The 72089-nt window shown below is 38.0% G+C and overlaps 1 protein-coding gene, 1 long non-coding RNA gene and 1 pseudogene across 2 annotated transcripts; all 3 read right to left on the reverse strand.

Moving 5' to 3' along the window:
- Positions 1 to 2069: 2069 nt before the first annotated feature.
- LOC143585687 (exopolygalacturonase clone GBGA483-like) lies at positions 2070 to 3932 on the reverse strand. The gene is made up of 4 exons (XM_077067422.1): positions 3816 to 3932; positions 3589 to 3726; positions 2458 to 2505; positions 2070 to 2288 (listed from the first exon to the last, which is right to left on the reverse strand). Exons 1-4 carry the CDS (start codon positions 3930 to 3932, stop codon positions 2070 to 2072), a joined length of 522 nt encoding a protein of 173 aa, XP_076923537.1.
- Positions 3933 to 29871: 25939 nt separating this feature from the next.
- Positions 29872 to 36311, reverse strand: LOC143585688 (putative polygalacturonase At3g15720; annotated as a pseudogene).
- Positions 36312 to 51075: 14764 nt separating this feature from the next.
- Positions 51076 to 53680, reverse strand: LOC143585692 (uncharacterized). Its single transcript, XR_013144577.1, has 5 exons — positions 53522 to 53680; positions 52026 to 52163; positions 51889 to 51960; positions 51646 to 51788; positions 51076 to 51438 (listed from the first exon to the last, which is right to left on the reverse strand). It is a non-coding gene; the product is annotated as an uncharacterized LOC143585692 (long non-coding RNA).
- Positions 53681 to 72089: the final 18409 nt, after the last annotated feature.

Consider the following 72089-nt stretch of genomic DNA (forward strand, 5'->3'; position numbering starts at 1 on the left):
ATGTCCTTGCACCTTACTCCATACTGGTGCTCAGCATGATCCCAAATTTGCTGAAAAGGCCGATGAGTGTTATTTTGTTGGGTACACATCTAACAAAACCACCTATCGAGTCTACAACAAGAAAACCAAGCTGATTTTGGAATCCTTTAATTTTGACTGGCAAGAGCTGAATGCTACTGACGCACGCACGGGACCAGAGTGGTTGTTTTACTATGATTACTTGTTCAATCAGTTTCGAGGCATGTCTATTCCACAACCCGCAAGTACTCAAGCTCCATCTTTTTCACAAGAACCTTTGTTGATGCAAACACTGATCAATAGTTTGTTTGAGGTGGATCTTTCTGTTATTCCTGCAATACCTGCACCACCCGCTATTCCACCTCCACCTCCACCTCATGCAAATCATCAAGCTGTTAACAATCCTCCTCCTCAAGTCGCTCCTCAAGCTGCTTCTCAAGCTGCCGTTTCAACTAGCTGGTTGAAGTTGAAGAAGTGTCTAAGTCAGATTCAGATGATTCCTTCCAGTCTGCCGACAATGTGGAACAACATTAGACTGAGCCCGTAGCTGATCTTCATGTAGCTCCTAGTGTGGTAGAATCTGTTGCCAAACCTCCCTCTGCTGATGAAACGGTTCAAGTAGCTACTCCTGCTGAAGAACATGTTGCCGGTGATTCTGATCACACCGCAACAACTCCCATAAATACCATTGTTGTTCCATATGGTGAAGATCTCTAGAAAGAACCGATCAATGAAGAGAATAGAGTTGATCAACCTGACTCTATTCTATCAACTGCTGATGTTCTTGATGGTGCTCCTCGCATCTTCCATCCCATCGAGAATTTCTCTGTGAATCTTCAAGCAGAGCCAGTCACCATAGTCGAAGACATTCCTCAGTTTCCTATTCATCAAAGTCATCCAACAGAGAACATCATCGGTTCTCCATCTGTTGGTATCCAAATAAGAAGTAAATCTAGTACCATTAACAAATGTATGTTTGCTTGTTTCATTTCACAGGTTGAGCTAAAGGACTATAAAATGGCCCTAATGGAAAACTCGTGGGTTGAGGCGATGCAAGAAGAGTTGTCACAATTCAACAAACTTCAAGTTTGGAGACTAATCAAGATGCCGCCGAACAACAAACCGATTGGGCCCAAATGAGTGTTCAGAAACAAGAAGGATGACAAAGGGATTATTACAAGGAATAAGGCAAGATTGGTGGTACAAAGTTTCTCTCAGCGTGAAGGCCTTGATTACGATGAAACTTATGCACCAGTGGCTAGGCTGGAAGCAATTCATTTTTTTCTAGCCTATGCCTGGTACATGAATTTCAAGGTTTATCAAATGGATATGACGACAGCCTTCTTGTATGGTAAAGTAAATGAGGAGATCTACGTGAAGCAACCACCAGGATTTGAGGATCCTGATCGTCCAGATCATGTTTATGATCTTGATAAAGCTCTTTATGGCATGCACCAAGCACCTCATGCATGGTGTGCTACCCTAGCAGAACACTTGCCGGAGAACAACTATAGAAGAGGAGTCATCGATCAGACGTTATTTATCAAGAAGGTAGAGGGAGATCAGATCTTGGTCCAAATATATGTTGACGACATTATCTTTGGATCTAGTTCTGATAAACTGTGTAGAGAGTTTGCCGAGGTCATGCAAAGCCGGTTTGAGATGAGCTCATTAGGAGAGTTATTCATCTCTCTATTGTAATTGGATCCTTTTATTTAATATATTCAGAGATTATTATTTAAAAAAAAGTTCTCCAAACATTATCAACTTTTTATACTAGAAAATTAATTAAATTATGTTGGTACCGGACATGTTGGTACCGGACGTGATTTCTAGTCACTGGAAATCATCCCGTTGCCTCCTTGTATCGCATGGTTACATTTAACGGTGGGATGAAATTGCTTTAAGCAAAGAGAGGATTCGCCTCAAAGCAATTAGAGTCAATTAACATTTCAATTGTTGTTTTCAATATTATAGTTCCAACCATTATTTGAAACCACAGAACCAACATGTATATTGTCCCAATATATTTGGGGTTACATATAAATTATCTAACTACATCTAACACTTGGGTAGGTAGAAACAAATTCCCCTTTAGCATTGTTACAATAAGAAAATACGCCAGGACCAGTGATTTCAACTTGATTTGTATAGATTCCATAACACTTAAATCTTTTGCTGCAGTCGAACGTAATCGCTTGATTTGTCTCCAAGGATCCATGTATATTCAGATACTTCACATCGTACACATGCACAGATGAGCGTGTTGACTATATAGAAAACCAAGCGATACATTAGGCAACAAGATATATAAAGGACTATATATAATATAATAAAATAGCCTGATCAAACATAGACACTTAGTAGTGGTTAGTAAAAAGCACTTTTAGTATTAAGGTGGTAATGCTGAGTAATTATAATTGGATTTTGTACGTTTACCATAGTAATATCCTCATATACGATCCTCCTAGCATAACCAGTTCCACCCTACGGCACAAGAACACAATAAAGATTAAACGTTAGTTCAAACGATAGCAAATATAAATAAAGTTATATTAAATTTTACCTGTACAGTCTTGATTCGTAGTCTATTTGTGGTTCCAGTGAGGTTACAGTTTCGTACGTGTACTTTTTCGACTGTGTCATAACCTCCGTTTTCCCCAAGGCTTCCAATACTACGTAAACACATAAATGGCTATGAGAGGGGAACTTCGTGTAAATGTGACAATCAATATAAGAAAAAAAGCATAATTAATCATCTGATACCTTATGCCATGGCCAGGTCCGCAGAACACCCCCGTTACATTGAGATCATAAACTCCACCGTTGATAGCCACACAATCATCACCTATTTTATCGTATCGAAATGGTTGGAACATTGCAATATATATAGAAGAAAACTAACTATTGTAAAAGAACTAAGAAGTTAGTATAAGTCAAATTAATTCCAGTTTGTATATTAGAGTCATGGATAAGTACGTTTGATGAATAAGAAATATCGATCCCATCAGTATTAGGGCTGTTTGCGGGCGCTAAAATTCGAAGATATCCAAGATTTACGTTTTGGCTATTAATAATGCTAATATGAAGGCTTGGGCTGTCAATATGAGTTGTCCCAACCAGTCGAAGACGATCACATCGATTGAAATGTAAAGCCTAAAGCAATATACATTTACATGTCAGCGTTTTCAAACTCAATTAACTTGTTAATTGTTCGAATCAAGTTATATAATTATGTAATTAGGTCGTTACGCAATTACACTATGTTTTAATTACACTACACTATAATTATATTATATTGTATATATAGTTTCATTACTTATTTCGCATAGTTAGCACATTAATTAAATTTATATGATCCAAACCAATAGTATATATCATTTGGGTTTTGCTACTTCATATTCAAGAAACTATTCGAGAATATGAGTATTAAATACCATTTGATGTTTGATGGGCGGCAAATTGATATTTAAAAATTGCTTTAAACCCGTAGGAGATCCATAACCATTTGTTATGTGTTCTTGATATTGATTCAACCTTTGACATGTCTTAGTTATTGGCTCATTTTACCTCAACATTTACCGCTGGGAATTTGCATGGACCATTGAACATAATCAGGCCTATTAAAAATGTCTTCCCCGGTGGTATGACCAACGTTGGGTATCGTGAAGTGTCATTACATACACCAGCCCATGCTTGATTAAAAGCCTACAAACATGAACCAATAAATTAGAAAACATTCAATTTTGCATGATATGTACGTAACCACATTCCCTTTATTTGTAGAATTGGTTTACATTGGTGTCATCTGTGTACCCATCTCCTTTTGCACCATAAGCCGTGACATCGTAAGAGGCCGCACTTGTAGTTTGTGGGATAAATAAAATGTAGCAAAAGCTCAACACGAAAGCCATCAATAAACCCTGCGAAGAGGAGATGAAAGAGTACTTAGTTTAAGTGTAAATCAAGTACATTATGACTTACACATTTGTGTGTTGTTCATATATCTTACCATTTTTAGTACCAATTGAAGATGGTTATTCTGTTGTTGCTTGATGATCCGCAATGTCACTATTTATATTGTGAGAAATGTAACTTGATTAAGTGTATGTGTATGTGCTAAATTAATAAGACAAAATCACAATTAATTCATATATTTTGAATCAAATTGAAGAGGTAGGTCCCAGCAGAGCCCACTTGGACCCGCAAGACTCACCTTGAAGAGGGACGTCTGCGCAACGACCAACTGGTTCCGCAGTACCAACCATGCTCAGAGATGAAGACCTTACGCGCAGTACGCCAGCTGTTCCCGCAGGAAAAGCCTCCCAATGGTGAAGTACCCCGCCTGTTCCCGCAGTTGCGGATACAAGCCATCAGGGAAGGCTACCCGCACTAATAGCAAGGCTACACGCACAAAGCACTAGCTCAATAATTCAGTGTCACCTGAAGAAGGAATGAGCAAGGCGGGAATACTCCCGCCCAAATGAGCCAGTCCGTACGCTTCTGGAAGATCTTTTGTACTATACCTGCCAAGGTATGGACAAAATAGACAAGATCTGACCAAAGCAGCCCATGAACCAATCACAGGGTGACAGCTCACCGACAACAGTACGAGGAGGAGCACGCTCTAGTACAAAATGTCACTATCAGCCGCTGCCTACTCACCAACCCTTGTCGTGGCACGTACAGAGCCTGCAGTTGGTGGAAAAGGAATAGTACACAGCCGGCGGAAAAGGAATAGTACACAGCCTGCCATGTCACTATCAGCCGCTGCCTACCCACCAACCACCAGCATGGCACGTACGTAGCCCACAGTTGGTAGAAAAGGAATATTATACAGCTGGCTGTACCTGCTTGGAAACCTACCTTCGGCTATAAATACTCCAACACCTTGGAACGGTATCATTATCTTGTATCTTATCTTCACTAGCTATTTCTCTTAATATACACTTATATTCAGAGCAATCTAGTCTGATTCTCACGCCGGAGGGTGGTCACAAGGAGGAACCCCCCCCCCCCCCTCTCAGTGACGAGCTCACGGTGTCTGTTTTGCAGGTCATCTGAAGAATAACCATCTTTGCCGGAACTAACCCTCGTGGGAAGCATCTACTTAACCCCCAGATTATCCGTAATCTGCCCGAGGTAACTTAGTGTTTCTTCATTGGCGCCATCGGTGCATAGAAGCTAGAACTAATTCTTCCACTTTTTTTCAAAACTTCTGGAAAGATGGTTAAGGTTACTCCGGTGCCAAGGCCAGCGAGTGACCAAGAAACTCCGGTAACCACAACCCCAGCTACTGGGGGAGAACACCGGCGAATACACAATTTTTACGAACACTACCCCGGTTACCCAAGCCGGGGCAAGTGCAGTAAACAATCCTTCACTGGGATTCACCGATACCCAGTTGGAGAGACAACAGACGAGGTTCCCCCGCCAAACACTTGATCAAGTTAAAGCGTGGGCGGAAGCACGTCAGAAGGAATTCCAAGCTGAGTTGGATGAACGCTTACGTTCACTCCAACAGGCTGATGAATTCGGAAGCACTCGACAACAGCTCAACATGAGCAATGAGTGTGAATACTTGGACGATGATTGGGAGGAGTCCGACAGTGACGCAAACCCTCGTCATAGGGCGAAAGGGAAGCGTAAGGAAACGGACTTCCAACCAAGAAGGAATTTTGGAGAAACCTTCAAACCAAGGAACGCGGGGGGAAACCCACGTGACTTCTCCAAAACCTTTAGACCAACTGTTGCAAATGCGGGAACGTCCAAGTTTGCAAGGGACATTGCGGAAGCAATCGCCCCGAAGAGTGCCAAACAGATGTCCAACATCGGCACTTATGATGGTATATCCGACCCAGACGATCACTTGAACAGATTCATAGCGGGGGCAACCGTCAGCAACTGGACGGAACCCACGTGGTGTTATATGTTCCAGATGACGCTGGTTGGAGAGGCCAGGGCGTGGTTTGATCGTTTACCGGTCCACCACATCTATGATTGGGCGGATTTCCAACACAAGTTCAGCCAGCACTTCAGTCAACAGAGGAAATATACTGAAGAGTAGTGGACGATCCTCAACTGCGTTAGAGAGGAGGATGAATCTTTACTAGACTTCATCACTCGCTTCAACTCGAAGAAGCTGAGTCTGGGCACCATAAGCGAAGATCTTGTTCGCGCCGCTTTCATCCAGGGCGCCGAATACCCAGAGCTTATCCGCACGTTGACGGGTAAAGACGGCATGCCATCCACATGGGATGCCATCATGACAGCAGCTAAACGTTTCGCGGAAACGGAAAAGCAACTGGGTAGAGATCTTCCTCAGAACACAAACCTCTACACTCAGAGGACTAGAGAAAACAATGTCCGGACCGCCCGGCACAACAAATAGAGGAAGCTAGGTATTTGGCAGTCAAGGGTAAACTTTGACACCTCATCCAGCTCTCGCCCTCTAGTAGGCGGAAGGGATAACACGCACCCATCAAGCCGAAAACCCCGGTGGACGCCACTCACCAAAAGCGTCACGGAGATATTTGCCACCGAAAAACTCCCATGGCCAAAAGCTCCAATGATCCGGCAGCGACATAACGCGGATCAGAGCAAATCCTGTGACTTCTACGGGACAAAGGGTCACACCACTGAGGAGTGTACATCCTTGAAGGATATTGTTGAAACATTCGTCAAGGATGGAAGACTTACACACCTTGTGGTATCAATCAAGAATGGAGGGAGGAATGATAACCGATACAAAGGCAACGGACGAAAACCCGTTGACATCAGCATCCACATGGTTCATAGTAACATCAGAGGAAGAAAAAGACGAACGACAGAACCATGCGCGTGGAAGGAAGCTGAGGTGCGCTTCCCGCGAGTGCCAGGAGGACCCAGCAAAGAAGGCCCAATAGTCATCAAAAGCCAGCTGGGGCACTACATCACTTCCCGCACTCTTGCTGACAACGGCGCCTCGTCAACGGTTATGTACAGTCAGTTCTTTGACAAGCTAGACGACGAAGACAAGGAACGCCTGGAAACGGTCTACGCCTCGATGGAAGGGTTCGACGGCAGCACGAACACACCCTGGGTATCCTATCTTTCCCCGTCATTCTCACGGACGGGAAACACTCCCGCACAGAAGACGTGGACTTCGTCGTGATGAGGAAGCCACACCACAAATACGACATTCTCTTCGGGAGAGAAGGGATGGCAAGATTCAATGTCGTGGTATCTTCAGTCCACGGCATGATGGGATGGCCAACAGCTGAGGGTGTAGCGATGATCACCGGTATTCCCCAGGTATGCATCGCATCTGTCTCATCTAAACCCAAACCAAAGATGGCTAAACCAACCATCACCGAACCAGAAAAATGGGCCCTCAATGGCAAATACCCTGACCAGGCTATTACCATTGGCCCAACTATCACTGATCCTACGCGCATCTTACTCAAACGTTTACTACAAAAAAACGCTGACATCTTCGTGTGGACACCAGCTGACATGACTGGTGTACCTCGAAGTAAGGCAGAGCATAAGCTCAAGTGTGACCCGGCTTTTACGCCAGTCGTACAAAAGCGCAGAGTAATGGGGGCGGAACAAGCTAACGCGTGTAGAACCCAAGTCAAGGAACTCCTTGACGCGGGCATCGTACGCGTTAGCAGATATCAAACAGGGTTGCAAATCCCGTCATGGTACCGAAATCTAACAAACAATGGCGCATGTGCATAGATTTCAAAGACTTAAACAAAGCATGCCCCAAGATTGTTATCCGTTACCCGAAATTGACCTTAAGGTAGATTCGTTAGCACCGTTTCGCCTTAAATGCTTCCTTGATGCGTATAAGGGGTACCATCAAATCCACATGGCCGTTGACGATCAGGACAAAACCGCATTTCGGACGCCCGATGGCATATTTTGTTATCAAATGATGCCATTCGGACTTAAGAATGCCGGATCCACATACCAACGCCTGATGGACAAAGAGTTTCATGCCCAAATTGGGAGGAACTTGGAAGTCTACATGGATGACTTGGTCATCAAAAGCCCTGAGCCAGAAGCGATGTTGAAAGACATCGAAGAAACTTTCAACACGCTCAGAAAGATAAACATGAAGCTCAATCCGAGCAAGTGTTCCTTTGGGATGGAAGAAGGGAAGTTCTTAGGAGTCATTGTTACTAAAGATGGTTTCAGAGAGAACCCTGAAAAGGTCGAAGCCATTATCAAAATGGAATCACCTACTACCATCAAGCAAGCTCAGACACTGAATGGACGACTAGTCGCACTTAACCGCTTTTTGGCAAACCATGCGGATAGGTCGTTCCCATTCGTGTCAACATTCAGAAACTGTTTAAAGAAAACGCACTTCCGCTGGACACCAGAAGCGGAAGCAGCTTTTCAGGAAATTCGGTCACGCTTGATCGAACTCCCAACGCTCACAGCACCAGAAGCGGGGGAAGGAATTAATCCTATACCTTTCCGCCACAGATAGAGCAACCGGGGCAGTCCTGCTAGTAGAGCGGAAAAACATCCAGATGCCAATCTACTATGTTATCCGTGTCCTAACAGACGTGGAAACCAGGTACTCTACCCTGGAAAAATTAGTCTTAGCACTTGTACAGGCTTCACGCAGGCTAAGACGATATTTCCAAGGTCACCCAATCACCATTCTCACCAACTTCAAACTTGCAAACGTTCTAGGCAAACCCGAGTTGTCGGGACGCCTAGGGGCAATTTAGTTGGGGGAATACGCGATAAAATACAAGCCAAGACCAGCCATAAAAGGCCAGGTCTTGGCCGACTTTATTGCAGAAGTCCCCGCTTTGCGGGAGAAAGAGTGCCAGGAGGAGGCTCAACCCTCTCCAGCACAAGACATCAATGATGTCTGGCGACTCTACACTGATGGAGCAACCAAAAATGAGGGTTCAGGCGCAGGATTGAAACTAACCAACCCAGCAGGCCAAGAATACACTTACGCTATTCGACTGGATTTTCCAAGTACGAATAACGAAGCGGAGTATGAAGCATTCTTGGCCGGGCTGAGAATTGCGCGTAAGATTGGAGTGAAAAACTTGGAAGCCCACGTGGATTCCATGTTAATAGCCAACCAAACAAACGGGACGTACACGGCTGTGAACGACACAATGGCCCTATACCTCGCACAAGCAAAAACCCTTATGCGTGATTTTAACGATTGTAAAGTCATACACGTCAAGCGTAGCAAAAACAAATTTGCGGATGCGTTAAGCAAGCTTGCATCATTAGCTTTCACCCACTTGGGAAAGGACATCCGCATTGAACTCCTTGGAGCACCATCAGTCCCGCACAAGGAAATCTGTGTCATCCAAACCGGCACAGAAACGTGGATGACACCAATAATAAAGTACCTTGCGGCAGGTATACTGCCAGAGTCAAAAACATTGGCAAAAAAAATACGCTGTAAAGCACTGAACTATCAACTCATCGATGACATCCTTTACAGACGTAACTTTCTTGGCCCACTCCTAAGATGCGTGGACAACCAAGATGCTGGCTACCTCCTAAGGGAAGTGCACGAGGGCATCTGTGGAGTACACGCAGGTCCACGCGCTGTTGTAGCTAAGCTAAACAACGCGGGATACTTTTGGCCGGGGATGCATCAGGATGCGCTGGCATACACAGAAAGTGTAGGTCTTGCCAACTCTACGCACCCAACACGCATCGCCGAAGAATGAACTTGTTCCAGTCACCTCTTCATGGCCATTTCAGAAGTGGGCCATCGATGTGACAGGTCCATTTCCCACAGCAGCAGGGAACGTTCAGTTTCTAGTGGTAGCCATCGACTACTTCACCAAGTGGATAGAAGCAAAACCCTTAGCCCAAACAACCGCAAAACATATCAAAAAATTTATTTGGGAATTTATTATTTGTCGTTTTGGACTTCCACAGAATTTGGTGAGCGATAACGGCACCAACTTTGCTGACAAGAAGCTACAAAAGTGGCTGGAAGAACTTCAAATCACCCACACCTTTACCTCAGTGGCGCACCCGCAGGGTAATGGTGAGGTGGAAAGAGCAAATAAGAGCATCGTCGACGGCATAAAGAAAAGACTCTTGGAACACAGATCCGGCTGGGTGGACGAAGTTCCACACGTCCTTTGGGCAAACAGAACGCTGAAAAAGGCCAGTACGGGAGAAACCCCGTTCAGCCTCACTTATGGCACTGAAGCCATGGTCCCAGTCGAAATTGGTTTACCCTCACCAAGGGTCTTGATTTAGCCAGAAGACAATGATGCGGAAAGACGGTTAGACCTTATGCTAACCGAAGAACGCAAAGACTTAGCCGCAGCGCGTGAAGAGAACTACAAGCGACAAATGCAAAAGTACTACAACACGCGGGTAAAACTCTGCAACTTCAATGTCGGAGACTACATACTGCGTAACAACGAGGCTTCGAACCAAGAACGCCCAGGAAAGCTGGCCCCGGTCTGGGAAGGGCCATACATTATCAAAGAAGTTTTGGGAAAGGGCGCATACCGGCTCGAAAGGCTCGATGGCATCCCCATCCCAAGAACATGGAATGGAGCTCAATTACGCAAATGCTACATGTAGATCAATTCCAAACTTGTAAAGAAAAGGCCTAGAGCCACTTCTAATGGAAATGATTCTCCTTTATCACATTGTGTTGATAGCCTTACCTTTATACTTATGAACTTTCCACACTGATATGCCGGTATTCACCGCATAAATAAGTGTGAAAAGAAGTAAGTCGTTGCGTGTGGAAGGCGGCAAAACCCGCATAAACACAAAAAACGGTAAAAATTTCTGAGAAAAAGATGAGGAAAACCTTCACGCAGGTCAGTTATAGGTGAAGTTTGGTCATCCCACTAAATGAAAGTGACGGTCCTACCCGCACAATCATGATAGAGGAAACTGAACATCAACCTATTGACAACCACGCGTCGAAAAGTTAACTTATTTAAAACACTTAGAAAATTTCTAAGGAAAAGATGAGGAAAACCTTCACGCAGGTCAGATATAGGTAAAATTTAGCCACCCTACTAAGTGAAAGTGATGGTCTTACCTGCACAATCACGAAAGAGGAAGCAAAACTTTAACCTATTATCTGCCACGTTGAGAAGTTAACTTATCCAAAGTAATCAAGAAATCGCTAAGTTAAACCAAAATATGCGTGAAACAAAACATATAAGGTTTACAAGGCAAGGCATTAACAAATAATATATATTCCATCAAAATTCAAATATTACAAGAATTGCTGGGCACATACCCGCATGCAAAAATATAAATCTATTCTAACAGTGGGAAGGGATCTAAAGGTTCAAACTTCAGGACCACTCCCTCCAAACCCACTTGAACCCGCACCATCAGTTGGCTGTGGCGGTTCAAGGAAAGTCTTGAGAATAGTTAGCCCATCCTCAGCAGCAGCAATTTCGTTCACCTTCTCCATCACCGGATGCGGGAAGGCAGCATACTGGTTTACTGCTTGGTCGTAAGCAGCTTCAGTGTCCACGTCATAAAGAGGGAAGTTGGAAGGCGGGATGCCCTTCTCAACAAACCCCAGACCAAGCAGGAACCAGCCTTTTCCCCATCATCATGGGAAGCGTTGAGAGCTGCGCTCATGGCATCGTCATAGGATGTGTTTGTGAAGACCCGATGCACAACCTACAAAAAATATGTATGTATCAAAAACTTTTCTTCTAAGTATAAAGAAAAGCGTAAAGATATTATGAAGCTGCGCATACCTGCGACAACGCTTCTCGTAGAAGCCATTCCTTGGTGATCAGAGCTTCCTGGAGGGCAGCTTGAGCTTGGTCATGGGCGTGTTCGGCTTCATTTTGGTTAAGGTTGGCAAGCAACACTTCTTTAGCTGCAGCCTCTTCAACGCCCTTCAGCTTACGCTCAGTGTGGTCAAGCATACCCCTCTGGTCCAAGATCTCTTGGAGCTTCTTGGCGTCTTCCATGGCCAAGGCATCATGAGCCTGTTGGAGCCTCTCTAGTTTGGCTTTAAGCTCCTCATTCTCGGCACGCAGAGGCTCAGCAATGGCTTCAGCTTTGGTGGCCCTCTCGGTCGCGTTCCGCGCAGTTTCCTTAGCCAACCTAAGCTATTCGTTAATAGCTTGGGTAGCCTTGGAACGGGCCTCGAGCCGGGCCTGAACTTCAACCTCGAGGGCCTTGAAGGCCTTTTCCTTATCCGCAGCAATGGCGGCAAGTCTCCTGTTCTCCTCCCGGATAGCCCGCGCCTGAGCCACTTCCTGGCTACGCGCCGTCTTTAACTTGTCGTTTTCACGACAAAGCAACTCGACGCGCGGCTGCATCTGGGCAAGGAGAATCCGAAGCTCGTTCGTCAGCCTACCCTCCTGGTAGCTAGACATAGCTTCCCCCGACGCACCACTTGGGGCTGCGTGACGCGCCCACTAGACGCAGTCCACAGCCGTCCGAAGGGTTGTTCCCCGGCGGATGTTCCACCGCAGAACATACACCTCATTGGAATCCGAAACTGCAAAAACAAAAAGCAGTTAGGAAAAGATGATAAAAAATAATAATAATAATAATAATAAAGCCAAAATAACCCTACGCACCTGTAGGGTCGACAACAGGCCGATAGCCGCCAAACCCATCACCCGAACCTAAGGGATATCCATCCAAGAGGTCAGGCAGATGGGAAGGAGGCAGAGATTGGCTAGAAGCCCCAACCCTGAACGCACCTGAGGGACCGGCCGTAGTCGCAGGCATTGGAGGAGGCATTGTAGAGGCCCCTGCGGTAGAAACCAACGGAGGTGAACTCACTGGAGGTGAACTCACAACCGTGGCCGTAGCTGCGGAAGAACCCGCAGGATAAACCACCGCCGGCTCAGTGAAGGATTCCGTGAAGATGGCACTGACAGCCGGCGGGGATGATGTTACAGTTGGAACAGTTGCCTCAACGGGATGAGCAACTGAATCAATGCTGCAAACAGGCGCAGCCGCCTGGGTCATCGCCTCGGGTAGGTTGACCAAACCTACCGTCATGGGTCCAGAGACGCTCCTTCCCGCTCCACTTGGGAATGCGGTTGCATCCACGCCTGCACGAAGACGATATATAAGTATGATGGCGGAAAGATATGCAGTTAAGCTGAATATAATTTATACTTACGAGTTTTCTTGAGCTTGAAGGTTCTGACAGGCGGGGACGAACCCGATGGAGCCGGCCTCTTCATGCCGGTCATCGTCGTCGTACTGGGCTGCCCGGAGGTGACAGCTGTCTCAACCCCCGGAACAGTGGTCTCACCACCCCCAGGGTTCCCCGCCTCCTCCTCGCTTTCAGTCTCGGAGTCAGACTGATTTCCTAGGTCGACGGCGGAGGTAACCTTCGCCTTGCCCTTCGCGCCAGTAGCCTTCTTCTTCCTCACGAAGAAAGGACCATCTGCGGATTCCTCATCAGAAGATTAGAGGAATTCCAGCAGAGGTTTGAGCATTGAAAGGGGGAGGGTTAAAGAGTCCCTTACCTGGCCGCGTGGCGCTCAGAATCTCGTGGCCTGGCGGGTAGACCTCCACAAACCGATCCGCCGTTTGCTCCAGGATGGGCAACTCTTTCTCGTCAAGATCACGAGTACCCAACCGAGCGGGACCACCGCTCCCCCGCGGCTGCAGAAGAGACCGCAAGTTGTTTCCCTCTGAAAATAAAAAGAAAGAAATTGTTAGAACAAAAACCCTAAATTAGCAAATAATATGAAGCATACCATAAGGGATAGAGTTCAAACCGTATTCGAGGACGATGGGAATCTGTGGCGCCTCTGCCCCAGCATCTTTCCACACCCAGCTCATACCGAGCATCACCATCCCAGACTCCGCAAACCGGTAAACCGGAGTCTGGATCTGGGAGATCTTGGTGAACCATTCCGCCTCTTGGTAATTGGAGGCGTGAAGGCTAGGGAGCGCCATCCCATTCTTGAACGTCATCGCAATGGGGACGACACGGGCAGAGATGTAGAAGAACTCCCGCTTCCAAGACCGAAGACTGCGCTCTGTAGCACAGATCTTCAAACCCTTGATCCGGGTGACCAAGGTGTACCAGCCTTGGATGCACCTCCAGGAATAGAAGGTCATCAGGCGGTCGACATGGGGCTCCACACCAAGAATGAGGCACACCCATTCAAAATGGCGGATCTTGGCGATCGCCATTGGGTGTACCTCCGTCAGGTGCACACCGTGTCTCTCCAAAACACGGTATACAAACTTCGTCAATGGGAACCTGAGATTCCCATAGACGAAGAATGCAGCATATACCCCTATCTTGCCTTTGGGGGCATCGTACACCGTCTGATGAGACGCAGGAAACTCAGGCTCGAAAGGCTCGAGCATGAACTTCCTGACGATGTACTGATAGAGGTCGACGGGAAGAGCACACTGGCACTCGCCAGCAGTACTCTTATCGTCCTTGTCAGAAGTGGACGATGGGTTCTCGATATACACGTCGGACTCTTCGGCGGTGACTTCTGGATCATGAGTAGAAGACATGTTTTAGATGTAAAGAACGATTTCAGGAGAATGCTCGACGGAAAGTTAGAGTATTCGCCGGAAATCGTTTAGAAGAAGAAGAGAGAAGTGAAAGTGTGGATTAAGATGAACCCTCTCCCCCTTTATATACTCATCGCAATGAATGCGATGAATTTAATGCGGAAGAGAGAGGAAATCGCAAGTGCAATGAAACTATGACACGTGGAAAAAGCAAGCTGGCAACAACTGTTGACAGGACGCGCGCCGTAATCTTCGCACCCACGCGCCCGAAAACTCGCGCCCACGCGCCTGAAAAAGCGTCTGGAACGACCATATACTGTCACGTCGCCATAACTTCCTGCACGTTCTGAAAGTGTCAGAAGAAACCGTCGGACGACACTAACGTCCCTTCAACAGTTTGGACTGTTCTTATCCTTTCACCAACTCTTCGAATTTCAAAAAAAAAAAAATCAAAAAGATTCAAAGATTCAAAAATAAGAGGGAATATACCCCCTTACCTTGGTGCCCAAGAAACCGTAAGACAAGTGCGGGTACAGTGTCAAGGCGAAACCCTTCACATACCTAGCACCTGCAGGGAATGGAAGCCAAGAATACCTTGGAAGTAAAGAAACTATAAGACGAGTGCGGGTACAGTGTCAAAGCGAAACCCTTCACATACTTAGCACTTGCAGGGAATTGAAACCAAGAAGGATCTTTTGGACCGTGCTTGCGGAAAGAGAAATAGCACCTCCGCATAGCGGGAAAGTTGAGAACTAGCTTGTTTGAAACTTCAAGGCGGAGTTGGTGGTTTAACATAACTGATCACTATGTCCGAAACTACCAAAACCTCGTGAAGAATCTATACAAGTGAAACTTAACGCTCCCGATGTGCGAAGCGGTAAAACACCTACCCGCATCACAACCAAAGATCAGGCAGAAAAGTCAGGAATTTCTGCGAGTGACATTAGGAAAACCGCGGGAAGAATCCCCACGGAAAACCTTAAAACTAAAAAGCCTTTCCAAAACCCCTTGCTTAAGTCCAAAAGTTCACCTCACTTATTAACAATTCATGAGAAGAACATTGGACTGGGGGGACTTGAAGAGGTAGGTCCCAGCAGAGCCCAGTTGGACCCGCAAGACTCACCTTGAAGAGGGACGTCTGCGCAATGACCAACTGGTTCCGCAGGATCAACCATGCTCAGAGATGAAGACCTTACGCGCAGTACGCCAGCTGTTCCCGCAGGAAAAGCCTCCCAATGGTGAAGTACCCCGCCTGTTCCCGCAGTTGCGGATACAAGCCATCAGGGAAAGCTACCCGCACTAATAGCAAGGCTACACGCACAAGGCACTAACTCAATAATTCAGTGTCACCTGAAGAAGGAATGAGCAAGGCGGGAATACTCCCGCCCAAATGAGCCAGTCCGTACGCTTCTGGAAGATCTTTTGTACTATACCTGCCAAGGTATGGACAAAATAAACAAGATCTGACCAAAGCAGCCCATGAACCAATCACAGGGTGACAGCTCACCGACAACAGTACGAGGAGGAGCACGCTCTAGTACAAAATGTCACTATCAGCCGCTGCCTACTCACCAACCCTTGTCGTGGCACGTACATAGCCTGCAGTTGGTGGAAAAGGAATAGTACACAGCCGGCGGAAAAGGAATAGTACACAGCCGGCCATGTCACTATCGGCCGCTGCCTACCCACCAACCACCAGCATGGCACGTACGTAGCCCACAGTTGGTAGAAAAGGAATATTATACAGCTGGCTGTACCTGCTTGGAAACCTACCTTCTGCTATAAATACTCCAACACCTTGGAACGGTATCATTATCTTGTATCTTATCTTCACTAGCTATTTCTCTTAATATACACTTATATTCAGAGCAATCTAGTCTGATTCTCACGCCGGAGGGTGGTCACAAGGAGGAACCCCCCCCCCCCCTTCTCAGTGACGAGCTCACGGTGTCTGTTTTGCAGGTCATCTGAAGAATAACCATCTTTGCCGGAACTAACCCTCGTGGGAAACATCTACTTAACCCCCAGATTATCCGTAATCTGCCCGGGGTAACTTAATGTTTCTTCACAAATGTAATTATTTCTTATTTATTAGTACAAGATTCAAAATATTTCCATTTCAGTAATAAATTAAATGCATTGTTTGACTATTTTATGTGTTCATGTATTTCTTTTGCCATGAAATAATTAGTGGATAGTTTGTGCTAGGTGTTTGGCAAAGCTTTTTGAAAATTGTATTTGATTTTATAAAAAGCTAATAAGTTTAATAAGTTATTTATAGAAGCTTCGAAATGAAGCGTTTTTAAATGGCTCAATGACTTATTTCTTTTTTAAAAAACAAATAAAATATTTTCAAAAGTTTACTCAAACACTCTTTTAGTATAGAACTTAAAAGAATTTAAGTACTAGTCCAAAACAAAAAAAAAAACATTGCCAGAATGATTTAGTTTTTACGTTCATTATCATCATGCATGAACCACAGAGGTTTTTGTTATAATGTTGTAAATTATAAACTGTTTGTTAAAACCATGTTTTTGTTGTTTGTTTAAAAATAGTGTTTCCACGTTCTCGTAAACACGATTGTAAATTCCAATTGTTGTTTTCTTTATTAGTTTTTCATTTAATTTCTGATAATTAATATAAATCTAAGTGTACAATTCATTCAAGCTTTTAAATTGTTCTTGGATACCATTAATTCCAGCAAAAAACATTTATTTAGTCTCTAAATATGTTTTTAAGTGGATATTCACATTCTTTAGTCTTTAGATGTTACGATACACAAGATCAAGTATGAACTGAATTAGAAATAATATGAGATATAGTTATGAGAGGTTGACATAGTTATGAGAGGCGCATTTTTATTCTCTCTTTTAATATGTTTATTTTTATTATAATAAAACTAGTTTATGTGATATTAATAGAGTTGACTTATCCTACAAAGGGCATAGAAATAATAAATAGGAGAAGCTATAAGACTGGCCACTATGGTCGCATTTAGGGGCATCTTTGGGGCGCTGAATACCGCAGTGGGCCGCGAAAATGGGGGGCGCAGATGGAGGGGCGACTTCACAACGATGGGCGCGGAAGGGGCAACATCTCTCTCTCTCTCTCTCTCTCTCTCTCTCTCTCTCTCACATACACATACATATATATGTATATATAATATTGGGGCGCCCATGGGGATTTAAACCATATCGGGACGTTATGGAGAAGGGCTTCGATAAAGGGGCTTCGATGCTCATGTGGTGCTGACATGGCACGATAGAGGGGCTTCGATGCCCCCGCCATAGAGAACACTCTAATTGATTATCATGTGTTAAGTAGGACTAAAGTGAGACATATATTTTCTCTACACATGTAAGGTGCATGCCAATTCTCTTATTATTTTAAAATATAACTTTTTCATACGTCATTTAAAAAAATTCACCATAATAACAAACGTTTTATTTATATTCAATATAAGTATAACTATAGTTTATAAAAATTAAAACAATTACGTCGTGTCTTTCTGTTTGTTATTGTGTCTTTTGTTCGTAATTGTGTCGTTCTCATGACTTTGTTTTTTCATGGTTCCATGATTCAACAACCCTTCTCGTGATTCGTTTCTCATAATTGTCAAGATATATGTGGTTAATCTACCATATGTGAATTTATCATATAGAAGAAGAGAAGGTGAGTAGCTTTTCTTTCAATGCCTCTCTTTGCTAGGGCTATTAATTTATGACACAGATCTGTTATCATGACATGACACGACATATGTTTTAATAAGTTTTGGTTTGAGTTCAACAGGTTCATGTCTTAAATAGATCAACCTAGTTATGACATATTTGAGTTCGTGTCCTAACAGGTTAAAGACTTGTTAACCTCTTAGTAACATGCGTAGATTTTTAATTTAAGAAACTAAATAAATAAACACTCATAAAGTCCATAACCCGTTTTTTTCATGCCCGTTAGAACTCGATATTATATATATAATGAATGTTATGCTTTGCTTCTATGGTTTTTTGCTTCATGTATGATGTGTTGTAAAACACACTTATTTTCTATACTTTTTTATCTTCTTTTTATTACTAATTTATATAATAAATAATGTTTTTAACTCGTTTTAACTTGATCTTACAAAGTTTCTTATTTTGTGTAGGTGACGAGTTTTAAAAGAGAAAAGGTTCGGGTTTTGAAAGATAAAAGAGACTTTTATGATCAAGTTTGGAAGACTAAAACTCAAGGTCTGACCAAAACTCACAATATCCAAGCCTTACATCTTATTATATCAAGATAATTAATAAAGAAAAAAAAACCTAAGCACCTTAACCCTAATGTGCCGATCGGCAGCTTCATTCAAAAAAACAAAATATTATTACAAGTTTGTGGTCGGCTAGTTTTTGAATTTTGTTGGTGTTAAGAAAAGTTTATTTTGGTTTGTGTGGTGTAATCCCACGTGAACTAGCAGCAAAGAGAAAACAAACTAAAACCAAAACCCCTTGTGTAATACTTCCGATTGGGACAACAAAGGTTGGGAAAAAGAAATTATTTTACAAGTTGTGGTGAGCCAAGGAAGGAGAATTAAGTTAAGGAGACTCGGGAAAGCAGCTGGGGTCAGTTCTTCATCAATAATCTCAGCCCCAATTGGTAGTAAAACATCTATAATCTTTACGTTTTTGTTCAAGATTCATGCTCTTGTGATTTTGATCTTTAAAGTTGGATTGTTTTGCAATTAAGTTAGAGACTGAATCCTTATTGATTATCATTGATTGTTGAATGATTTTAATTATGTTTTTGATGATTAATATGATGTTTATTAAGAGTTATACCGGCTGTCCAAAAATCATGTTGGGCTAAACTTGTTAGTTCTATCTAGGTTAGATGTTTATTATTAGGTTTTAGTGAGTAATATGGATTGTTGATCATCATAACTTGATTTGTTAATGAAAAGTTTGATTTAATATTGAATTAGGTTGTGTTTAGTGGCTGTGTTTTTATTAATTATACTCATATACGTCTTGCTTTGATTGATTGAATCGGTTTTGATTGATTTTAGCTTGTTTGAACTCTTTACTTTGTGTTTAGAGATTGTTTGCGGGAAGTACAACCGTAGGGTTTAAATGGGTATGTTAATTGATTAGATTCAGCGGGTAGGCACCTTCTTAGAGACCGAGAGGTGATAAGAAGTAAACTCGTCTCATAGCCTTTGCTTGTTAGGATTAGGATCGCGCGAGAGCGGGTTCGGTTCTTGTCGGATTTGGGTTGCGAGCGATTAGTTGATCTAGTTTAAGTTAAACTGAATTGTTCATCTATCCTTGGTTGCGTAGTATTCGTCTCCATTAGGGTAGTGTGTCGGTGAGTCCGAGAGGAGAATCGACATTAGAACACTTTAACAACTCGTTTTCCCGGTTTGTTCTTAAAATCAATTAAGTGTAAGTTAGAGTTTGTTAGTGAGACCGAGAGGTGATCTAGCTTTCTTAAGTGAACCTTAGTTGTGTCATCCTTAGAAACCGGTGTCGTGAGATTCTTCAATTCATTAGCTTATTATAACTTCAATATGATTCTAACCTAGGTAGACGTTTTCTCCAATTGGAGTTAAGTCTCTAAGTTTTATCAAGTGTTTAGATAAGTTAAGTTAAGTTGAGTTAATTAATTTAGTTAAAGTAAGTTAGGTCAAGTAGTTAATTATTAAAAATCATTTAAATATTCTTAGGTGAGTCTTGGTTAGGGTTAAGTATTAAAAACGTTTTCAAGTGTCCTTGTGTTCGATACTCGGACTTCCTTAGTACTATACTATTAGTGATCGGTACACTTTCCGGTTTTGTGTGGTTTCTTTAGAAGTCTTGTTTTATAAATTTAAAGCTTAGTCGTGAGTTACTTAGAAAGAGCATCATTAGACACACATTAATGTATATTATGGATTTGTGGTTTTCTATTCCAAATATGTTATGAATTATGTATTAATTAAGAGTTTTATGTTCGTTGTAAAATTTTTTGCTTCATTACATATATATTATTTATTGTGTCTTCAAACAAGCGGTCCTTTAATTAACAACTCTTAACATGTTAACCTTCTAGGTCCCGAGACCGGATCGACAAACGAACGAATTTTTTTCTTGATAAACGATCAAGACGGCATGCGGTGAAATCAAACGATCGAAAAAATAATGTTAAGATAGTAAGGATGGTGAACGACTACGTAATCTGTAAAAAAAATTATATAATAAAAGAACCAATCCCACCCAAGGTGAGCTCCCCTTGGGTGGTTCATTACACACTACAAAACACACTCAAATAAATATGACATAAGTCCCTATTTATAGCTAACACAATAATAGCCTAACATTTTAGAAGGTGTTTCCCCGTTGAAGATAAACGCGTGTATCGAAGCTCTTATCTCGGATCTGGATTACTCGCCCACTTTAATTAATTGCTTCACCAAAATATATTTAACGAGTTTCGCCACATTGATATCGCAAGTCACAATTTTTGGCCTTACAATCACGCCCTTGACTTATGATATCAATTCTTTAACCGTGTCACCCATCTCCTCTTTGTTTCAATTCACCCTCTCAAGGTATGCCCCCACCTAATTTCATTCATGAAGGAGTTCTCGCTTCTTTATTCATTCTCTCGGATCGTAATCTTTATAGGCATGAGATGAGCTCGAATATCCACAAATCGATTTCGAATTACCGGATTCAAAGATTGAATAACAAAACTTATTATTTACTCTTCAAATCCAAATCCAATTTGTTCGAAGTTCACCACAGGTGTAACTTCTCGAACATCTTGAAAGCAATATATAAATAATACGCTTTGAACATTTGGTCAAACAATGACGAGAAACCGATCAATTTTTAACTTATTTGGTCAATCCAAATAATAGTTCTCTCATTGCACATAATCCGACCGAGTAAATTTATTCAGCCAATTAATAGTAGAATGTCCATCAATCAATACCTTATATTACACCAAGTTGAGCCCAAGATTTAATAGTCTAACAACTAAAAGGTTGCCAAAATCTGAATTAATTGTAGGCCCAAAATAGCAAGCAACAACCCCATTAGGAGGAAGATGGCCCAATAGGTAATCATCATAGAGACAGGAACCCGAGCTGTAATATGATGCACCCACTGTGCACCAGCCTCCACAAGTCACCGGGTATATGTTCAGCCGGACGGTATTCCAGCAGCCTTCATATTTAACTGATCAAATATTATACATTGAATATCGAAACCATAAACTACCATGTACATCAGCAACCTTGAATCATTCATTAGTGGTCACCGGCCACCCTCTGCCGAGAACCGAGCTCCAGCCATTCACATTCTAAATAACGTCACTTAAAGTCGCGACTTTCCATCATCATCAAGTGCCACTGGCAACCTATCTAGTCGGAAAATTGTTCTCCGACGAACACCCTAAGGGGCTATCATCGTCAACAATGACCTTTTTCTTTCACCACAGCCGGTCGCCGACACCATACGCCGCCCTCTATTTCACGGACAACCACTAGCAATCTGAGGTCACCGGCCACCGCCAGCGAAAAATCTCATAATCTCTTCCCGAAATTGGCACCAACAACCACTCTTTCCGCTGACGTTTGAACGAGGTCACCTGTCACCCTCCGTTCTTCACAGAATTCCCTTAAACGAAGCTGAGAATCCGGATCTTCATACGAGACGAACTTGGAGAAACTTTATTTCCCCAAATCTTCAAACTTTATTTCCAAACCTCCAACTTTATTTCCGAAACTTCAACAGATCTTCAAAACCTTCAAGAAATTAACGTCTCGATTCGGGTAACGGTGAAACAAGAACCCGGATATCAAGAACAAAGTTGAATCACTTGATTCGTCCCGCACTAATACCAATTGTAGGTCTCGACACCAGATCCGACAAATGTACGGATTTTGATCTTGATAAACGATCGAGACGGGTGCAGTGAAGTCAAACGATCGAACAAATAATATTAAGATAATAAGAATAGTGAATGGCCCGTAATCAATAAATGATTTATATAATAAACTAACCAATCCCACCAAAGGTAAGCTCCCCTTGGGTAGTTGATTAACACTATAAAACACACACAAATAAATATGACATAAGGCCCTATTTATAGCTAACACAATAATAACCCTAACATTCTAGAAGGTATCTCCTCGTTGAAGATAAACACGAGCACCTAAGCTCTTGTCTCGGATCCGGATTACTAGCCAACTTTAATTAATCGACTAAAATATATTTAACGACTTCGCCACATTGATAACGCAAGTCATAAATTTTAGCCTTACAAACCTATTACTAAATAGGTATGTGTTCGTGTTTGAAGACATGATTAGTTATCATGTCATTTTAGTTTTTAGTACCACAGATCATCGTGTCTTATCATGTCATGTTTGACATGTTATGACAGCTCTACTCTTTGTGTAATTTTACGGTTTTTTTTATATTTTTCTTTGTTGGTATTGCAATTACGGTTTGGATTTGGTTTGATTTAATTACTTATCTGGTGTTTATTTCGATTATATCCTAATATTTAATTAAACGTTCATGTGTTATAATTTTGTGTTTGTAAAGCTATTATGTTAAACAGTTGAGGTTTTATCGATTTAGTGTTTACATATGATATTAGATTTCGTTCTTTTTTTATCCGTCAACTTTAGTTAGGTGCGGATTTTTTATTGATTCGGCTATGAGTTATTTCAGTGCTTTGCTTGATCGACCCAGAGCAGGCAATCTTCATGTATTGTAATATTCGATTTTGATACGCCATTGTTTTCAACTTGAATTGATACTTATGTGCTTTAGATTCTGCGTATTGTAACATATAAATTCGAGAGGATTTGACCCTCTCGCGAGATAGGTTGACTCTATATAAAGGGAAACCCAAATTATCTTTCATTCTTATCACCCTTCAAACTCCCTCAACTCTCTCAACTCTTTCTCTGTAAAACCGCCTTCAAATTAAGAACAACTTATTTGTATCCTTGTTTCACACGTAATTCTTCCTTAATTATCATCACCATGGATCCTTAACTCAAGGCATTCCATCATATTCGATTAAAACCTATGTGTTCTTGTGACTGTTCCCTGCTATATGCGATTGTGATTCCGACACATAAAAATTTTCAGAAATTTCAGAATTTTAATATTTTCTTTTTCTGTCCAAATGTTAATTTTTTATATTCTGTTATATCGGTACTAATGTCCTTTGTTGATGTTATCTACATCAACACAATATGTGTGCTCCTTTGGACCTTCCAACCGATAAGAAACATAAGGTGTCGACTTCAATGATCAGGGGTTTAAGGGAATCTGCCATTTTACATGCCATCAAAACTGATCCCGAGATACACACTTGCTGGATTAAGGAGTACTAGGGTAATGCAAAATGGGTTAAGGATAAGGGTGAAATTTGGTCATAACTACCAAAGTCAGAGAAGAATTTGGTTATTGATGAAGCTAATGTAAGAAGATCCCTGGTAATAAAGGATGCTCCAAATCACTTCTTTAAGAAGTTCAAGGAGGAATTGATGGATACTATTATGAATATGGGATATGAGTTTGAATGGAAGACTTCTGAAAAGAGGTATATACCACCCTACTCGAAGTATATTTTTCACAATGTGGTTAACTCCTTGTCGGATTTAAGAGGAGATTTTGATAGCTTGAGAACAGACTGGGTTGGGTTCATTGCATGTCTGATCAACAAAGTGCATTTCAACTATTCAAGATTCATCTTTCTATGTAGGCATGCCAACGCCAGTACGGATAATCCCTGGATGTTGTATCGTGATGTTGTTATTGGATGATAAGATGTTAGAGGTTCCTCGGCCCGTGTATGAGATTGAATATGATGATAAAGGTGTACCATTGGCACCCTTTGAGACTCACCATGAAAATATGGTGAAACAATACGTGTTCGGTTCCATGATGAGCAAGGGTTCTTCAAGAACATAAAAGTATAAGGGAATGGTGCAATGGCACAACTTCTGTCTGTTTGCAGAGGTTGAACCGATTGAACATAATTCTATTGATGATGAGCAGGATGTTGATGAACCAGATGACGAAGAAACAAAGTCAGAGGTTAAAGTTCATAAGCCAGTGATGATGGTTGTTAAAGGTTACAAGAATAAGAGAAGGGCTACTGGAAAACCTCCTGCTAGTAGCTTTCTCAAGAAGAAGAAGAAGTAGAGGTTGAAAGGCCTCTGAAACAATTGAGGAAGGTGAGGGACTCCAAGAAAACCTTGGTGATAAGGCTTTCCACTGGCCACGGGACACAGCCAACCACACCACCATCTGAAACCACCCAAAAGGACCCACACCCAGCCTCACCCAAAACCATGGCCCGCCAAATTGAATCTATGAAGGGCAAACAAATCAAAATCCCTCGAAGCAAACCAAAACCCAAATCTTCCAATTTTAAACTTCATGACTTTCCAACACCCAGTCCACCATCTTCTCCACAACACTGATCCGCACCTATCAAAACCTCACCTTTTCACAAATCCTTCTCACCCGACCAACCCATAACCTCACCCTTAGACTTCCTAACCTATCATGATCAACCATAAACCTCTACCAAACACAAATCACCTAGTGCACCGCCACTTAGGTCCCCAACCTTCTTAACCTCACCACTCAAAACCATAACATTTTGGTCATCTACATTCACTTCCTCAGCTATATCCCTACCACTTACCATTCCTACTCTTACAACTACCTAAACCTTACCTTTATTCCAAACCACTTCTTATCCAACCCATACCATAACAATTCCTATCTAATCAACCATCCAAATTAACCTATCCTACACCTCAACCTCAATCACTAGACCCTCTGATAGTCCCCAGCCCCTCTATCCAGTGGAAAGTACCAGAAAGTCTCCAGTGTTCACAGATCCTGTCCTCGAGAGGATTGTGGCATTGAAAGAATCAAATAATAAACGGTCAGAGCAGGAGAAGGTAATGATGAACTTTTAGTAGGAAACAAAAAAGAGAATATGAAGGAGTCTGAAAAAGAAAAAGCTTCGGATCGAGAAAGAATGGATAAATTAGAGAAAGAGAAGGCTGCTGGTGAAGCCAAGTTTGCTAGACATGAGGTCTTAATTGCAACACTCCAGTCGCGAGTGCATAGTCAACAAACTTTATTGAATAATCAATCACTGTATCTCGCTCAACGATCTACAGATATTGAAAGATTGGAGTCTTAGGTTGCATTTTTGGAGAACGAACTGGGGTCCTTAAGCAATATTAAAGATAAACTAAGGACAGGGATCACCCAGCTTGGGTCAGAGATGGGCAGATTATAGAAAGAGAATGAAAGTCAAAAAAGGTTTAATGAGATGGAGATAAAGATGCGAGTCAAGAAGGTGTTTGGAAGCTGGAAAGACTCTGAAGAAGAGGATGATGGAAGGAACAAAGGACGATCTGCTATGGCTGGTCCTGTAGTTAGTGGTGGTGCCAGTGGTAGTGGTAGTGGTAGTGGTAGTGGTAGTGGTAGTGGTAATGGTAGTGGTGGTGGTGGTTCAAGTGATGTTTTTGGCGGTGAAGATGTTACTGGTAATGACAATGAAGAGAGTGATGTTGCTGTTTGAACGCTTTGACTCTATTCAATCACTTTTACTCGAACTCAAACTCGATTAGTTTAACTTGAACTCAAACTCGTTTAGTTTAACTCAAACTGAAGTCGATTACTTTGAGTTAAACTGAAACTCGATCAGATTTGACTCAAACTAAAACTCGATCAGTTTGACGCAAACTGAAAATCGATTAGTTTGAGTGAAACTAAAACTCGATTAGTTTGACTCAAAGTTAAACTTGATTAGATTTTTTTTAGATAACACCCAAACTAACAATTAAGTCTAAAGAACTTTAGCCCAAAAACCAATAGATTGGCCTAAATCTGAGTTTTTAAACTAGATCTAAACTCAGACACGAAAACCAAAAACACCAAAAACTTAGATTTAAAGATTTTTGGGTATTTCTTGGATGTAAAGCACTCCAAAAGTAGTGAGTAACAACAAAAAAACCTCAAATCTATTAAAAACATAGATCAAAACCTGAAAAGTTTGATCCGAAAACCACAAAGATGAGCCGAAAGCTCTGATACCACTTATAGGTCCTCTTTGGATGGATCTAACAACTTTACTCGGATCAATCCGTATTGTTAGCTAGTGGAAATCCCTAACAGTACTCATATCTCGAATCTTAGTTTGTAAGAAACAAAAGAAAGAAAAGTATAAAAGTTAGGTAGGTGGTGTTTGGTAGAGAGAGAATTCTCTTTATTTCCTTGTGAGTGTTTTTGAATTATGAAGAATTGTTGGAGATATAAGGTAAAGTAACCCTTTTATATGGTTCCCATTTCTTCAACTTTTACATTTTGTCCATACAAAATAAACGTACTTAGGTACGTAATACACCGACTCTAATAAAATATAAAGACATACACAATCCTAAAACAAATATAGAATATTGACCCTACATGATGAAATGCATTTGTAAATTTTCATACTGATGTTTTGTTGTTTTTATTTTGGACCAGGAAATACCTCGCAAGGAGTTGATTTTGATGACAAATAGGATGTATTTGTAATATGATGATTAGCCAGAGGACAATTGATCTTAGACATACAGGTTTTTTTGAACTTATAAATTGCCATATATATGATTCCACTTTATTTAACAACTAGTAATTTACCCGTACGTTGAGACGGTAACTCGATAACTCGACGGGAATTCAGTCAGTTTCGGTTACTTTCATTACACTACCAAAACAAAACAAAAAAATATAAAAAGTGAGGTGGACAAATGGGGTGCTGTCAGTCGGTATAACTCGAGCTTTGGTAAACCTATACGTAGTAGATCCCGTGCGTTGAGGCAATGAGTCTATGTAAATTTGGTCGCTTTCCGTCATGTTCATTATGCTTTTGGTTACATTTGTTACGGTGCCGGAACAAAAACAAACACAAAAACACAAACAATATAAATATTGAGGCGGGCCAATAAGGCGGTGTCAGTCGGTAAAATTGGGTGTTGGTAAATCCCGGGCAATGTCGGTCCCGGCCGTTGAGGTGGGCGAGTCAATGTGAATTTGGTCAATTTCCATGAAGTTCGTTACGGTAACAGAACTAAAACAAAGAAATTTGTTCGATTACGTTCGTTACAGTACCAGAAATAAAACAAAAAATTTAAAAATTTATAAAAATTGAAGTAGACCAATGGGGTGGCGTCGATTGGTAACCCAGACGTTGGTCAAACTCGAGCCTTAAGGATGTGAGTCTACGCAAGTTCGGTCGGTCGGTTTCGTCACATTAGTTACGATAACGAAACTAAAACAAAAAAATAAAACTGTCGTCCGGTCCGTTAGTCGGAAACATGTTTTAAATTGGATTGATACCGACGCAAATAAAAAAAATCATGTTTTAAAACTGTTTGGTAATGACACAAAGAAAAGTGACACAACTAAAAAATAGCTGAAAAAATATGTTAACAGCATATGAAGGGAATCGAACATAGGGCTAAGTAAAGGAAACACACTTTAACAAAGTAACCAAAGCCAGTGGACCAGATCTACTTATTGCAACAACTTCACAAATATCTAATATATATAGATATAACTACTAGAACCTACTTCCATGTTGTTGCACAAAAAGTCTCTTTTACTATATATATAGATAATACTGGTAAACCGATATAACACCTGACTTGGTGTGCTTTGTAAGCTAAACGCACCCCCATTGTGTACTTGTCATACTTACTCCCTTAGACTTTCAATACCTTTTATCATTTTATTTGACGTATTACTATCTTCTAATACTTGTTATTTCAGTGTCTTTTTAAAATAACAATAAATAACCTTACAGTTTATTATTATTTTTTTTCTTTTTCTCTTTTTATTGTATGTATTGTTCTTTATCATAATAATAATATTTATATTAAAGGCTTTATAAAATGCATTTTAAAGAATAATGAGATAACGTCTTTACAATAAAGCGTTTTATATATTTTTATCTTATCATATGCCTTTCATGGACAAAAAAAACATTTGAATTTTTTTTTTTGTTAGGTTTGGGTGCATAAGATAAATGTGACATGATATGAGAAGCGAACCAATTTGTTGATCAATTCGTATGTTGTTTAATCTCTTTCATTGATTGAAAATGTGATTTTTATTTAAAAAAAAGGTAAGCTATGCCTTAAAATTATTTTTTTTAAACATTAAAATAGAAAAAAATATACTTTTTAATTAAAGAAACGTTTTTTTCATAAACTATTATTTTGGTTATTTTTAAAAATTAAGAAAATTGTTTTATAATATGCAAGAAATAATAATAATAATAATAATAATAAATAAATAAAAGAAAAACTCTTTAATGTATAATAAAACTATTTTTAGATAATAATGATAACAAAAGATAACAAAGTAACAAAGAAAAAACAAAAGGGTTTAAATCGTATTAATGTAAAACTTTAGGAAAAAGGTATGTTTAGTAAAAACTAAAAGAGATGAGGTAGTTAAACAACATTATGCATAAAAAAAGTGATTTTGATGTTTGACTATCGTACCCTTTGTGTAGCCTGGACTACCGGAGTACACCTACTAATAAAAAAAAATAACAAACAATATGTTCTATTATTAAATTGTAACATTATTTTCCTCGTAACTTTCTATTCCTCTAATTTATTGTAATATATTACAAAAAAAAGTATAAATACATAATATTTATGTAAATCATCCGTTACAGGTTTTTATATTTCTTCAAATAAATAAGCGCAAATGTTACTTGCAGATTTTATTAATTTTTACTCGTGTGATACAAAGATGAATAACAATGATACATCGGAAAAAGGGACACATTTTGGTACTTAAGGTTTCAATTTGTGAACCGACATTTGGTTTCATGCATTTACAAATATCGTATCATTTCAATTGGCGGCGCATGCATATATGTGTATCTACTTAATTTTAAAGATTTCAAATACCGGACTCACGTACCACCATGTTTAACGGTTGATATATGCATGTGTCATTTGATTTCATTATCGTAATTCCGGTGGAATCGTACGGAAGGGGTGGATATTACCAATAAATCAAGTTTTAAACATACAAATGTTCTCCAAAAATTATCACCTTTTTACACCAGAAGACTAGTGAAATTATGCTGGTACCGAACATGATTTCTAGTCACTTGAACTTGTTGAAAACTCAGTAAATCCAATCGCTTAACAGTTAACACCGCCCCGTGCAGTGTTGATTAGGAATACTACCCGAACTTTGCTTCGTTTCTTGGGAAGTAATTCGTCATAAACCCAAAGCACATGATTATATTGAACGGTGGGGCTAAAATTGCTTTAAAGATAGAGAGTATTCGCGTCAAAGCAATAACTTGTAATTAGTTAACATATCAATTGTTGTTTCCGTTATACATACAACCATTATTTGAAACCCTAGAACCAGCATTCTGTCCCAATATATTTGGGGTTACATATAAATTATCTAACTACATCTAACACCTGGGTAGGTAGAAACAAAGTTCCCTTTAGCATTGTTACAGGAAGAAAAAACGCCAGGACCAGTGATTCCAACTTGGTTAGTATATATTCCATAACACTTAAGTTCTTCGCTGCAGTCGAACATAATTGCTTGATTTGTCGCCGAGGACCCATGTATATTTATATACGACACATCACTCACATGTACAGCTGAGAGTGTTGACTATATAGAAAACCAAGCAATACATTAGGCAGCAGGAAATATAAAGGACTGTATATAATATGATAAAATAGCCCGCTATAATTTAATGGATATTAATCGGTCTTGTATAGAAAGACAACAAACTGACAGTAGCCTTCGTCGAAATAAAACAAAGGAAGAAAAGAAAACTTGTTTTTGACTTTTGTAGCTTTGATCATTGAGTAAACCAAAGAAACAAAACTTTGAAAAAAATTAAAAACTAGAGCAATGATCCCTTAAATACTAGAACATTTACCTTCTCCTAAACAAACTCAAATACTAGAACTTAAAGATAAACACACATATGCTTATCCATACTTATTCAAAAATAATTAAACTTATACTCAAACTATTATTACCTAACTTAAAAATAATTCTAATAAACTTTCAAATCAACCCCTTAAAGTATTAAAACTTAGGATTAATTCCAACAATCAACCCCTTAATCGTTAAATTTCATACCGGTCTTCACCAAAGAGCTGGATCACCATCATCTTTTTTACTAAAGTTCGCTTGTTCATCCATTTTCTCCTTCCCTGGACATTCGTTCGCAAAGTGACCAAACTCATTGCACCTGAAACATTTAACGTGGCTCTTATCACGTCGGAACCGTTCACCATCTCGACCCTTCCCGGACCCCAACCCTTTCCTTGGCCTCGTCCTAGATCATCCCGACTTGAACTTCCACAACTACAATGTTCACACATGTGCGTTTTCTCATTCTCTTTCTTAGCAAATAACAAACCCCCATGAACGTCTTCTGCTTTATCAGATCCTTTGATACGCTCCTCGTATGCCTTCAATCTTCCAACGGCTTCATCAAATAGCATCGAATCCAACTCGAAACATTGTTCAATTGAGGCTACAATTTGAAGAAAAGATTTAGGCATTGAATCAAGCAGCCTTCTCACCAATTCTTTTTCTTCAATCAAATCTCCGAGACTCCTCTCCTTCGAAGCTAACCCGGTAAGTTTAGTAGCAAAATTATCAATCGACTCACCCTCCTTCATGCACAATCCTTCGATTTCCCTTCTTAGTGTTGCTAGTCTAGCCATTCTCACTCGATCCACTCCTAAATATCTTGTTTTCAATCCATCCTATACTTGTTTTGCATCATTGTAATCCGCCATTTGTAAAACCATGTCTTCGGGTATGGTTTGAAATAAGAAAGCAAGTGCTTGCTTTGATTTCTTTTGATCCACCGCAGCTCCTAACACCCTTGGTTCGACCACCTCCAATATTCCATACGCATCCAAAATTGTCTTAACTTTGACAGCCCATATCGGGTAATTTGTAGGAGTCAAAATCAGGATCTTTTACCATTGCCATTTTCTCTTCTTCACAACTTCAATATCAATTGATCACTTATCGATTTCCCTCTTCCCGGGTCACCAGAACAACCCCGTTATTAACCACCGATCGAAGAAAAAACAAGCTCTTCGCTTCTACTGTTTTCTTCTTCTCTTGCTAGAGCGACCAGATTCAAATCACACCACTTTGACGAATCTTCTTCCGTCCGTCTACTCGCAAATCTGATCGGATGCCAAAAAAACGACCTACACCGGTTAATCTGTTTTTATCCTTGGCAGAAAGAACTGAGTTGATTGATCGAGTATTGAAGTTATGTTAAATCACTTCTATGCAGGTCCTAGAGCTTCAACACTAGCTTTGATACCAATTAATGGATATTAATCGATCTTGTATAGAACTTGGAAGACAGCAAACTAACAGTAGCCTTCGTTGAAATAAAATAAAGGAAGAAAAGAAAACTTGCTTTTGACTTTTGTAGCTTTGATCGTAAATTGAGTGAACCGAATAAACAAAACTTTGAAAAAAATTAAAAACTAGAAACAATAACCCCTTAAATACTAGAACATTTACCTTCTCCTAAACAAACTCAAAGACTAGAACTTAGAGATAAACACAACATGTACTTATCCATAATCATTCAAAAACAATTGAACCTATACTCAAACTATTATTACCTAATAATAATTCTAATAAACTTTCAAATCAACCCCTTAAAGCATTAAAATTTAACGATTAATTCCAACATAATTAACATAGACACTTACTCGTGGTTGGTAAAAAGCATTTTTAGCATTAAAGTGGTAATGCTGATTAATTATGATTGGATTTTGTACGTTTACCATAGTAATATCCTCAAATACGATCCCCCTAGCATAACCAGTTCCACCCTACTGCACAAGAACACGATAAAGATCAAATATTAGTTTAAAACGATAGAAAATTTATATAACGTTATATTAAATTTTACCTTTACAGTCTTGATTCGTAATCCATTTGTGGTTCCAGTGAGGTTACAGTTTCGTACGTTTACTTTTTCAACTGTATCATAACGTCCGTTTTCCCCAAGGCTTCCAATACTACATAAGCGCATAAATGGCTATGTGAGGGGAACATTGTGAAAATGTGACTATTAACAGAAGAAAAGGCACTAATCATCTGATACCTTATGCCATGGCCTGGTCCGCAGAACACACTGGTTACATTGAGATCGTATATCCCACCGTTAATAGCCACACAATCATCACCTATTTTATCGTATCGAAATGGTTGGAACATTGCAACATAGAAGAAAACTAATTGTTGTAAAAGAACTAAGAATCTGGTATAGGTAAAATACCGGTTTTTATAGTAGAGTCATGGATATTTATGTGTGATGAATAAGAAATATCGATCCCATCAGTATTGGGGCTGTCTGCGGGCGCTAAAATTCGAAGATGCCCAAGATTTACGTTTTGGCTATTAACAATGCTAATATGAAGTTTTGGGCTGTCAATATGAGTTGTCCCAATCAGTCGAAGACCATTGCATCGATTGAAATGTAAAGCCTAAAACAGTTCACATTTATATGCTAGCCTTTTCAAACTCGACATCAATGCATAATAAGTACACATCTTATCTTACCTTTGGGCGCTTGCATTTTCTGGTAGCATCCTGCAGAGGTAAACAATAATGTATATATGTGTGAACCCTTGGGTGGGAAAAAGTAAAATTGCACTAATTTTGACGTTATTTTACTAATCACGTGAAAATAACGTTAAAAGTGGCGGAAGGTTAATCAAGCATCATGTGGTGGCGTTGATAGCCGAAAGACAAGGGCACATGCACCAATCAGCCGGTGTCCCGATGATTGAGTGTTATGTGTCTTATGTCCAAGGCTTGATTCAAAACTACTATCGAGCCGGGGGTCTCACCGGAAGCAGCCTCTCTATCCCTATGGGATAGAGGTAAGGCTGTCTACATCTTACCCTCCTCAGACTCTACCATAGCATTGCTATTGGTGGGATATACTGAGTACGATAATGATGATAATGATGAATGATCCTGCAGAGGTAAACAAATCCCGTTAGTAAACTTCTTTATGTTGTTTGACATCGAACTGAAGTAAGATTCAAAAAACTATCCTTGTTTTCCCACCACAACGAACCCCGACCATTGATATGGCCAGGCCCGTAAATTGAGAGCCCATGCACCCCAGAGAAAGACAGCCAAATAGGTTTCTTTTCACAACCTCTCCATCCACTCATTGTATTCGGTGCAATGATGTTACCCGAAAGCTATTAGATTAAATTACCCCAAAATAAGTTTTCACGCAGCTAGAAAGGTACGTGAATTTTAGCCAAAAAAAAAATCAACATTTACAAATGCATCCGTATGAAAAATAAATAAAAAGGAATAGTAGTAAACACAATCGTCTTTTGCCTTTTTAGTGAGAGATATACGTTTATTTTGAATTGAAAATCTGGATGGCGTAGAGAGACTATTTTGTAACAAAAACTATAAACGTTAATACTCTTTTAACTCATGGAAAAGAGCACACTATGTAAACTAAGAATCTACCTATATAACAAAAGAGTGGATTTTTAACAATCATTTTTTTTTACTTTTCATCAAATCTCTTTAAATTGTCACATGATATTTTGACATTTTTTTTTATTTTTTCATTTTAATTAAAATACTTTTTATCAAATCTTTTTAAATTATCATATGGCATTTTGGCATTTTTTTTATTTTTTTTCCTTTTCATTAAAATACTTTACATCAAATCTCCTTAAATTGTCACATGATATTTTTTTATTTTTTCCTTTTTATTAAAATATTTTTAATCAAATCTCTTTAAATTCTATATAATCCTCAACCCTAATTCTATAATGAGTATACCCTAATTCAAAGTATAAATGCGATTAGATTATACATATTCAGTTAACGATCGCCATTTGCTTTTGCATTCGTGTTCTACATTGGAATTATAAGGTTTGCTTGATTTCTTCATTTTACATGTGTTTCAATCTATATTCATCAACATGAGTAACAATTTATCGAATACAAAATTAAAACATTCATAGGAGATTCGTTGATAAAAATTTGGGTTTCGATAAATTAATTATATCCTTTTGGTTCTTTGATTAAATCCAATTCATGAAATGGGACTTCTCAATTTTTTATTACTTTGGTTTGAAATTAAAGAGTTCTATTCAAATTTCTATATAACTTTGTACAACATGACCTATATATATAGTCTCCATGAACGCTTACCGATATAAAACTGTAAAGTTTTATAACGTTTGTTAACTACTACAAAACCCTAATGTCTATTACGTGTATGATATTGGTAATTTTATGATATTAACAAAAATGTTTGTAAATGTTTATATTATCAATTATTTATCGTTTTTGTTTTATTATTGTCCTGTGTACTACATGTATTTTTTTAATTATATATGTTTTACTAACTCGTGTATCAAGCGGGTTTTAACATAGTCTATAATATATATCAACGAAAACATAAAAATCTTACGTGTCGCGATGTGGTCGCTTCCCCTTTTTTTAAAGTCACCAGATTTGCTTGATTTTCAAATGAAGGTTTCTCATGCATTTGACCCAAATTCACGGGTATGGGTCTTATCAAACCCAGATATTTCTTAAACGATTTATAACATCTCATTAAATGAAAAACTAATCTCACCAAATATTTGATATTAAAATAAAGTAGGGGTATACTAAAAATTAATATATGATTTATTAAAAAAAAGATATATATTATTTATAATTGAAAAACCAATTTTATAGTAAAAAAAATAAACGGGTTTTGGGTTTCATCAAACCCATATAGCTTTTAAACCGGGTTATAACATCTCATTTATTTATAAAATAATTTATCATTAAATCATAAGTATATTATTAACTTTTATACAATAAAAAAATAAATTCAAAAAAAAAATAAATATTAAAAACAAATAATATAAAATAACACTCGTGAAATAAAAACTAGTATAATTGTATATATTACAATAATAGGGATTGGTGGTTCAACATAGTTGTACTTTGTGTCTTTGTGTATGTTTGTAATTTGAAGGTATGTAGAAGCGGAAGTGGCCTTTATTCTTATTTGGACTTTTGCCTTTGGCATTAGGTTGGCTTTTGACTTTCTTTTATACTTATAAATACTTTTGGTAACACAAATTTATGCTAACAACATTGCTTATTGAAACAAACTCATGTTTTGTGTTCTTATGTCAATTAGCAACTTTTGAGTTTTTTATGTGGTTTTCTCACACATTGCGCTGGTCTACCTACTAGTTAATATATAAACACGAGGTTTATTTATTATATTTATGGAAACTGTTCATTTGGGTTTTGGTACTTCATATTCAAGAAACAAATCGAGAATATAAATAATAAATACAATTTGATGTTTGATGGACGGCAAATTGATTTTTGAAAAACGCTTTATACCTTGTGTTCTTGATATCGATTCAACATATCTCAGTTATTGACTCGTTTACCTTAACATTCACCGCATGGAATCTGCATGGCCCACTGAATGTAATCGGGCCTATTAGAAAAGACTTCTAATTTATAGACTTGGTTTACCATTGTGTCATCTGTGTAACCATCTCCTTTTGCACCATAAGCTGTGACATCGTAAGTGGCAGCACTTGCAATTTTTGGGATAAATAAAATGTAGCAAAATCTAAACACGAAAACCATCAGTAAGCCCTGCGTAAAGGAAATGAAAGAGTACTTAATTAATTTAAGGGTAACGAAGTATACCATGACTCGAATGTAGTGTTCATATTTCTTACCATTTTTTAGTGTTCTTGATGATCCGTAATGCCCCAATTTATACTGTGAGAAATATGACTAGATTAAGTGTACGTGTATGTGCATGAAAATATGATACAATCACATTTAATTCATATATTTTGAATTAAATATTATTTTATGTTATTTATTAATACAAGATTCACAATATTTACAAATAAATAACAAATAAATTATGTTGTTTGACTATTTAATGTGTTCGTGTATTTATTTTGCCAATAAATAATTAGTGAATAAACGATTCCGGGAAGTCAAGATATTAGAGACCATCAATTTAGCTCAATTCTAGATCCATTCTTTTTATTATTAATCTTTTGTTTATATATATTCAAATTGTTAAAAATGATTCAATTATAATAAATATGAAAGTATGCGGGCAACAAGCTATGTCGCAACTCTTTTTTGAATGACAAAACCAATAATGTATTAATTCCTCTTTGTATTAATCTTGTGTTTATGTATTCCTCTTTGTATTAATGTTTGGACCCGTCTTTGGTTCTACATTTGGGCCACACACTTTTAGGTATTGTTTATAATAATAATAATAATAATAATAATAATAATAATAATAATAATAATAATAATAATAAATAAATAAATAAATAAATAAATAAGGAGCCAATTGAACAATAAATAAGTAAAAAAAAAAAACTGTGGGGTAATTTGTGTCTTGGCGTGGAACTTTTCTAAAAGTATTTAAGTACTAGTCCAAAAACACTTTGACCGAGTGTGGTTTAGTTTTGACGTTCATTATCATCATGCATCATGAACCGTCGAGTTTTCTATATAATAGTGTTGTAAATTATAAACAATTTATTAAAACCATATTTTAATTGTTATGTCGAAAAATAGTGTTTCCACGTTTTGCTAAACCTGATTGTAGATTCCAATTATTGATTTCTTTATTAATTTATCATTTAATTTGTATAATTAGATATAAATCTAAGTGTACAATTAATTTCAGCTTATAAACTGTTCTTGGATACAAAATTCACTTAAAACTAAGGTGTCCAGCCGTCCATCATAAAAAACTTACTTTGTCTTCAATATTTGTAGGGCAATCTTTTGTATATTAGTCTTTTATTTATTTTTATTTCACTTACGATGTATTTTATTAGCCAACCCAACAAAGCCAACAAATGACATCAAGATCACATTTGTTACAAAAAATGTGAGTGGAAAGAGAAGTAACAAGAGGCTAACAGGTCAAAGTTTGGGTTAAAGAATTCCACGGATTGGTCAAGGAAATTCAAGAAAAAGGAACTCAAGCTCAAACTCCAGGGCCCTCGTCACTAAATATGCTGGATCAACAGAACCAGACTGGTAAGACGATCAATTCACTGAGCTTGTACTCAAAAACCTTTGCTCTCAAGCTTGTATAAATAAGGTAGAGTTATATAGAGCACATAATACTAATGTGATTAAAGAAAATCAAAGCATTAAACATCTGAATGAAGAATATAAGAAATCTCATAAGATATATACCACTAGAATCGAAACTCATTATGACAATATAGCAAAAATGCATGGTAAATTGTTTCAGTCCACTAAAATAATAAATTTCATGAAAAGTGAATAGCCGAGTTAAATGCTAAAACTGAGATACTAGAACTAGAGCTTTCTGAATGAAATTTAATGTACACAAGTTTAAAATAATGTATGATAAATTAAATGACATCATTGGACAACATATGAGTGTGAAACAAAAGACAGGTTTGGGATACGAATTTGTGGCAATTCCACCACCATTTAATGACAACTACAGGCCCCTACATCACTTTAGTTTTAACATCCTCTAGAGAATGAAATGTGTATGGAATTGGTCATGTGCCAAAGCCTACGACATTTGTTCCTTTCGATTCGAAACCAGTTTGATCCAATGCATGTGCCTGTTGATTCTAATGGTGATTTGTCTTGTTGATCAGGTGGTGTAGCCGAATGTGGGTCAGTGGAAAAGGACATGGGTTGTAACGAGAAAATAAAATCAAAATCACTTTTTGATCCTAATATGAATTCAAAATCATTTTCCAACTGTATGTATTAATAAAAATTTTATTTCCAAGCAAAGTACATTGTCCTCATCTTCAGATGATGATGTAACTTGTGAGAGTTTTAATGTTGGCACTTACACACTATTTTAAATAAAAATGTTGATGTTATTTCAGATGGTGATTGTGAAACCATTTATAATGAAATATATGTTGAAAGCTGCAAAAATTTGAAAAGACCTGTTGATGTGAACATATCAGGTTGTTCATCATCTAGTTGTAAGCCTGAGGATAACTTAAACAAAAGTAGAATCTTTGAAAATGAAAAGGCTAGTACTTCATGTAAATATGTTCCATCAAGTAGACAATCATTTTCTCAATCAACAAATCAATCAAGAAATCCTCAGCCATACAACTTCAATGACAGCAACTACTATGGTCACTATCAACCAAATTATGTTGATTCCTACTATACAAATGATTTTAGTAATTTTGGCTATGAGTCTAACAGTTTCTGCAATCAGTTCCTTTTCAAGTATCACCTTTCCCTCTGCACCAGTCTTGTTATAGTTCAGATGAGTTCTATGGGGTTCATAGGCAGAAATGTTGTTTTGTGTGTGGAAACCCATCTCACCTTGAAAGACATTGCAAGAACTGGCATCGACATCAAAAAGAAATGAAAAGACAGTTTAACCCGTCCCGATCCAAGGCTACCAGTAGCTCAAGATCAAGGACTGATCAGATTTTAAGTAGTGCTAGTTAAATGAATGTGAGATCCAACAACAAGCAGAAAACAAAAAAACCATTTTGGATAACCAAAAGGAAACGAGCAAAAAGGAGTTCAAAAACTGAAAAGCCCAAGAACTCACCAAAATCTGATCATCAAAGAAATTCAAAGGTCAAAAGATTTGAGAATTTTGTGTTGAAAACAAAAAGGAGACGACCCAAAAGTTCTTCAAAAACTAGAAGCTCTGATTTTGCATGGATTCTCACTACAACATTTCATTTTCTAGGGAAATAACATAAAATTTGGTGATTTCATGGCTGATTTTCTCGAGACAACTAAGTCTTGGGAACCCATATCTAATTAATTATTAATGTGTGTAGGGCCAGTTAAGAAGGCTTGTCAATAGTATTTGGTACTTGGACAGTGGCTACACCAGACACGTGACTGGGGACGAGTCTTTGATGTTCGACGTATAATCGTTTGATGGTGGGCACGTTTCCTTTGCTGGAGACATGGGAGGGAACTTAACGAAGATGGGAAAAGTTTTAAACGACATCCTAACCTTTGATGACGTTAACCTCGTGGAGCAACTTAATCACAATCTGCGACAAGAAATTCTCCACGTTGTTCACTGAAAATGAATGCTTGATTCTAAAACCAGGTTTTAAGTCCCAAAAGAATGAATTTTGATGTGTATTCTGAGGCACAATGATGCTTACATATTGAACATGAACAATTTATTCTCTCACCAAACTGTGTCGTGTTTGATCTCGAAAGCCTCGTAGAACGATTCATCATTGTGGCATAGACGTCTTGGTCATGTGAATTTAAGAATTTAAACAAACTGGTTAAAGGCGAGCATTTGAGGGGCTTGCCTATTAAACTTCTCTTGCATTGAGAAATTTCTTTCGTGCTCTAAATGCAAGCAACATAAGCTCTCTCACAGGCCCAAGACTGTCAACTCCATTAAAACCATTCTTCAGCTATTACACACGGATTTATTTGGTACCATCCATTCATTGGCAATAGGCCGAAAAGCCTAGTGTCTTGTTGTTAACGATGATTTCTCGCGTTTCAGCTGGACTTTCCTTCTAGGGCACAAGGACGAAACCACACAGTTTTTAATCGAGGTCATGACTCTCGTGGAGAATCAGACTGAACAAAAGGTTAAGTGTATCAAGAGTGACAATGGAACAGAGTTTTGCAACAGAACCATAGATGACTTCAGTCATTCAAAAGCGATAGACCGCCAGTTCAGTTCCCCGTACACTCCACAACAAAATGAAGTTGTTGAACGTAGAAACAAAACGTTGATTAAAGCCAATAGAACAATTTTGTCAGACTCAAAACTTCAGTTATTCTTTTGGGATGAAGCCATCAATGCAGCATGCTTCATATGAAACTGTGTGCTGATCAACAAGCGATTGAAGAAGACTCCTTTTGAAGTCTATTATCATACCAAGCCGCAAGTCAACTACTTCAAAACATTTGGTTGTCCATGCCTTTGCTCCATTCCGGTGCCAACTCAGATCCCAAATTTACTGAGAAGGTCGAAGAGTGTTACTTTGTTGGATATGCTGCCAACAAAACCGCTTATCGTGTTTACAACAAGAAAACCAAAGTGATCAGGGAATCTTACAATGTTGACTGGCAAGAGCTTTATCCCACTAATGCACACACATGACCCAATTGGTCGTTTAACTATGACTATATGTATGAACAGTTTAAAGGTGTATATGTTTCCCTATATACAAGTGCTCAAGTTCTTGCTCCTAGTACTGAATTAATGTTGATGAAAATTCTTGCCAACAACATGAATGTTGTCAACTTGTCTGTTGGCCCATCAAACAGAAATGTATTACCCGCGTCTCCTCAAAAAGTTGTGGTCAATCCTATTCCTCAACCACCAGGCACAACTGACACAGTGACAGTCGAAGATGCTTCCGATTCTTATTCAGATACTTCATTCATGTCAGTTGACAGCGTTGATGTGAATCACACTGAACCAATAGTTAATCTCTAGGAAGAACCTAGTGTGGTAGAATCTGTCACCACACCTCCCCTCATCAAGTGAACATGTTCAGGCTGATGCTGATCAGACTACTGTTGGTACTTCTCACAACACAAATTTGACTCTGATTCCCGCAATTGTTGTGCCTTTCACTAAAGAACTCTGGGATGGTCCCATTGCTCAAGAACATGTGGTTGATCAGCCAGACATTGTTCAACCAGCCACTGATGTTCTGATTAACGCTCCACACATATTGCATCTGAACCTGTTGAGAATGTGGATGAAATCCCTCAGCTGCCAATTCACTGCTCACACCCAACGGGGAAACTAATTGCTCTTCTTGCGCCGGCATCCAAATAAGGAGCAAGTCTGGTACTATTAACATATGTCTTTTTGCATGTTTTATTTCTCAGGTCGAACCAAAAGATTACAAAGTTGGTCTCAAAGAAAATTCATGGGTTAAAGCTATGCAAGAAGAGCTATTCCAGTTCAAGAAGCTCAATGTGTGGAGGCTCGTAAAGAAGACTGAGAACAATAAACCAATTGGTACAAGGTGGGTGTTTAGGAATAAGAAGGATGATAAAGGGGTGATCATAAGGAATAAAACACGGCTGGTGGTTCAAGGATTCTCCCAACGTGTGGGTCTTGATTATGATGAGGTTTATGCTCCTGTTGCTAGGCTAGAGGCAATTCGTCTCTTCTTAGCCTATGCATCATGCATAAATTTCAAAGTATATCGGATGGATGTGAAGACTTCTTTCTTGTATGGGAAAGTAAAAGAATAAATCTACGTCCAGCAGCCGCTAGGTTTCAAGGATCCCGATCGTCCCAATCATGTTTATCGTCTTAATAAAGCTCTCTATGGTCTTCACCAGGCACCTCGTGCTTGGTATGCTACTTTAGCAGAACATCTTTTGGAGAATAGATATAGAAGAGGTGTTATCGATTAAACACACTTTATCAAGAAGGTAAAGGATGATCAGATCCTAGTCCAAGTATATGTTGATGACATTATCTTCGGGTCCACATGTGATAGATTGTGTAGAGAGTTTGTAGAAGTCATGCAGAGTCAGTTTGAGATGAGTTCATTGGGTGGAGATGGCATTCTTTTTGGGTCTTTAAGTTGAACAAAAGACGGACGGGATTTTAAATCATCAAGAAAAATACGTTCATGAAATTGTTCAAAAGTTCGAATTCAAAGATGCTAATCCATTTCTCACTCCAGTTGCTACAAGGCCGGTGTTAGCTCCGGATCCATCTAGAAAGTCAGTCGATCAACACCTGTATAGGTCAATGATTGGCTCCATGATGTATTGCACTTTTAGCTCTTTAAACCATGATTCCTTGCCTCCAAAAGCTCCAAAAATTTCAATCATGATTTGAATTTTATACCCTAATAGCTTTTGGTTCGTATTATATTCTAGGGATAAGGTTAATGATGTTTATATTAGGGGTGTTCATTGGATCGGATAACGGATTATTCGGTTCAGGTTATTCGGATTTGAAAATTTTTGTACCCTATCCGAAATCTGATCCGATCCGAATTAGGAATATTCCTATCCGATCCGAATCTATCCGAATTCAATTCGGATCAGATAATATCCGAATAATCCGAAATAAACCTAAAAAATTTTCCTATTTTTATGTTCCTAAAATTTAATAGTTTAGAATCACAATAAATATACAAACCGGTAAATACGAATTATTTATAACACAAATTTAAAGTTTAAACATCAAAGAATAGTCTAATAAATATACCAAATCGGAAAATACCACTAGAAACAAGTTTTTTATTCGGATTAAACGGATATCCGAATAATTCGAATTTTTTAAAATTTCATATCCGAATCCGATGCAAATCCGAATTAGTTATTCGGATATTCGGATTGATCCGATCCAAATATCCGAATAAGAATTCGGATCGGTTTATTTGAGTTTCGGTTTTGGTTTGGATTTCGGTTTTTTTCGAATTTCGGATTTCTTGAACCCTAGTTTATATAGTGGCTAAAACCCCGTCCACACGTCAGAATCTTAAAAAGGGGACTGTCGCGTTGTGCGGTCATGATGCCTTTTAAGGCCGCGTAGCATGTCCACATATATGCTAACCTCATATTAGCATATTTAAAATTTTGTTGCTCTTTTTGTGTGAATAGTTAAGACGATCAATGGTATTGTTTATCCACATAAATTTATCAAAGTTTACCAAAGCATCCATTAGATATGATTAAGGTATTATTAATTAATTAGCAAATGTTCCCCACAACATGACATATCCCCATTATCAAGCAGTAACCTGAAACCATCACCATATGTGAGTATGCACGAATTCGTCTGTAGGGTTTACATTTGGCGTATCCCTTGTGGTTCGTTTCATAATGATAATGAGACATGAACAAAGGGACCCCATATGGCTAACAGTGTGGATGATCAATTCAGTAGTGTATTTGTAATTTAAGTACAAGATGAACACGTTTAATAATTTACGTTTGGCAGAAAACTACGAGTTTGCACTTTTTAGCTTTTTAATATTCACAAATTCACGTATGAAACATGAATACCTAGATGATAAATCGCATACAGACCCATAGTCTCCGTACACGATGCATCCCATCAATATAAGATTTAAGGCTATAAAACCATACTCCATTTTAGTGTTAAACACTAACACTGTGTTCCCGAGTTTCATTAAAATATGATCAAGTTTAATGATTTATGTTTGGCAGAAATCTACGAGTTTGCACTTTTTAGATTTTTAATATTAACAAATTCACTTATGAAACGTGAATACCCAGATGATAAATCGCATACAGACCCATAGTCTCCGTACCCGAGGCATCCCATCAATATAAGATTTAAGGATATAAAACCACAAGCCATTGAAGTATTAAGCACTAACACTGTGTTCTCGAGTTTCATTTAAAGGAGGAAAGGGAAAGAAAATGAGGGATGGAAAAAAGATGTTATGTTCCCGAGTTTCATTTAAGGAAGGAAAATAAAGGAAAAAGTAAAAGGGGTGTTCCCGAGTTTCATTAAAAAAAAGAAAATGATGGAAGGGGAGAGAAAATGATGAGTAAAATAAAAGAATTTATATCTTTCCAATTTTTAAAGATTTGGAAGGAAAGAAAATTAAAGAGAAAGAGGAGATGACAAAAGAAAGTATAAGAAAACAAAATTTTATTTTCCTTGCTTTTCTGTTCATGAATGAATACGGGAACACAGCGTAAAGCTAAACGTGCAAGATTTAGTTTATATCACCCAGATACTAGGCAAACTCTAACGTTAAACCTACCCAAGCATCATATGATAAAGTATTCAAATTTTAAAATTCATAATATTTTCACATTCATACTAAAAAATGAGGCTTGAGTAGGGCCCGACCTTTCATTACTTATTTTCCACGGAAAAAACGCTTCACCCACTAAAATCATATATATTCGTTACCATTTATCAAATTGTCATTTCATTCTCAAGGCTGAGCCTACCGACAAATCCCAATAATATTATCTCATATTATTTGTAGTTTGAAAAACCAATTTCCAATTTTACTATCACCTTCCATTGTTTTGCCAAATAAAAAAAACTATTTTCAAGACATTTTCAAAACTTTTTAATTTTTTTTAAATAAGACTCAATTAACTACGACTCATATTTCCTATCACCACACTTAAATTTTGCATTGTCCTCAATGTAAGAATAAGGACGACTTTAAAAAATAAAAATGAAGTCGTGCTACAAAAAACTAAAAACCTAAAACGAAAAGTAAACACAAATAAAAAGTAAATTAACTAGATAATGGAAAAGACTTAGCTGGTAATATACACATGAAATTTGATGCCAAAGACTTCTTTCCATAGCTGCCCTCCAACTCCGAACGTACCAAATAGTATCTTCAAATAATGTCATCTCTCATGAACAAAAGCAACAATCCTGAAGCAAGTGGCATCCCCACACTTGTTTAAAAACCATATCTCATATACCATCTCATAAATGAAACGGGTTGCCTTCCAAAATGTGATAAGCTTACAAAAAAGTCTTCAGCCGGACTCGCTCCCAAACCTCAATCAGGAGGCTTCTCCTTTATCCTCTTCCCATCTGTGCTTCTCAACACTCTCCCCTTACAGTTAGTTTGGAAGAAACTACTTTCCAAACTCATGTGGGACCAAAAATATCATTCAGCTCGATCCACTAATTCTTGAAATTCTGAGGCTATGACAAATTCAACACACTATAAACACTGAGTCTAAATATCATCCTTCTTGGAGCTCTTGATTTAAGTGGCGATCCACGAACAAGTATTTCTAAAAGACTAATAGCTTTACCGCGTAGATGCGGATGATCATTCACAATAAGATGAAGTTCTTTATTCTTTAATTCTTCGGATATCCCTTGTGATTCCTCTTTGACGTTTAATTTCTTAACCAGCTCCCTGAATAATAATACTTCAAGCTCCTCAATATCTCTTTTGGGATTAAAATCTCTCTCATCCACATCGGCTAAATCCACCAACTCTTCACCACATTCATCCCTAAACTCGTCCTCCTAGGAGGGAATACACTCCTCTATCTTATCCTGCAACCCAACATCCTCAAACTCGATCATCAGCTCACTAAATTGTATATGACTCATTAAGCATAGCCTAAAATCCTCCATAATTAGTTCATACGGCATTAGTGTATTTGTATTACAGCTATGGATGATACATAAGAATTCTCTTAATATTTCATATGGATGTGGTATGTGATCCATCATTGTTCCAGATAAGTCTTTACAACCGAGAGCATTCCCCATCTTACCAAAAACCATGCAGAATTTAGGCTCGTAGTAACACTCCATGATGATCACTGTAAAGATAAACTTAAATAGAAAAGGATCAAGAGTATCATATAGTAGTAATACACAATATATTAAAGAAAAACTAAACTAAATTAAAGAAATAAAACTAAAGCATAGTAACCTAACTTCTACGAATCAAAACAGACCCAAAAAAAGAGGAAAAACTAAAAAGAAAAATAAAATAAAAACTACTTAGATTCCTACGATTCAGTAACAAAAACAAAACAAATAACACGTATATATCAAGCAAGTCTAACCAAAGCTAATGCTAATGAGCACAATTGCAATGAGTCCCCGCAAAGGCGCCAAAACAAAAACTTGATGTGCTAAAAGTAGTCAAATAATTATTAACTATATTACGCTAGAATAGACACTAAATAATACTCTAGACTCTTTAAAACTCGACTAAACTATAGACCAACAAGTGAACCAATCGACTTTAGTAAAGCTAAGTAAATCCGAATATCGAGCCCACGATTCTCTTTAACTTACGTATTTTAACTAATTAGACTCGACAAACTGACACGACTATTTATTTTTATATTTATTAAAAGGGGGTTTTAAATTACTAATATTAAACTAATAAATAAACTAATTTAGAAAAGACAAGTAACAAAACACAAGACAATTTAGTTTGACTGACTCAGATGTTGATGAAAAACCACCTAGGCTTGAATCCTCTAAGTTGTAGTTATCAATTAATTGGAAAATACTTTTTATAAACTGAGATCATAAAGTAGACACTTAAAAAAAAACCCAAGCAGGACCCATGATCCTTCTTAAGAAGACACCTATGGGTTTCTAACAAGTTTTAAGATACCAGTTTTATATATTAATCTCCCGTACAGTTATTTAAATAATTATGAATGAGTACCTTTATAATGAAATCCTACCTTACAGCGCGAAAATCAAATGTAATTTAGTAAACACAATTGACTCGATAGACAATGCTAACCAATCAAACCTGGATGGACTCCTTATGAAGAACTAAGTCTAGCAATCTTAATCAACAAAGATCTCACAAATAACCTATCACCTTACAACTTTTTAGGTTAGCAACACACTTTTATTCGTTTGACTAATTATATTATTCCTATGATCTTATTCGAATTCAATCATAAACTAGTAAAAAATACACAATAGACGACCTAACAAAATCCTATTATATGAAACAATCATCAAGTATAATGTGGAATAATAAAACTAAATTATCAAAACCAAGCACACATATGCATCAACTGAATAAACCAAACAATTTTAGATTCATAAAATCATAACGAAGTGTATACTCCAAATAAAAATCAAACATCAACGAAGGTAAATCAAACAAAACACGAATAAAAGCAAAACAGGAATTCATGATGATTAATAAGAATATAGAAGTTTGTATGATAAAACCCGTTAATTCGTCAATCTTGCACTTGTAGCTCTTCAAACCGTGATTCCTTGCCTTCAAAAGCTCCAAAACTTGCAATCGTGACTTCAAATTTCAACCCCAACAGCTTCTGGTTCTTATTATATTCTAGGGTTAAGATTAATGATGTTTATATAGTGATTAAGGCTTAAAACCCGTCCACACCTCATAATCTTCTAGAAAAATGGGCTCGTCGGACTACGCGACCATGATGCCTTTTAAGGCCACGTAGCGCGACCACACATATATTCATCGTCGCGTCACGCGACCATGAGGCTCTTCCTCGTTGCGTGACGCGACCAGTTCCACTTTCTTTGGTTCTTTGCCGGTATGACCGGTAATTTTAATGGTTCCTTTCGGTTCAACCCTGATTCAGCCCGTTTCTTCGTTTTAACACGTTCAAGCTCCTTTTCGACTGTTTATCGCACCCGAGACCTACAACACTTCATTTAGCTAGTGAAATATCAATTTTAAGAGAAAATGAACCATAAATTATCAAATACGGTATAAAATTATCATGGGAAAACATATATAAATAATTGTATATCAAGTATCGAGGAGAAGTGCTTGGTACAATGTTTGGGCTATTTGCTAAAACTGAACCAGATAGTGATGAAGTAAGCGAAAGAGGTAACGGTGATGGAGAAAGGTGAGATGATAGTGATGATGATGGTGAAAGTGGTAATGAGCAAGAGCCTGATAGTGAGGCTACAGATAGTGATTCTATCATTGAAGGTGAACATCAATCGAAGAGACCAAAATATCGGAAAAGGTAGGTTCTAATCAAGCATTCTGTTGAGGTTCTTCAACTCAACCCGAAGAAGAGGAAGAGGAATAGGAGCCCGAGCAACTCTTTAAGCATTTGAAGAAGGTTGGGGATCCCAAGAAATCCACTCCTTCAAAGATACCAACTTCATTAAAGGTAATCCTTCCCTCCATTTCCACTATGACACAAACACCTCACACCATACGGATGACTCTCACCAAGTCTCACCAACCACCTTGTCTTGCACCTTAGAAGCTTTAAAGGTGAAACAAGTTCATGTACCAAGACACAAAACCAAATCCAAAATAAAGACTAAGACCAAACCCACACACACCTCCAGGAAACTCCATGACTCACCCATAACCTTTCCCGAACGATCTCCCACTCACCAAGACGAACCCATGCAAGGCCTTCCATTACCTAAAATAACTGAACCCTTGCACACCTCACCTATACATCAATCCCTTTCACCACCTAGGACATCCACTACAATTATCTCATCAACCTAACAATTCAAACCCCCCCAATCAAAGCCACATCATTTGTGGACTCACCTCACTAACCGACACACAAACCACACCCAAACCTTAACCTAACCCTAGCCACATCTATCCCTACCCAACCCATCACAATGCCTACTCAAACAACCATCCAACCTACCTTATCAATCACACCTCTCACAACCACTCAAAAGCCCTATCATATTAGTCGTACCCTTATCCAATGGAAAGTCCAGGAGGTCTCCAGTGTTCATGGATCCTATCCTTGATAGGATTCAGGCTCTGGAGGAGTGAAACGAGGAAAAGGTTAAAAGGGAACACTTATTTATCAAGTTTGTGAAGGAATAGCAAGTGACCAATGAGAAAGTTGTTATGGAAAGGAACTTGTTGGTTGCTCAAGTTGCTCAGTTGGAGCAAGACATGGAGGTTGATAGAGCCCTGATCGAGAGCCAAAGATTGTGGATACAGACTCTTCGGAACCGGGTTGATAATCAGTAGACACAGATAATCAAACAATCTCTGCTGAATTCTGAACGACATGATGAGGTTGTTAGACTGGAGTTAAGGGTTTCCCACCTTGAAACTGACTTGCCATATTCCTCAAATCTTGAAAATAACTTGAGGAATAAGTTTCTATCGGGTGTTGATAGGACGTTGTTGGAGTGCAAATGTCTGTAATCAAGAATTGGTTTGTTAGAAGGTGGCTTCACTTCAATAAATGATTGTGAAAATGTTTATCTTAAGTCTGAGATTGATAGGTCGTAAAAGGAGATTGAAAATCAGAAAAACATCAACAATGATCATGACCTACTTAATGAAGGACTTGTCAATAGCTACCTTGCACCCACGGAAGTTATGCAAATGACCTATGATGATGTTGAGGATCTATGGACTCGACTACTGACCACATTCAAAAGTTGGGTACACGATAGTGAGAAAGATTCTAAAAAGATCAAGAAGAAACTCTATGTCCTTGCTAATCTTGTTGCTGATGCTCAGGATGTTAGTAAACGAAGGAGTCTTGATGGCATTGTGGTTGCTACTTCTCATAGGGGTGCGAGTGGAAGTGGTGTCGGGTTCGCTGTTACCTGTAGTGACTTGGTTGTGATTGGAAGGATCAGGAGTAGAGATGTTTCCGTCACTTGAGCCACTATTGTTTTTGCTCCAGTTGTTGGGGCAACTATGGCTCAAGATGATGATGACGATGATTCTGATGATGCTGAATCAGATAAGGAGAGTGAAGAGGATGATGATGAGGATGAAGATCCTCATGACAATTTTACACGTGATGACGATGGCGGTAATGGTGATGGTGGCATTGGTGGCGGTAGTGTAGTGGGTGACCAAACCGCTCCACACGATGAGATGTCAAGGAATGTTGACCTAATGACCCTGCCAAGAAAACAAGAGACACATATACTGCTTTGGAGGCTGATATCTCCTCTATTTTTAATTTTGATGATATTGCGGGTACCGTGTCTCCGGTTCAAGAAGTTGTGGAACATGAAAAGGAAAATAAAGATGATGATGATGATGATGCTATCAACTATTCTCCGAACCCACATACTCCGGTTCGTGGTGATGATACCGATGCGGTGCAATTTCCAGTGACTGTAGTGACGCTTCCTGATCATACTGCTAATAAATCGTCTGAGGCTCCGAGATGTTGAAAGAACAAGAGCTACTCCATCAGCAACCGAGCGAGCATTTGAGACCGAGATGATTCTCTTTTTTGAATTATATTCCTAATAAGAACTCCCATATTCAGTTCAGGTGATTGTCGGTAAAAACCAATGAACATTACAGCGAAAGTGCGATATTTTTTACTTTTTTTTTCTAATTGTGTTTGCCGAGCAAACTCAGGTAAGACATAAACTAAAATGGATTCAGAAAGCTTAACACATAAGTGAATTAATCTCTTAGTGGCACCATTCACTTTGTATGAAACAAAGATGGCGGTATGGGTCCGTGATAGTGATAAAGCCCCGGAACCATACGGTTTCTCATTTAAGCTTCATAAGAAAGTTTAGGCTTCTTTCAAAGTAGATTTCGAATCTACTATGCATAGTTTTATGTTAACCGAAAAATCTATAGATTGTATATAACCCTAATAGCTAAGGTATCGAACCTTCTTGATGTATTATTATCATATTATCATTTCATTTAATTTACAAGCTTAATATACAAGATGGTCTCCTAAGTGTTTGCAAATAAGGTAAGGTCCCTTTCATTGAGGGTAGAACCATCCTTGACCAAATACACTATAATGCCGGCAAAATCACTAGAATATGGGAAACATGATGATCAATAGAAGATATAGATTCACACGAAAGCTAAATATACATTTTTTTTTTCAATTACACTAACCACTACTAGAAAATAGACCTTTAACGCGTCATTAAAGGGGTAGATGACACGATATCACGTGTCAAGGAAGACCATGTCATAAAGAAAAAAATGACGCAAATTCTTGTGTCATCTTTTTATGACAAACAATTATGACTAGCATTATTGACAACTTTTTTTTGACACGCGTTTGCGAGTCATGGTTTTAAGTATTATAAAAAAGAAGTTTTTTGACAGATTTATAATTTCCACATTAAATAATGACAATTAACATCTCATAATAAAACAAAAATTCATATAGCAAAATAATCAATTTCATATAATATTTCATAACATACTAGCAAACATTCAAAATTAACAATATTTCAAAGTTAACATTTCATTAACATCGATACGAACATTCACGGGTGGATAAAGGATGTCACAAAAGTCGACCATTCTTCACGAATTCCATCAATATCAGCATCCGTGTATTCATTATTCTCTCCCCCAACCTGAGAAAAAAATTAGATTACTTAAACATCAAGTTCAAATTTTTTGTCAAAAAAAAATTTATATTTTGAATGATAATTTGATTTTTTTGAATTAAAGGGTTTAAGAAGAAAGAATACAGTTCATCCAGCTTCTAGTTTGTTTCAAAGATAGTGCTTTTTAACCAGTTTGAACTATTACATATAAAAACATAACCTGAATTTGATTACCTCTAAAGTACCATCTTCTTTATAAAGAGAATCATTTTGCCCGTATTCATTAATCTTGTCTGATACAATAGGATATTTTGTCACAGGTATGAGAATTGAGAACAATGTCCTTAGCATCATAATATGATATATATTCTTCCAGCCTGCCATGTAAACTGATTTTTAACAAAAGGAAAGAGTACATAAAACCGGCAATGTAGATTCATTTGAGACATATGTTGACTATTACAAAAAGAAAGTTACCCGAAAGGATGAAAACTCAACTGTCCATGAAGAATTTAACTCGATGAGACTATATGCAATCACATCACCTTCCTGCATATTATTGAGAATATTATAATCATCCATTTGTGTGTGTGTGTGCACGATTAATTACTTACTACTCCCTTTGACTGATCTTTAGCCCATTTATTTTTAGGCTTAGTTGTTTCAGGCTTTGAATAGGCTTTTGCTTCTCTAAGTTACGTGCACAGTGAGCATAGCGCAGATCGATATTTGAAGACGGGATATCTCTCTCACTGCAAACACAACCATTCAAAAATAAAAAATAATAAAGTTATATGCAGCAGGGTCTAAAAACTGGAAAACATTATGTGAAAAAAGAAACCAATAAAGGCCATATGATATAAGATTGACCATAAAAATATACATATTGAAAAGAACACATCTCAATGTATATATATATATATATATATAATATACGCAGAACACATCTCAATGTATATATATATATATATATATAATATACGCTAGTTTTAAGAGTAAATTGAACAGTAATCACTAGAATGCGACTGTGCCTGTATGAAGGAGATGGTTCCTCACAATATGCATGCAAATTTATTTTGACTTGTAGTGTACAAATGAAAAGTTAATTTAATCATGAAACACATCTATTATTATGTATGCATCAAACACAAGTTATTAGCCTCAAACATTGATATAATGAATGAATGAATTTATAGTAAGTGAAGAAAAGTAAATATCAAGTACTACTACTAATATTATTATTATTGTTAGTGCACAGAAATTTGACACTGTGGATATGTTACTCTGGCATATAATCTGGATCAATTATCCTTAGAAAATTTTGTAGATCCTGTCAGGATCAATGATCCTTAGTACTTATTATTTATTAACGATTTTCCTTTGTTATGTTGATATTTTTTGTAGGTACAACGACTAATTAGCAAGTCCAACCTATAATCTCGCAATCAAATCTATAAAACGCGTGAATAATGAAGGAAACAACTATAATGAAGGAATGTCTTGATTATAGGCTAAAAAATAGGGATATTTGTTATATTATTTTTGTATAAATTGAAGCTTGATCAGCTAGGACAAACACACTCTGCTCTCTACGAAATTAGCATTATACACACACTTAGACATCATTGTAATCACTGATCAAAGCTTCCAACCCTTGTAACCTTTTTTTTATTAATAAAGTGGTGATAGACGATTTGTCATCACCCGGGGTTTTTTTCCTTTGATCAAAACAAGATCAAGGGGTTTTTCTTCGCAACAAATCACAGTGTTCATCATTATTTCGTTCATATAATCGTTATTATTATCGTAGCACTAAACCTCACAATTACAGATTTGGATACATTATCCTTAGAAGATTTTTGTCCAAAACAATTATTAGTATGAATGAAAGCAATAATCAGCATTGATAATACAAGTCAAGTAAGTAATTAACTAGCTTATGACATGTATGAATGAATTAGATTTCTAAGGTCTGATAGTTTTATGTAAACATGTACAACCTAAACATAGAAGAAGCCAATAACAATCTCATAATTCACAAAAAAAAAATTAAAGAAAAAAAAACCTTTATTATCAATATTATGAAAATGATTATGATTATGAATAATACCAGTGGGTGCATAGTTTGGTGGTGTCGGCGGCATGATCGGACGCTGCTGCGGCCATCAAGCAAGTAAAAACAGTCTGCAAATTCCAAATCACGAAGAATAGATTGATTCATTGAGTTATGTTAAATTCAATTGAACTGAATTGAATTGAAACGAAGCCCCGTATAATATAAATAATAATAGATCGAAGAATTAAGAAAAATAATAATAATTTATTAAAAGCAAAGAAGCCCACCTTAATTGAATTGATTGATTGATAGATCCAAATAAGACTTTTCTACCCGCAACAACAACAATAACAACAAAGAAAGAAAGAAAGAAAGAAAGAAAGAAAGAAAGCAACAGATTCTGCTTCTAGCTAATAAGTGGTCAATTCCATATCATCTTCAACAAAAACTAACTTTCTAAAGATAAAAGAATATTAACTATTATGTTAACCTGATCTGAGAGGACTTTATTCCCATTTCACAAATGCCCTCCCTCTTTCTATAACAAAAATGTATTATTTTTTTATCATTTTATCTATTGACTCATCAACTTACCATTAATGCAAACATCTGATTATCTAATTATTATAAAATCAGGAAACATAACCCTAAACAAGGCTTACTTCAAGTTCTGAAGATTTGAGGAGACTAAACTGATTCAATCTTTTTTTTTAGGTTTTATTTTCCAGATTAATCATGGTTTCTGCTGATGTGAAGTCGAAGACTCACTCAAAAATAAACTGAATACAACTAGTTAAATAGCGGTAAGCGGGTATCGAACACAGGGAGTTTGTGGAAAATGTATTGCTAAGTAGCTTTATAATTAAACTAAATTAAGCTAAGTGCAAAAAGTAAATTCAAAGAGTTGGTTGTTTGGTTTTGATTAACAAAAAATAGCTAAAGCAATAAACGAGTTTTATACAATATAAGAAAGAATGCTCTCTCCTGATTTCAGGTTTTCAATGTTGATAAAGTTAATGTTTTCTTGTGAGATGAACTACACAATTATAGTTCGTGAAAATGCTTTTGGATGTGATAAGAAAGGACTAAGTACTTGGATTACAAAAACGTAAGGTTGTCACTCAATAATCAGTTTAGTATTGTTAATCCTAATTCTCTTCTACTAAATCTCGATTGCCTATGGCACCAAGAACGGATAGTCAAGAACACGAATTTATACCATACTAACAATTACAAAAGAAACCCACAATCACCATAGCAAAATACTCATAGGATCAAATTACTATCTCACCAATAACATAAACGATTAACAATTATCTAATTAGAAAACCTTACAATTCGGGAGAGAATAATAAGAGTACTAGCCACACATCGTCTGATTAATCATCACATCAATTAGGTTAATTGAATAAATCATAAACCCAAACAAATGATTATAATCACCAAACTCTTGTTCTAGCTCTCCAAAATTCGTTTCTAGCTTGTTTAGAATGAAGGATAATTGAAAAGCCAACCCAAAAACGAGTCTCCACCATGGGTCACGGTGGTCTTCACGGTGGAAGAGAGGCCACGGTACGGTGGCCTCTGGCCGTTTTGATAATGTTGGACCGTGGCCCACGGTCTCAACCGTGGGTCACGGTGGACTTCAGCCCAATTTTTTTGTTTTCACTTCTTTTGACCATATCTCGCGTACCCGGTTCCTTAGGTTTCTTCAATATACATCATAGTAGCCCCGGAACCTCCTTTGAACCTACAATTCACCAACAACACCGTAGTTATCTAATTCCACCAAATATACCAATTCAAAACATGATTATTACAGCTTTAAATCAATTAAGGGTTGTCCCTTGAACGAATCATAAACCCAAACAAATGATTATAATCACCAAACTCTTGTTCTTGCTCTCCAAAATTCGTTTCTAGCTTGTTTAGAATGAAGGATAATTGAAATGCCAGCCCAAAAACGAGTAATAAACTAAAATAAATCGACAGTTACGATCTGGACCGTGGCCCACGGTCTCCACCGTGGGTCACGGTGGTCTTCTTGCAATACTGGACCGTGGCCCACGGTCTCCACCATGGGTCACGATGGTCTTCACGGTGTAACAGAGGCCACGGTACGGTGGCCTTTGTCCGTTTTGATAATATTTGACCATGGCCCACGGTCTCAACCGTGGGTCACGGTGGACTTCAGCCCCATTTTTTTGTTTTCACTTCTTTTAACCATATCTCGCATACCCGGTTCCTTAGGTTTCTTCAATATACATCATAATAGCCCCGGAACCTCCTTTGAACCTACAATTCACCAACAACACCGTAGTTATCTAATTCCACCAAATAAACCAATTCAAAACATGATTATTACAGCTTTAAATCAATTAAGGGTTGTCCCTTGAACGAATCATAAACCCAAACAAATGATTATAATCACCAAACTCTTGTTCTTGCTCTCCAAAATTCGTTTCTAGCTTGTTTTGAATGAAGGATAATTGAAAAGCCAGCCCAAAAACGAGTAATAAACTAAAATAAATCGGCAGTTACGATCTGGACCGTGGCCCACGGTCTCCACCGTGGGTCACGGTGGTCTTCTTGCAATACTGGACCGTGGCCCACGGTCTCCACCATGGGTCACGGTGGTCTTCACGGTGTAACAGAGGCCACGGTACGGTGGCCTCTTTCCGTTTTGATAATATTGGACCGTGGCCCACGGTCTCAACCATGGGTCACGGTGGACTTCAGCCCCATTTTTTTGTTTTCACTTCTTTTGACCATATCTCGCGTACCCGGTTCCTTAGGTTTCTTCAATATACATCATAGTAGCCCCGGAACTTTCTTTGAACCTACAATTCACCAACAACACCGTAGTTATCTAATTCCACCAAATAAACCTATTCAAAACATGATTGTTACAGCTTTAAATCAATTAAGGGTTGTCCCATGGACCACCCGTCATCTGTAGCCAGGATAAGATCTATAGATTTTTTTCAGGTAACTAATTCTCATATTATTTATTCACTATTCAGATTATTATAATACAGAGGATGTACACTTAACACTTATATACTAACACAACAAGAGATTAAGCAGCTTAAACCTAACCAATTTATGCAACCATTTAAGTTTAACCAATTTATGCATCGGCTGATCCGTAAATCCACTTCATGCTCCAATTTAACACAACCAGTAAGAGATTATACCGTAAACGAGTAATTAGAGCCGTAATCATGAATTAGATGCAGCAAATTCTTAGATCCAGAGCCGTAATTGTAAAGCCAGAGCTGTAATTGAGCGATCGATGATGAGAGATATGGAATTAGGTTACTGCCATGAGAGAATAGATGATGGATTAACCAAAATTATAAAGTGAGATTGAGCCCTGGATATGAGAGGTCGATGAGATGAGAGGGTTTTTGTACTTATGTTTTTTTTAAACAAAATTAAAAAGTGACACTTAAAAATGACACACACTCAAAAGTGTAGCCCGTGTTTTTTTTTATCTTTTATGACACTAAAATACTGACAAGCAAATGTGTGTCTTCGTTTCTTCAATTTTTAATAAAAGATGATAAATATTTTGTGACACGCGGTTTTTACACGTCATGAAATTATTGTGTGTCATGATTGGTGTGTCATTAAAGGTATATTTTCTACTAGTGAACAATACTACATAGAGAACTTGACACTGAGTATTACAAGGAAAGTAGACAAAATAAAAAATAATTCCCTATATACACTAAGAGTCTTTTCACTCCATGCAGGTAGTTTCGCTTAGCTTCATAGTCTTCACTTTTCACCATAAAAACTAGACAGTTTTTGTATTCTTGATCTTGACTCCAAATTTTCTTTGTCAATAGCTTCGTGTCCGTTCTTTTATTTCTGAGTACGTAAATGGACTTTACAGACAACTTGAAGGAAAAATGTCCCTGCGTATCGCTATTCTATATTATTTTGCTTTTTTTTTTCTTGTTTTCAATTCATTTATTTGTTAGGATGTAAGTGCAGTCGTCCCTATAGGTTTTGATGGGATATCTTGCAGTTAGGAAATTGATCTTGATGAATGAAAAATGTGACATCGTGACTTATAAAAATCATGAATCGGTGCGCTTATTCACTAGACCATATGAATCTGAAAATAAATTATAAATGTACTATATATAGTTTACTAAGCATTTAGATGGAACAAATGGTAATTTAAGCATTTCCGGAGAGACGACGCAAAAATTAATTTGATTCACCTCCGGTGACTTTTGAGACCATCTCAGGTATTGATTGCTCAATTAATGAAAACCGATGTAATAACTCTGCAATCAAGAATCATCCAAACCCCTCGATCAAACGCTACAATAAAGATTTGCATAACAACCAACTCAAATTTTGTTGGTATTTTTTTTTTTTTTTTTTTTTTTTGCATATTTTGGAATTAATTATTGGTGTAATCCAATAATTTAATTCATATATATGTTTGCACACCACATGTTTTTAAGTCTTGTGTCTGAATTTTACATAATAATCTTTCTGTAACATTTCAGATCTATTGTATTTGTATTTGTATTCGTATTCGTTAACCTTACTCAGGAATATAATTTGAATATTTTGTATTAATTAAAACTTGAATTTTTCTTGTATTTAACTTGGATTAACTAATTTTATATTTTAATAACTTTTAAAATTGTCAACAATGCTTAAAAACCCTTAAAATCCCTTATTTCGGCTAAAAATTGCGTTTATAGAAGTATAGTGACTAATTTTGCCAAATCTTTCTTATTTTCGACTAAATTAACGAAAATTAAGCTCCAAAATATGTAAATTAATTTTTTAAAACACCCCAAACCATTTTCTTGTTTTTGAAGCCAAATTTGATTAGTTATTATACCCGATTTTCTCATTAATAGTTATTTCATTTCCTAATCTAGTGAATTCCTTCATAAATGCATTATAACACTCAATATTTAATCAAAACTCACCTCTAAACCCTAAAAACTATTGAAGTCCAGCAATCCTCCCCATATCCCATGAAATTTCCCTTCTTCATCGTCGGTTTCTTCAAGATTAATCAAGTTCTTCAAACCGTCGTTGACTTTCAAGCTTCAAGCATTGACCACAAATTTCTCCTAGTTCCAATCCTCGTTTGGGTAAGTTGTCTTCTTCAATATTGCAGTTTTTTTATCTCCTTTACAAAAAACCTCAATCAATTTCTCAAATTGAGGAAGTGTTGGTGGTCAATTTGATCCCGACCCGTTAAGGGTGTTTTCGTCAAACTTATTTGACTTGTCAATATCTCCATCTTCTGGTCGGAACTAGCTTTTGATCCAGAAGACGTTTTAGTTCAAAATCAAATTTTAGGTTTACTAGCAAAAACCCGACTCCCGTCTTGCAGTTCGGATTCTGGTCAGTACCAGCTTGTTTAAACCTTAAAAATCTCATAACCGGAGTTTTATACGCCCTTTTTGATTGATTCCAGCGGTCATATTCTCGGTTTTAACTCTAGTTTATTATATCTAATTTAAAGTTTGTTTGAATTATCTTAGTCAGCGCGTTAAAGTTCGGTACTTCGTTATTCTTATTATTTTCTAATTTCGTTTAAGTGATAAGGTGAGAAATCATTCTCATTTTTATTTACTGTTTCAAACATGTATTGGGGGCGTAGCGTACTTAAAATATTTATTTTTTATATTATGCATACTAGCAAACTGTCAAACATTGTGCATGTATTCAATTAAATGACTAACTGTTACTTAATTACTTGATCCTAGCAATTCGAAGGGGTCCAACATAATCTCATTATAGTATGACCATACGACTATCATAGTAGCCATAGTCCTTGATATTTGCTCCAGTGACGCTTTTTTTTGCTCATGGTTTGATTGTCTTAAATTCACAATAATAGTTTTGCCTTTTTATTATATTATTTATTGTAACAAATCTGATGATTTTATCACTCAACCATGTGTTGAAAAAACTATGTTATTTTCTATGCATATGCATGTTATCAGTTGGTGTGAAGCTAGGTGAAGAGACAACTAGCAAGACCTTAAAAATAAAATTAATAAAAGACTATTTAAGTTAATTTATTTGCTTTGATATGTTTGAATTAATATAAATTGTTTTGGTAATTTGCTCAAACTTGATGTAATTGGATGATGTTTTGTTTATTTAAAACTACTTAAATAGATGTTCTCATATTATATTGCATGATAGTTACTTGTATGCTGTGAGCAATTAGTTCGTGCTCCGGCGTTTATGCCTTAGGTTGGGGTGTGACACTTTCTTTCTTTGTTTTTCACACTCCAGTTGATTGGTCCATGTTACATAAATCAACAGATTGAAGTCCGCTAAATTGTGTGTATGTAAGAAGTTTTGCTTTTTTCAAATACCATCTTTCATTAGTTACAGTAGTGATGTAGACGACATGCTCTAATAAAAAAAAAGTATTTATATCACTTAAATACCAATAACTAGTAAGACTAAGTAAGGTCGTCTCCACAGAGAATCGGTAGAAAGTGCAAGTTTGACTCATGACTTAGTAATTAAGAAACTAGTTGGGCAAACGATGTCAAGCAGTTTGAATGATTTAGTTGTAAAAACACAATTACTTTTTTATTATAAAATAATATTAGAAAAATAACCAATCTCCAGGTTTCACGTTGTGAAGCAAGGTGGACAAGAAATTAAACCTGTTTGGAAATCTTTTGTTTCAAATAAATAACCAAAAGACTAAATATCTAACTCTGCTGATTATCAGAACTTAATCCGAATGATTGGCACATCTGAATAATGATCTAATGTATTATCGGTTTTAGGTTTTGATGAATGAAATTAATGCTATGGTTAACGATAAACGGATCAATGCCTATAAGAACTTAATCCTAAATGTTTATGACCTTAAACCAATTAACTAATAAAACTAAATGTTGATGACCTCAAAACAATTAACTAATGAAATCTTAAGCGTTAAATTACAAAAAAAAAATGTTTAAGCACACAAACAAATGTAAAGATTCAACTAACTGAATGATTAAGAAAATCTGAATCCAATGTTAAGGTTCAAAATACAAAAAAATTCAAAATACTACTCAACCCTACACCCGGAGATGGTCACAAGTGATTTTGCCTTGCATTTTGATCTTGAATCTCTTGATTATAGGTTGGAATGATGAGAACATGGATGATTTTGATGATTGGTTGGTGTTAGGATGGTATGTGACGGCCCAAAATCACCCCAATATGATAGCATATGAAGGATAGTCGTTCTAGGATTTAACCCAGGTTAAATATGGAAGAATATTAATAAAAACGATTTTCTTGTCAGCCCTAGCCATAAGCTACGATCTGGGAACTGTAGCTTACGCCGGCTCCGTAGTCTACGACCTGAGGTCTCTGCCTTACGAAAGTTTGTTTTTCCATTTTCATACTCATCTCGTCAAGAAACACAAAATATCATATATTATGGGTTCAGTAACTCATTTTCTACCCCCCTAGATATGCTCTTTTTACTTTTCAATGTGCGTGAATCGCTTTCGAATTCCCCTGATTGCTTCCTTTTAACCTTCACTCGATTCCTCACCATCCTTACAGCTCCAAATTAGTTCTTTTAAGCTCTGAGCACCTGCAAACATAAAATTAATCTAAGTACACTTGTTCGATATATATAGCTAATTATATAACCAATTAAAACACACATTATTAAACACTTAAAGCACATTATCTCACTCACACATCACATCCCCAAACTTATCAAATTTTTTCCCGAAAATATTTACAATGGAATCAGAACCAAAAATTGTCTTTACAAAACCATGCCCTAATACTTAGCGAGATAAGTAAGGTGTGACAATTCATTAGTTCATATGATTAAGTGGGACCCACACTACAAATCCCTGAAGCCGCCTTACTACGCTTCATTATGGTTTTACCTAGCTAGTCCACCCCAACTTGACTTAAACCTTAAAATCAACTGATCAAAATTTTACACATCAAAGTGTACAATTTTAATCCCATATGTAATAGCTAAGACAATCAAGAATGTTGTCCACCAAAACTCAAGCATCAAAGTCTTACTAGAATGGCCATTAGATACATTTAATGTAAAATTAAGTAACTACCTAGAAAGTGGTCACCACTACATGACATACTGCCATTATCAAGCAACACCCCGAAGCGCATCATCTCAGGTGAATATGCAAGATTTCATATGCAGGCTTTACATACATTAAATCTCATGTAGGTTCTTTCTTATTGGTATGGAATGTGCAAGGGAGAACAACGCATTACTAACAGCGAGAGAGATGAATCAATTTTTTAAGTGTACGGTGAAGTACCTCGTGATCATTTATAACTTTTTATCACTATTTTGTATAAATGTTTTGCATTGGCTGTGTAGTTTTTGCTTTTTGGCATTAGTAACTGTGGGCTTTGATTTTAGCTTAATTTAACTTTTGTAAAACCACTTAGGTCATATAAATACCCGGATGACGAACCGCATAATAACCCAAAATTTCAGAACCCCGAAGCATCCTATCAATACAGGATTTAAGGCCATAAAACCATTCGCCGTGAAGTGTTAACCTCTTAAACTAGAAGTATATACATTGTAGTTTATATCATAAGCCGTCAAGCGTACTCTAATGTTAAGCATGTTCAAGCATCATTCAATCTATTCATATTTATAGAATATTTAACTTTTGGTGATCAAACTAACAAAAGGCTTGAGTATGACCCGACCTTCTCCCAGTCCTTACACAAGCTTAGCTAAGCAAACAAAACAATAAGATATTTCCCACTAAAATCAAGAAATTAAACGTTCAGTTAAGTCAACAACCACACCGTCCTTTCATTCTTAAAAGCTGAGTCTATCGACACATCCCAATTTAAGTGTGTTTTTGTCTTTTATTATCTCATATATATATATGTATATATATTAGTTTTGATAAACAATTCATGATTTTTCTATCATTTTCCATTGTTTTACAAAAAACAAAAATATAAAAAAATAAAATAAAAAAAATAATTCGGGATTTGTTTGTAACAACATGAAAAATTCGAGTTCAAAGTATCAACTTTCTAAAGTCTAGGGACTAAAGTTGTCAAGTTCCAAAGTTGAGGGTTTAAAATAAAAATTCTGATTTTCCTGACCCATCGCGCTACGCCATGAGTCAGAAGAGACTCCCATCGCGTATCGCGATGGGGAGTCTGACACAGTGTGACACGTGTGCCATGTGGCACACGATGGCACCATGTGCCGCCACGTGTCACCACGTGGCAACACTGCCGCCACGTGTCGCCCCGTGTCGCCACGTGGAGCGGTGACTGCCACGTGTCAACACGTGGCAGCCTTACCCTCTGCGTCATCAGGTCTATATCGCGGTACGCGATAGGCCTGCCCAGGGACCTATCGCGTAGCGCGATGGGATCCAATTTGAGGTCTATAAATAGCGACCTTGGGCACCTCATTCTGCACACCAAACACAACTCTCAACTCTCTCTCTAGCCTCTCACTAGAATTTCAAGTTTGTATAATCGATTTGCCTCGATGAGCTTGCCCCGATCTTTTGTTTGTATACATCGTTTCCTTGAAGTTTGTGCCACCCTCCACCCTCATTCATCAAGAAGGCGTTGTTATGGCAAAGAGTCCCGAAAGACGTGCCGACGAGTGTTGAAGTTGGCATATCAAAGTTGATCGAGAAAAGTAAAGCGGCGCCAGAGTGCTGCTCAATTCTCTAGAGTTTCTATACGCCACTAAGGTTAGGCGTAATAACGAATTTAATATAATTCAATATTATATTAAAGGCTTAAGCCTTAAGTCGAGGATATACTCGATACCTCGATAAAAGAAAAGAAAAGAAAACATAACAAAGAAACAAATGAAAGTGTGATTATGAATATTGTTGAATACATATATATGTGTGTAAGTATATATGTAAATATTCTTTTTTATGAAATATTATTTAATGAATAAAGAGTATTCTTAAATAATAAAAGAAAAAGATTACGTTTCTTGGAGAAAAAGAAACGTCGGGTTTTTAATATAAACTGAAGGTTTATAATTTACTTTTAAACTAAAGGTTTTCAAGTAAATAAGAATTGAACTAAAGGTTCAATCGAGGATTGAGATATAAGGCTAAAGGTCTTAAGCCGGATCGTGTATCCGACTAACAAATATTTATACTCGTACTATAGGTGCGAGATAAAGAAAGGGGAAGACCCTTGGACGGTGAGTGAAGCCGATCCTAAAGAGACAAGGTGAATACGCCCCCAAACTTTTACTTATTTAAAATGAGTCAAACTTGTTATTTGAAATTGTTTACAAGGAACTATGTGTTCCTAAAACCGTTATGAATAAGGGTATAAACCTAGCCCTCAGGCTGTGGTATACGTATGTCTGGATCCTTACATAGGTGGTACTATGCGATGAATGGGCATGATCGCACCACTCTTGGTCGTAGGACACTCTCCTGCAGGGAGTACGACCTTATGTGTATATTTACGGGTACTTAACTAAGTCGAACGCTGCGGTGTTTGCTGAGGTGACCTAGCGTAGAGGCTCATATTTATAATGTGTTATTTGACTTTGTTATTCCTAAGCCACGTTGGGCCGAGGCAGGCGTAGTCTCGAGGGGTAATAAAGTAAAAGAAATATTTTTGTGTCGGCGTGTTCACCAGCATTCGTTGCTGACGTATTTTCTTACATTTTGTAGGTGAACAAAGTTAGAGCTTGGAAATGACGAAGTACTAATATCCGATGGCTCGGATTTCTTTTGTATAAGTTTAATATGGTGGTTTGTAAAACTTAAACAAGTAATCTTTTGTTAACAACTTTAAACGGGTATATTATAATTCCCGTCTTTTGAATGTATATATAAATTACACTTTCGATCCTTAAAGTTTTATAAGTCTTCCGCAAATTAACGCAACTCTGATTTATTTACAAATACGACCCATAAAAGAAGAACCACGAAGCCCATCCTCTGATTGGATGCAGTGTCATTCCGACCCATGCCGATGGTTTACTGGAAGCTCCACCATGAATGAAGTCAAATCTCAACCCAACGATATCGAAGGGCCGTCCCGCAAGCCCAAGATGAGGGTAATAATGCCCTACGAAACTTTCAAGATGCCCCCAATGGAGAACGAGACTGCACAACCAATGGAGGAAGATGAAGATGAACCAGAGGAAGAAGAAGCCAATGAAGAGGAGGATCCCAATGAAGAGGAAGATCCCAAAGAAAATGATGAGCACCCTGTGGAGGATTCCGAGGAAGAAATGGAAGAAGAGCATCCTGAGAACTCTAACGAGATAACAAGCTCAATGAATGGATCATTCACTTCCAGAAATCCAAGCTACGGTTATGTCGATCCGTATGTTCAATATTTGGAGCAATTAAAGAACCAAGCTTCGACAAGCTTCCTACCATTTGAAGGGAGAATTCCTTCAATTCAAGAACAAGCCAATGAAATTCGTGAGCAGAACCAAGCTGCCAAGACCTACTCTACCTTGCATCTGACCAGACTTATGTTCCGTATCCGAAGCCGAGAAACCATTACGAGATGGTTACGCTGGGTTATCGCGACCCACCTCCGCAATACGGATACCCTAACATAATCCCGCAGTCGTATGAGGAACATCTGGATCGTGCATTGCATGAGACCGAGACTGGAGGAAGAAGGTAGATGAGAAAGAGAAGAAAAGAAAGAAAGTTGGAGAGGCACTCCTTCGTAAGTGCAACAAACTAACGAAGGTTGTGAAAAAGTTCTTGAAGGACTAAAGATGGTGGAGTACGATGTGAAGTTATATGTGTAAAATAGTTTGGTATGTTATGTGTATGAATAAAGAACGTTTGAAATGTTCTTATGTAATGATAGGACTAGCTATATATATATATATATATGTATATATATATATATCGTGGGAACGATATGTAACATCCTACTTTCGGTTATAATAATAAAATAAACATCGTCTATTTTATAGTGGGTCGTTATCGGTTTAGATAAATAGAATATGAGTTGGGCTAGTGTTGGGTTAAATGAATATGGGTTATGGACTTGGGTTATAAAAGAAAGAAGGAGAGACCATGGGCTTAAGCCCATGATCCCTAAATATATAAACCATAATCACCATTAATTCCTCATTTTACATATATTCCATACACCATTCAAAACACACACTTAAGCTCTCTCTCTCTAGCCGAAATATAGAAGAAGAAACGGATCCCGACCCAAGGTATGATAGTATTTTGTTGTATAAGTTTAAATCCGTTAGTTATGGTCACGAAACGACGAGCCGACACCGTTAAACCGTTTAAGTCACGAGATCCGGGTGGAATCGGGTATAAACCGAACCTATGATGAGCTTAGGGGTCACCCTAGCTCAGATCTGGATCGAACGGGATGAAAACGGTGAAAAACGATTTAAAACTCGTTTTTCCAACGTGTTCGCGGTTTTCCGGCGGCTTTCCGGCAAAGGCGGCGCCGGAAAGGCGGCGACGGAATAGTGGTACGAGGATAAGGAAGGTCAGGGAATGTTCTGACATTCCTTGACCTAACCCTAGTTCGCTATGGGGACTTAACGAACTAAAGGTGATTCGTTAGTTGATTCGCATAAGGGGGCACAACGAACTAGCTCTAGTTCGCCTATGATTCGTCTCTGATTCGTTAAGGGAAAAGGGTAACGAATTACCCTTGATTCGTTATGATTAGTTCGTTAAAAGAAATAACGAATTAGAAGGTCCGGTTCGCTACTTGGACTGGTTCGCTATATGGACTGATTCGTTAAGGAGTCCAGTTCGTTAAGGGTTCAATTCGTTATAGGAACCAGTTCGCTAGGATAATCCAATTCGCTGTGAACCAGTAACGAATTAGAAGTTTAACAGAATGATAGAATGGTCCCTAGGCTTAGATAAGAATGATTTAATTACAATTAAGCCCTTGAACTTTTAAGTAGCAAATTATTCTTTGATTCAAAATGCTAATGGAAAACGTGTTAAGACAGTTAATGAAAATAAAATTTTTCCAAGCTGACCTGGCAGCTTAACCCCAGCCAGGGGCTCTGCCCCTTGGACCCCGCTAGGGGCTGCCACCCCTAGAACACCGCTGCCAGGGGCGCTGCCCCCGGACCCCCGTTCATTGTGGGTTATATAAAGATAGATGTACGATATGAGTAGCAATAGTTAATTGATGCACGTAAATTATTATACAAATAGCCGTGCCCAACTGAAGAAAGGAATAACTATTAACAGTGAACATAACCGACTTCAGGTGAGTTTCTAGCCCCACTTCCTTGTTATGTTTTTGGGGCTGTGTGCATACTCGATGCGATAGTTAATACACTTATCTCAAGTGGTAAGTGTATGCCTTGTATGATGTATGTATGATGATTGCTTGACGGTGCGTGAACGATCTTCGGATATTGTATGTACCGTCAGGTGGTAGCTAAAGATGTGATTGCTATGTATGATGTAAGATAAAATGCATGTATGAATATATATGATGTATGCATAATGTACGTATGATATGTTAATGGTACGTGAACGCTCTTCGGAGATTGCACGTATTGTTAGGAAAAGTATCTAAGAACATGTATACTATATAAGATGTATGCATAATGTACGTATGATATGTTAATGGTACGTGAATGCTCTTCGGAGATTGTACGTATTGTCAGGAAGAGTATTTAAGAATAGGTGTAGTATGAAGCGATGGAAGAAAGGGTACCAGACCTTAATAATATCCGAGGATGAAGGGTACAAGACCCTAATAATATCCGAGGATGAAGGGTACCAGACCCTAATAATATCCGAGGATGAAGGGTAACCGGACCCTAATAATATCCGAGGATGAAGGGTGACCGGACCCTAACAATATACGAGGTATGTAGGGTGAAACGCCCTTTATAATGTATGGTTAGATATGAATGTGTATGGACGAATGATGATCATAATATGTATGTAATGCATACCTTCGGGCACGTATATGTGTATGAAAAGTAAGTAATGTAATTAACTAGAACTCACTCAGCGTAGCTGACTTTTAGTATGCACGCAGGCAAATAGGTTGAGGCAGCTCGCGTGACTGAAGACACATGGCATGGAATCGAAGATACTGGCATCTCGAAGAAATGTTGTGATGTTTTAAAGACTATGTTTTGTTTAATTTGACTACGAATATTTTATAAGACATGATTTGATGGTTATGTAAAATGTTATGGTTGAAGTTTTATTATTCCGCAAAAGTTTTTATTAACTCTGATATTTAGAACTGTGTTTATGAGTAAATCCAACACCAAAGTAAGGCTACTGGTTACGGGGCCTTACACGATATATATATGTATTGTAAAATATATATATCCTTTGGATATATATATAATGTGTAATAAATAAAAAGTGTGTTTGAAAGAATATTGTTAAAATTTCAGACTTAATTGAAAAAGATAAAAAGAAAATGTCTGAACAAAGCAATAATAACGAGAATGCTCGTAAAGAAAAAGAAATGAAAGACAAGGGGAAAGGCCCCGGGAATAAGCGAGAGGAAGAAATTCCCGAGAAATATATGAATAAAATTCAAAAGATGATTAAAGATGCTGTTAGGGAAGAATCCGCGTTTAGATCTCAATCTAGACAATCTAGGCATTCACGAACTGCTAACCCTTCCGTTCATCCCTCTCAAAAATCCGAAAAATCTCGACCAAAACTGTCTCATGTCGAGGAAAGCGTGCATGAGTTTAACGCCGACGACGGAGTTAGACATGAGTTCAAGAAACTCAAAATAAGTGGTTGTTCGTTTAAAGATTTCAAATACTATGGACCGAAAGAGTTCCATGGTGACAAGGGGGCCATCACAACCGTGAGATGGCTCGAGGAGATGGAAACCATTTTTATCACGAGTAAGTGTTATGAGGAAGAAAAGATCCAATATTCCGCTTTGATGTTCAAGAGTGAAGCGCACGAATGGTGGAATGCGCTGTTGATGAGTAAGGGAAGAAATGTGATGTATGGCCTGACATGGGAAGAATTCAAGGCCATGGTGATGGGAAAGTTTTGTCCTATGCACGAAACTGACCAGATCCAAACGAAATTCCTTAATCATAAAGTCATAGGGACAAACCTTTGGGAATACAACACTAAATTCCTTGAGTATTGTCGCCTTGTTCCCCAGCTGGTTAACCCTGAGTCCAGCAAAGTCATAAGATACATATGGGGATTACCGCGGGAAATCCGCGACATGGTAAGGTCTCACTTACCTCAAACCGCTGACTCTGCAATGGAGTTAGCTGGTTATTTGATGGGCAGCATGGTCCGCAATAAAGAAGAGGACAAGAAGGTACCAACAACAACGGCTGCTCATGGAAAGACTGGAGGAGGTTTCAACTTTAGAAGCAAAGGCGTAAACCGAAACAACTCGACGCAGTGCAAGATATGTAGAAGATACCACAAGGTCCGATGCAATTTCGCCCCATCTCCTAAAGTCAGCGAATCTTGCAACCGTACGGGACATGATACTGCCAATTGCTGGAAAAAGAAGATGACTTGCTTCAACTACAAGGAAATGGGCCATTTAAGTTTCGAGTGCCCAAAGAACAAGCCCGCTGCTGGTGGTGCGGGTTGAAGTGGTCAAAACAAGAAAGGAAACGCTCGAGTCTTCGTACTCGACACAAAAAGGGCCGCTGACGTGCCAGAAACCATAACCGGTACGTTTCTAGTCAACAACACCTATGCTAGAGTTTTGTTTGATTCGGGTGCGAATTTGAGTTTTATAGATTATAATTTCTGTAGTCTATAAAACGAACCATTAACAAAATTAGATAAAACTCTAAGCGTCGAGACTGCTAGCGGTGAAATCGTTAAGATCTCCGAAGCCTTTGAAAACGGAAAAATCCTTTTAGCCGGTTATTTGTTGCCTATTTGTTTGTTACCCATGAGTCTGGCTGGTTTTGATATTGTACTTGGTATGGATTGGTTATCCGATAACCATGCCCGTATTATCTGCAATAGCAAAACTGTTGAGCTTCAAGCCCCCGATAAACGAACGATTTGGACTGAAGGGGACAAAGACGCTGGCCAAGTTAGCATAATCTCCATGATTAGGGCTAATAAATGTTTGAATCAAGGATGCCTCACATTCATGGCCTACGTCACTGAAGATTCTAAGCCAAAAGAAATCAAAGACGTTCCTATCGTTTCCGAATTTTCTGACGTCTTTCCTGATGAACTCCCTGGTATTCCTCCCGATCGTGAAGTAGAGTTTAGGATCGATCTTGTTCCCGGCACTGCTCCGATTGTGAAAGCTTCGTATCGCTTAGCGCCAACCGAAATGAAGGAGTTGAAGAAACAACTCGATGAGCTTTTGGAGAAGGGTTTCATCCGACCAAGTTCGTCGCCTTGTGGAGCACCATTCTATTCCTCAAGAAGAAGGATGGTTCTATGAGGATGTGTATCGACTATCGTGCGTTGAACAAAGTTACAATAAAAAACCGATATCCACTCCCTCGTATTGATGATCTTTTCGACCAACTTCAAGGTGCTAGCTTCTTTTCAAAAATTGATCTTCGTTTCGGCTATCACCAACTTAAAGTCCAATCCGAAGATATTCCAAAAACTGCTTTCCAAACAAGGTATGGACATTATGAGTTCACGGTTATGCCGTTTGGACTTACTAATGCTCTGGCCGCGTTCATGGATATGATGGACCGTATTTGCAAGCCTTACTTAGATAAATTTGTTATTGTGTTTATCGAAGACATACTCATTTACTCTAAGTATAAGGCCGATCATGAAATCCACCTTCGTACTTTGCTTGAAATTCTTAGAACCGAGAAGTTGTACGCCAAGTTCTCGAAATGCGAGTTCTGGTTGCACGAGGTGCAATTTCTTGGTCACATTATCAATGTTAACGGTATTCAAGTGGACCCCGCTAAGATTGAAGCTATCTCTAAATGGGAGATCCCGAAGTCGCCAAACGAGATCCGAAGTTTCTTAGGTTTGGCTGGCTACTACCGCAAGTTCATCGAAAATTTCTCTGGAATCGCCGTTCCCTTAACCTCATTAACTCGTAAGAATATTAAGTATGAATGGGGAACGAAACAACAAGATGCGTTCGATATACTCAAACAAAAACTCACCCAAGCACCTATCTTGGCTTTGCCAGAAGGTACTGAGGATTTTGTAGTCTTTAGTGACGCATCTCACTCGGGTTTGGGATGCGTACTAATGCAACGCGAGAAGGTAATTGCTTATGCCTCTCGTCAATTGAAGGTACACGAAAATAATTACACGACTCACGATCTAGAGTTAGGGGCCATAATCTTTGCACTTAAGATTTGGAGGCACTATCTCTATGGAGTACGATTTACTGTGTACACTGATCATAAAAGTTTGAAACATATTTTTGATCAAAAATAGCTCAACATGCGCCAACGGCGATGGATGGAGACTCTTAACGACAATGATTGTGAGATTGTGTATCATGAAGGCAATGCCAACGTCGTGGCCGATGCCTTAAGTTATAAAGAGCATGAAAAACCCAAAAGAGTACGAGCTTTGTGCCTAGAACTTCAAATTGATCTCTTTGAGCAAATCAAATCCGCGCAAACACAAGCAGTTAATGAAAACCAAATCTCTGACGAAAAACGAAATGGCACCATTGACTCGCTAGTCAAGGGTGATGATGGTATCCTTAGACTCGGCAATAGGATTTGGGTACCAATCGTTGGAGGTTTGCGTGAGAAAATCTTGAACGAAGCTCACAAGTCTAAATATATGATGCATCCCGGAAGTTAAAAAATGTACCACAATCTGAAAGCAAATTATTGGTGGAATGGAATGAAAAGGGATGTCGCTTCGCACGTTGCAAAATGTTTGACTTGTTTGAAAGTCAAGGCTGAACACCAAAGGCCTTCAGGATTGCTTCAGCAACCCGAACTTCCCGTATGGAAGTGCGAGTTGATTACTATGGATTTTGTTACCAAACTCCCGAAGACGACTCGACAACACAATGCAATATGGGTAATTGTGGATCGATTGACAAAATCCGCACACTTTATACCCATCAATGAGTCGTTTTCTATGGATAGATTAGCGCGTATCTATGTAAACACCATTGTCGCTTTTCATGGATTACCGCTGTCTATAATATCTAATCGAGACAGTCGTTTACGTCTCATTTCTGGAAAACCTTCCAACAAGCTCTCGATACAAAGTTGAATCTTAGCACTGCTTATCATCCACAAACCAATGGGCAAAGCGAAAGGACGATACAAACGTTGGAAGATATGCTCCGCGCTTGCGTGATTGATCTAGGTGGAAGTTGGGATGATCACTTGCCCCTAATGGAATTTTTGTATAATAATAGCTATCACGCAAGTATTCAAACCGCACCGTTCGAGGCATTGTATGGAAGAAATTGTAGAACGCCCGTTTGTTGTTCTGAAACCGGAGACAATCAGTAATCTGGACCAGAGATAGTCCAAGAAACTACCGACAAAGTTATTCAAATTCGAAAACGACTTAAGACGGCACGTGATCGCAAAAAGAGTTACGCTGATGTCCGTCGTAAGCCGTTATAGTTCAATGTCGGTGACAAAGTGTTATTGAAAGTCTCGCCTTGGAAAGGCATTGTTCGCTTCGGTAAG

This window comes from Bidens hawaiensis, unplaced genomic scaffold (genome assembly GCF_021521415.1).
Source record: "Bidens hawaiensis isolate Kalapana, Puna unplaced genomic scaffold, B.hawaiensis_p1.1 tig00034127_1, whole genome shotgun sequence".
NCBI classification, from domain to species: domain Eukaryota; kingdom Viridiplantae; phylum Streptophyta; class Magnoliopsida; order Asterales; family Asteraceae; genus Bidens; species Bidens hawaiensis.

Excerpts from the sequence above, each read along its gene's own strand:
- LOC143585687 (XM_077067422.1), bottom strand. The coding sequence starts at position 3,932 with ATGGCTTTCGTGTTGAGCTTTTGCTACATTTTATTTATCCCACAAACT. Across the intron at positions 3,727-3,815 it reads GGTACACAGATGACACCAAT|GCTTTTAATCAAGCATGGGC; the intron begins GTAAACCAATTC and ends TCATGTTTGTAG. Across the intron at positions 2,289-2,457 it reads TATATGAGGATATTACTATG|TCAACACGCTCATCTGTGCA; the intron begins GTAAACGTACAA and ends TTTTCTATATAG.